General features: G+C 41.5%; 2 protein-coding genes across 2 annotated transcripts; both read right to left on the bottom strand.

Moving 5' to 3' along the window:
- Positions 1-11,376: 11,376 nt before the first annotated feature.
- On the bottom strand, positions 11,377-15,172 carry LOC308086758 (uncharacterized protein; the record flags this gene model as incomplete). The annotated part of the gene is made up of 3 exons (XM_080430407.1): positions 15,081-15,172; positions 14,297-14,556; positions 11,377-11,433 (listed from the first exon to the last, which is right to left on the bottom strand). The coding sequence occupies exons 1-3, from the start codon at positions 15,142-15,144 to the stop codon at positions 11,377-11,379; spliced, it is 381 nt and encodes a 126-aa protein (XP_080286533.1). The 5' UTR covers positions 15,145-15,172.
- Positions 15,173-24,812: 9,640 nt separating this feature from the next.
- misp (mitotic spindle positioning) lies at positions 24,813-64,267 on the bottom strand (the record flags this gene model as incomplete). Its single annotated transcript, XM_080430406.1, has 19 exons — positions 24,813-26,142; positions 26,449-26,487; positions 27,502-27,911; positions 29,842-29,896; positions 29,994-30,142; positions 31,006-31,434; positions 31,973-32,260; positions 33,723-33,985; positions 35,526-35,676; positions 36,452-36,908; positions 37,346-37,477; positions 38,417-38,726; positions 44,417-44,542; positions 46,222-46,451; positions 46,937-47,165; positions 49,691-49,776; positions 51,251-51,398; positions 52,308-52,786; positions 64,220-64,267. The coding sequence occupies 19 exons, from the start codon at positions 64,265-64,267 to the stop codon at positions 26,038-26,040; spliced, it is 4,134 nt and encodes a 1,377-aa protein (XP_080286532.1). The 3' UTR covers positions 24,813-26,037.
- Between the last annotated feature and the right edge of the window lie 2,299 nt (positions 64,268-66,566).

Below are 66,566 nucleotides of genomic sequence, written 5' to 3'. Positions count from 1 at the left end.
TGCCACGTGTGCATATGTTTGAGCAGATATGGACAAGAAAACCTTACAGTAAACAGCTCAATATAGTGAAAATGTTTTGATGCATTTCTACTAACCAAATCTATGTCAGCCAGGATGCCATTCATCTTCTTCCCCCTCACTCCTCCTTTGCTTTGGAATATCGGTAGGAGCTTGTTGGAGAAGTGGTCCAACTCCGACATGAATTTGGATTGCAGCGGCTTGGTGGTTATCCTCATAAACTCTGCATTCACCTGAAAAATATAATCAAAATAGTAATTTGTTAATGTTTTCAATTATACAGTACAATATACGACTCTCACGACTGGAATCAGGTTGGCATCTCTGGCACGGCCCTAGCTTGGTTCAGATCATATCTAACTGACAGGACCTTCTCTGTCCAAATATACATGCCACTTGCGTCTAATAACAACAACAATAATTCCTTCACACCCTTGATCAACTGCCTAGATGACATTAAATCCTGGATGAATGCAAATTTCCTACACCTTAACAATAAAACCGAAATCATCATCTTTGGACACCACCCCACCTCACCTTTCAACACCCTGGGCCCCCTCACCTCCAATATCCACAATAATGCAAAAAACCTAGTTGTTATTTTTGACAGCAACATAAAAAACAGCTTTTTTCATTTACGACTCCTGGCCAAAATCAAACCATATCTCCCCCTCAAACAATTTGAATAAGTAATCCATGCCGTTATCACATCTAGGATTGACTACTGTAATGCACTATATTATGGCATCGACCTCTCCCTACTCAGGCGATTGCAACTAGTCCAAAACGCTGCTGCTCGCCTTCTCAGAGGTATCAAAAAATATGACCACATCACTCCAGTGTTGGCCTCTCTCCATTGGCTTCCGGTAAAATACAGAATTGATTTTAAAATTGTATTATTTGCTTTTAAATCCATATATGGCCCCCCCATATATGGCTGAACTTCTAACACCCCATAACCCACCCTGAGCACTAAGGTCTGCTGACCAGTCATTGCTGACTGTGCCATCAAACCTAACCCTCAAAACCAGAGGGGATCGCTCTTTTGCGGTGGCAGCCCCACAGCTGTGGAACAATCTCCCCCTCCACATCAGATCTGCTCAGTCTATCCAGATATTTAAGACCCTACTTAAAACTCACCTCTTCTCTCTGGCCTTTAACCACATCCAATCATAAATGTTCCTGTTTTTAACTCTTATCAATATCGCTTCCCTACCCTCTGTATAAACCTACGTGCAATCATACAACATACAATATGCTATGCGTTTTTTACACCTTATTATGTGTTTTTTTGTGTTCTCTTTTCTGATGTGATGTATTGTTGCTTTTCTTTTTTTCCCTGCTTTTTACCTGTGCAGCACTTTGGTCAACTAACGTTGTGTAAAAATGTGCTATATAAATAAAGTTTGATTGATTGATTGATATACAGGGATGCAGAGTTATCTGAAAATACAATTGCAAATGCTTAGGAACATATACAGACTGACTTACTTCACACTGCTGGAACAGGGCAGGCTATCCGTCCTTGAACTCTCCTATAATGGGCCTCTGGTCCACTATCTCAAGGCGCCTGTGGGAGAAGGTTTTTTTCCATTTTTGCCCTTATCACCACTTCATTGTCACGCTTTTTCACTTCTGACAACAAAGCTATTCTCTCCTTCTCCAAACTTTCTGTGGTTTGGCCTTTTTGGTGAAGAGGAATGTAGTTCACTTCAGCGTTTCTTGGTTTCTTGGTATTTGCTGCAGATTTGCCTTTGCCTTCACGTTTGTGCTTCAATGAGTTCACACGGATTTCAGGATGCCCGAGTCGCCCAAGCTTCGTTCGATAGCTTTGCATTTCATTCCTCAGTGATCGTTTCCATCCCCCAAATCCATCTGAGGCTCCCAGCTGCGTCAAACAGGGATGGGCCTTGATCAGAGCCCCTGCTACTTCATCACACTGATAGTTTTTAGGGTATTTTGTGTAGTTCATAATTTCCTGGGCTAGACCTTCCAGGATGGCCGTTTTCAGCTTTGGGCCAGGGTTGAAGTGTGTTCCATTTGTCTCAAACTCTGCATTCTTCTGTTCTAGCTCATAATCAGCATCGTACGTAAATTTAGGGATCACAAATACAATCGGCCAAGTGGATAAACCTGAGAACGTAACTTCAGGGGATGAATGCGGGGTGGACGTGTACAATGTGTCATCACTGCAGGATGAGGCTACAGATGAAGGAGGGGTTTTAGACTCTGGGCAGGTGGAAGTTGAGGTCCTAGCAGGTGGCAGGTAGCTGGCAGGCGAGGGCGCAGACGGTGGAAGGTAGATGGCACGCAAGGTCCCAGCAGGTGACAGGTAGGTGGCAGGCGAGGTCCCAGCAGGTGACAGGTAGGTGGCAGGCGAGGTCCCAGCAGGAGGCAGGTAGGTGGCAGGCGAGGTCCCAGACGGTGGAAGGCAGGTGGCAGGCGAGGTCCAAGCAGGTGGCAGGTCGGTGGCAGTTGAGGTAGCAGCAGATGGGTCTACTGGGTACATTGTGATGTAGCGGGGATCAAAGACAGGAGTGTATATTACTTTCAATGTGCCCATATCTTCAATTTCAGACACTGAATCCAAGTTCATGTACACCATGAACTTAGGATCCATGTATTGCAACCGGAAGTCATCTGGCAATTGAAAGAATGTCTTGATAATGTTGTAAAGTTCTTCCACTGTTGATGGTATCCCAGACTCCAGGGGCAACTTCCTAGAGTCAGACTCCTCATCAAATATGACCCGCAGCACAGCCATTATGGAACTATTTTAGTCTACAGGAGAAACAAGAAAGGACAAGAGAGACATTCAAGCTTTTCATTATTTAAATCCCCTAAAAACATCATTAATGAGTGATAGAAACTGAAAATAGCACATCTACAAGCTCACAACACGTCAAGGTGTTGTAAGCATGTACAGTGGATAGGCTGTTTTACACAATGAGGTATAATATAGGGCTTAAATGGTAAATCAATTTAGTTGAATAAATAATCTATTAATGATCTATTTTCAATTAAAATAAATTGTGTACAGTCAATCCAATTACAGAATAAGAAAGTATTAAGATTTAGGGCTCGACATCCAGAGCTATTTGTTTAACAGTGACACTAACCTTCAACAATGATGTATCTTTTCAACGTTACCATGCGCAGATCTCCAACTCTGTACTCCACAAGGGGATAGGGGTCCTCCAATTCACGAAGCTCAATAAGGGCAACCTCTGTAGAGGGTGAGGCAGACAGCTCAAATGCACGATAATGCTCTCTATACCAGGCACATAAACCTTTCAGTAGGAAACACAACTTTTCCTTAAGACAACACAGTTGAATGATCTCATGAAATTTAGGCAGGCCATCTTCAGATCCATGTACAATAAGCATGCCCTCACTGTAATCTATGCCATTGCAAGACACATTTTTTGCCATATGAACCGCAGTCACATCTGTGTATCTCTGCTTCAGTGCAGACACTACTCCCTCATTAAGAACATCAACAGGCATGATTGAGACATTTGTGACCTCCAAGGATGACTTTTTTAAACTAGTGTGTGTGTGATGGGCAAGCATGAACTGGTGTTTGGTAGCAAGTGAAAGAGGTATATTCTTGAAGCAATTTGTATGACGAGCAACCTGCTTGAAAAAGCTATGTTTAGCCTCAAATCTCATGGTCCACAGTAAAATTAGAGGTCCGAAGCAACGGATCATTTGTGGATAGTGCTCCAAGAAGTGATGTTTTGGTATTAGCTTGACTTGTGGAATGAGTTCAAGATACCGCTGTCTGTGATCATAGATCAAAGACTCAAGATACACAATAGTTTCCTCTGTGTGAACAGGGGCTACAACCAACTCCTCTATGTCTTTAAGATCTAGAATCACCAGCCATGCAGGCTCATCTTCTGGTAAAATATGTCCAATCACAAAGGGAAGCAATCTTAGCAAGTTCGAATTTTCATGCGCATTGCCACCTATAGTGTTGCGAGATGAAAATGTTTTTGGTATGGCATGAGACCGATTGGTTTTGTCCCCCCATCTGTATGGAAATGTCTGGATCAATGTGTTAAGGCCAGCAAGAGTGAAATTTTTTTTTGAGATCAGTGAACCAATACAGCGTGCAAGTTCGACTGGGACAACACCCTCAAACAGATCATGCACAATATCAGGAGGATAACCAGTGCTGACATGAAAATGTGACAGGTGCTCTGTTAAGACACACTGTTTTTTGACACCACAGCAATGTTTTTCTTTTCTTTTTTTTTTCTCGCATTTTTTGATTTCTTTGTATTTGTTGCATTCGTTGCATTTGTTGCATTTTCCAGAGCAGACCTGACATGGAGCTCATGGAGCTCTCTGGTTCTAAGTTGATTTGACCACCTTTTTCTGAAATTCAGATTTAAGTCCTGTACAAAACCAGCATATTGGCCCACCAGAAAAGCTCTCAACAAACCCAGCTATCCCATGGGCTCCAAGATTGTCAGCTATTACATACTGGACAGAACCTTTAACAAACTGACCAAGCTGAGAAATAAAGACACCGTGCTCTTCCAATATGCTCAAGTCTTGCAAGAGTGGCTCCAACACCTTCTCATATTTGTAGTCCTTGACATCATCTGATTTGCATAGGGCAGCTAAATAGATGGAGGTTAAAGCTGAATGGGAACCTGGTGGCAAGTTACCCAAAACCCAGTACACGCCACAGAGTTTGGGCTTCTTGCGAGATGTCCCAAGAGGGTTACAGATCTCAAAATCATCAACATAAAGATGAATTGCTATTTTCAAACCTTCAGAGAGAAATGTATTTTGTTTATAGTACTCACCATCTCTTACGGTTCTGTACACTTTATCACAAGCAAATGACTGAGTTTCAAGATGTTCAAGGACACCTTCATGAGAGAGCAACTGTTGCAAAGATTGCAATATAGGGATGTACTGAAAAGTCTTATTCTTCCTGGCATCTAAAATGTACTCAACCGGCTTAACAACACCAAAATGAGAGGTATAGTACTGTTCACGTTTATATGAAGTATAAGAGGGCCATCCTTTTGAATAGCTATGCCCAACGGGTTAGATTTGCACAGGATATTGGAAAGCTCAGCCACTACTGACTCTTCAATCTGTAATTCATGGCTTTGGAACACATCAGAAACAATAGCTCTTGTGACAGGCAAAGATGCAGTACTTACTATGTAGTGAATCTCAGAGAGAACCTCATCAACAACTGACTTTGGAATATGAACAATATTTTCCAACTTCAATAAAATGCAAGAAATGTTCTCCTCAATAGAATTTGACAGTTCTAATTCTGCAACATCACTACTCTCATATTCATCGTCTATATCCACAGACTCTGATAAACCATCCGCAGTACTGTCAGACTGATTCAACTGACCGCTTGTACTGACAACATTGGCTTTGAAGTCTTTTATTGAATTATCGTTGTGTTTCCTGTTTCTATGTGTGTAGTATGTACTGTATACATTTGTTTCTTTTGTGCAACCTTTAAAGACACATGGAACTGTCTCATCACGCCTGAGATGTACATTTATATGTTGAAAAAAAGCTCTTTCTGTTCCTAGTTCTCTGCATGGGCACACATGACACTGAAATGTAGTTACTTCTACTGGCTTTGGGGTTTGCTGTTTAGGATGACTTTTGTATGTATGATTTAGTAGCTGTTTCCATGTACTTTATGTACCTGGACAATCTGTGTATGGACATGGATAACGAACACTGCCCCTAAAATGCCCATGAGCCTGCTTAAAATGTTGCAAGAGCAAGTACCTGGTACCAAGCTCCACACTGCATTCCTTGCACTGCCACATAAACCTGAAAATTAGAATAGAGACAATTAGCAAATATTGCATTGAACAAAATGGCATCAATACAGATGAGCCAGCAATGAGCCAAGTGGCCTATTACTTACTAAGAAGTTGCCCCATGTAAGTGGGCTGGCTTCGTAATTGTTCTGGTTCGGAATTCTGAGCCAGATACAAAACTGCAAAAGATGAGATGAATATATTAGAGTTGGAATAATTCAATTCAATCTATTTCCACGGCACATATTAACCTTATTTTCGTCTTGCAGGCCTGTTGCTGGGGACCCCTTGGTGTGTGGGAGCAGGTGACGGCCGCCCAGTTGGGTTGTGGTAACCCCCCCCACCCTTTGCTGTGCTTTTAGTGTGAAATCCTTTAAAGGGTCTACACCATGAATTTCTTTTTTTGGGGGTTTTTAGTATTTTTTGGGCTCCCCAGTGTCTCTTGTATCTCATTGCCATTGCATTGATGCTGGCCAGACAGAATTGCTCAGTAGCCCCCCCCTGCCCAAGAGGACGTTTTGGTATTGCAGCTGAAAGTGCTGTATAAGCCAGAGACAATTGACTTGGGATGAGTATATCTGAGTGATGATTTAGGCTCAAACCTTTTGAAAAAGGTTTGAGGGACATACACCATATGATATTAAATATCAATTTTTTTTTTAAATTCATGGTGTAGATCCTTTAATTCTGTCTGCTGTGCGATATTGGGGTGCCACTTCTCTGGGTCGGACGGCCTGCTCATCCTCCCCCTTACTCCCCAGCACTGGCCCTACAGGCAAATAGGTTTTATTATTAAGTGCATTGTTACCTTGTTTTTAGTTACTGAATGTCATGCTCTTTTATTATTGAGGTTAAAATAAAGCTTTTTGTACTTTGTATAAACACTGCCTTTATACTTTATTTTGCAAACGAACTTGTGCGAGGAGCAATATATGTTCAGGTGGTTGGTTTACATTATAGATATTTCCTGGGGTGTAACTCCCCAGGTGGCGAAGTTTGCTATATATATATATATTAATTCATACCGCCCTGCTACACAAACTTGCATCTCGGCCATTTTGGACAAATGTATCCCCCAGAATAATGACTCAGGGGTTCAAGTGGTTAATGTTATACGTGTAGTGTAAACATTAGTGTACGTGAGGATACCTTTTACTGCTCAGGGAGATGGACGGACGGGTCAGCCAAGCTGGAATGCACGATAAGGGAGAGAGCACAGGTAGATGGACGGACGGGTCAGCCGAGAGCCAAGCTGGAAGGCACGAGAAGAGAGAAGTTAATCCAACACTGATCTTTTGTGATCTACACCAAATAGCCAGTCTACAAGCTCACAACACATCACGACTTGTTGCAAGCTTGCATCTCGGCCATTTTGGACAAATGTATCCCCCATAATAATGACTCAGGGGTTCAAGTGGTTAATGTTATACGTGTAGTGTAGACATTAGTGTACGTGAGGATACCTTTTACTGCTCAGGGAGATGGACGGACGGGTCAGCTCTGACGGTCAGCCAAGAGACAAGCTGGAATGCAGGAAATCTAAGGAGAGACGGTTAAGTTAACCATATAAAACAAGACAGTTAAACTTCCCTCGTCCAAAAAGAAAAACCCTCATAATATGGGGTCGTGGTATAAAAAAAGTTTGAGAACCCCTGCTTTAGTCTGTAGTAGAGCCTCTGCTATTATACGTCCCTCTACATTAAATCTTTTTGCCAAAAATTGCAGATCTACTTTGAAAGCTCAACGTGTTGTGAGCTAGTATAATTGGCAATTTTTGCTAAATGTTCACCCCAGAATATGGACTCTAAGGTTCAATGTGTAGACACTAGTGTAGGTGAGAATACCTTTGACTGCTCTGGAAAAGGCATAAAATCACTAAGCCAACATGTACACCAGGAGATTAATTGTGCAATGTATAGACATCACTGTAGGTTAAAATACCTTTTACGCAATGGTGGGACAGATATTGGTCTGGTCACCAAATATTTGAGCCTGAAAGACATTTACATATTTAAGACGTAGTGCAATGAAAAATAAGTTTCTCACACTTTAGAGCATATCTGAGGTCTTAATATGGACATACCCAACAATAGATGACCAACAAATATATATTTTTGTATTTTTATATCAAAAGTCCAATCTTAAATACATCATGTGAATGAAAACATGCTGCGTGATGACATAGATAGACTGTATGAATATAAATAACTTGATTCCCATAGCTCAGTGGTTCTCAACCAGTGGTCCAGGGACCACCTGTGGTCCTTGAGGGGGTTCCAGGTGGTCCCCAGATAAATGATGGAGTTGGTAACCAAATGGACCCTTATAAGATCTTTAAGTGCGTAAAATGAAACCAAATGGACCCTTGAGGGTCCATTTGGTTTTATATTAGGCTCTCAAGAGTTAAATTATTGTTTAACATCTGCATTACTTAATTTACAAGATGTAACACAATTAGATAATGTAGAAGAATTGTCATTTTGATCAACGGAACCAACATTAATACAACATGGAATTGTGGACAAAATCTCATCCAACATCACATTCTACGTTTTGGGTCTGAGAGTCTAAATCAAATGGTGGTTCCGTGGCTCAAATGCCAAATAAATAATGGACCTTGATATGAAAAAGGTTGAAAAGCACTGCCATAGCACACCACCTCCACAGTTTTAATTACAGTACTGATTGTAAAAGTATGAAAAGCACTGCATCACAGTGTTGTCCTGAAGAGCATCAACAAACAACAGGCATTGACTCTAAGGGTTGCCCAGCTGCCCCTGGCAGGTAAATAAAACTTGCGGGCAGGTGGAGTCTGCTTTCAGGTTGCCCGACCGGGCAAGTGCACGTTTGAGAGGGGACGCAACCGTCTATAAACACAACAAGAGTTTTCTGTCTAAACACCTGAATGTGATCAGAGCTCTGTCTTCTGATCTGTGGAATGTAAAATAAGAGCACTGTTTACCTGTAATGTGCTGTTTTCACTGTCGCTACATTTAGAAATATAACATAACAATTGTGAGCCCATAGTAATTGCTATCATAGCTATGTAGGTATTTGGCATCAAAAATTATATGACATTTTTTATCGCACAGCCCCAGAAAGTAAAAAAAATAAGTGTTAAATCGAACGGTAATTCAACGTTTACCTATCATTTTTATAATGGACGATTTACTTTTCGGGCAAGTGGGCATGACCTTTGGGCAAGTAGAACATGACCTGTACTTGCCCGACGGGCAAGTGCCTCTGAGACCTTAGTGTCAATCCCTGAAATAAGCACAGAGCTCATCAACAGAGACAGTCATTATCACTGCCTCCAGGCAAAACACAACACACTTGTTCTTCATCTACTGATGGATTTATTTGGCTCAATCACAACATTCTTATATCAGCCTCAATCCACCATTGAACTGTTAATACATAAATATATAAAATAAACAAGAACTCACATTATGCAAATGATATAAACATAACAGTAGTGTAAAATTCATGAACACAAGAAAATACACCTACAAATAAACATTACTGACTGCATACAACTGTAATGAAATTAGTCTGTAAACACATGAATTACGTTTTAGGCTCAAACCGTTTTTCAAAAGGTTTGAGCCTAAATCAAGCCTCAGATATACTCATTCCAACTAACTTCTCTGGCTTTTAAAGCACTTTCACCTGCAATACCACATTGTCCTGTTTGGCACGGGGCGCTATTGAGCCAGTTTGTATGCATGTTATCTCCTGGTTCTGTGTGGAAAAAAGTAAAAAAAGAAAAAATTAAGAAAAAAAGAAAAAAATACAATACCTTTTTTTTTCTTTTTTTTTGGAACTGAAAAACGGGAGGGATTGTACCCTGACGTGACTTTTGAGACCAATTTACAGAAAACCCCAGATTTGCTGTGAAAGCCTGAGTGTTCAAACTGGGGTATTTTGGGGGATAGAAGAATGTAGTGGCCGGTGCCAGGACACTTAGTCATTTCAAATTCATGTAAAAGTTAATTTTTCACTTCTAATTTGTAGATAATGGTCTATTGAACAATTTAGCTCGAAGATATATAAACCAGATTGATTTTACTTTTTATTTTTTTGCCCAATTTCCAAAATGGCCAAAATCGGAATTATGATGTTTTGACAAATTTCTTAATTTTCCCACAATTGCTGTGTAATTTTTATTGTATTGCTATATCAAGTCAATACTGTGTGCGCAATCAACTGGAGTTAAAATATTGATGTTTTGAATATTCTGGTATGGAAAAAAAGATGGCTGCCATTTACATCGAATTACTTCAAATTACACCTAACTTCTATTAGGCCTGGACAGTCAGTCATTTCAAGTTGTTGTGAAAGTTTACTTTTCACTTCTAACTTGAAGATAAGGGTCTATAGAACAATTTTAGTTAGAGTGTCAAGAAACCAGATTGAAATATTTTTGTTTTTTTTACCCATTTTCCAAAATGGCAACAATCGAAATTAGTCTACATATAGGTCAGATTTCCAAAAATCTTAACCTTGAAGGCAAATTGTGTTTTATGGCATACATGGTTTTAGGGGTAATAAGGGGTGCTGGATCCAAATCTGCTGTATGCCCAGCTCAGATCATCATTTCATATAATACAATAACATTCTGATTAGAGATCAAATGTGAGGAAAGTGCTTATATTGGGTAAATTGTCATTTATTGGTGAATAGGTTTACCAACCAACTTTATCCCATGTTTACAATATATGGATTTGAAAAGCTCCCGACCTGGGGATTGAGCTGGGCCATCAGGTGTATAGGGAAGATGGGCTACTCAGTGGGGATACAGTGAAGAGACATGGCCTGTTATGGGCCAGGGTGTGAAGGTTGGTGCAAAGCCATCAGAACCCACTGTCTGGATGAGTGTAACAGGGCCATGGAGCCCCTCAGGTGGGTAGAGGGGGGTATGGAGTGGGTGGTGGGTTTGGAGGTAATAGGGGGTCTGGTTTATAAGTTTAGTGAGCCTAGGATGCCCCTCGGGTAAAGGGGAGTATGGGGGTCACTGGATAGATCCCTGGGCACTTGGAGCATGGAAGATCAAAGTTATGGGGACCAAGAAAGCGCTCCATCGGCTGATTCCCTTTCCCATCTCATAACAGCTGCTAAAGAAATAATGCTGTAAAGTGGGGCACTTGTGAGCCCAGGAGCAGTGCTCATAGCCGGTTAGAGAGAATGTTGATATGTGAGTCGGTTGCTGGTGATGGTGGTTCCAAGAACTCCATGTGGTGCATGGCAATGCGTACGGCCGACAGGGGTGTCCCTATGTCTGTCTGGATCACTGGAAACGTTCATCCTAAGTGGACCTCCATGCGGATCTGCTGGCTCTTCCTATGCCCAAGATAGGTGGTCGTGTGCAGATATAGGTAGCGATGCAGGTCAGTCCCCAGTGGTGTCAGGCAGACAAGGATATCCCTATGTCAGACTGGCTCACAGGAGAGTCTGGTGGTTTCTAAGTAATATTACCAGTGGTCATCAGTGACTTATCATTATGGCATGGGCTGTAACAGGTGAATACAGAAAGCAATGCTTATCTGTCCGATAGCAGCAGAGGCATGGCCCCTTGTGGGCCTGGAGGTTGGTTACACTAGGATCATATGGAGGAGAATGGAGCACAGGGCATCATGGACTGTTCACCTTTCCCCTTTAGCTGTTAAAAAGATCCAGATAAAAAGCAACAAGCAAAGCTAAATCCCTGCTACACTACACCTCTACCCGTTCCTAGACACCCAGTAGACACTGTATGTTCTGACAGTTCTGCACTGATCTCCACACCCTCTCCAGGCCCATAAGGGGCCATGCCTCTTCACTGTATCCCCACTGATGAGCCCATCTAACTTATACCCTTAATGGCCCTGCTCAGCCCTCGAATCTGGAGCTTATCAAAACTGTACAGGGGAGAAGGGGGACAACCCAGGACTCCCTGGACTTCCAGCTGTCACGGGTTCCCTTAGGCCTAATTTGTTCCAAATTGTTTGTAATATCCCCTATAAATGACAATTTCCCCAATATACGTTTTAAACACATTCCTCACATTTGATCTCAAATCAGAATATGGGATTGGATTCTCCATATATGAAAACCTAAAAAGATAAATTCAATCAAGTTTCTGCCTTGTGTAGTCAAAAATATGTATACGTATACGTAATATATTTCAGCATAGTGGTGGCCGCCATCTTTAAATGGTCAATTTTGAGCTGGGCATACAGTAGATTTGGATTCAGCACCACTTAATACCCCAAAAAACATGTATGCCATAAATTAATAGAATTCCTGCCTACATATTGAAAGACATGCTGTTCTGGAATGATTTATCTTAAAATGGAAAGTAATACTACTACTAATAATAATGATAATAATGTACATAGCAAGACACTGTAATGTTAGTTATCCAAGTAGATATATGGGTAGTGGAGACAAAAATGGAAATTAATGCTATTCCGACACATACGTTAGCACATAGACCTCTTCTGACTATTCTTGTGGAAATGTGCAGATAGCAGAAGAAATATTGTTTATTTGGGAAATATGTGTGAAGTACCAGTTGCTACTCCTGATCCTGCATCCATAGATACCTCATTATGTTCATATTGGATAATCCAATCAAAAGTCATAACAGGTCCAATATTGTTCTATGGCTGGTGTGGGGTTGGGAACCGCTGACAGCCCCTAGAGGCCATTTTCTTTATCCGAGTGCTTGACACTCGAACCAGAAATGTTCTATAGACCCTTAACTTCAATTTAGTAGTGAAAACGAAACTTTCACATCAATTTGAAATTAAAACAACAAATTAACCACACTCGGTCCCCTACTATATCTATTTTTGTCGATATGCGCCAATACTGGAAAATGAAATGGGTAATATGCTACTGGGTAAGTACCAAATGCTACTCCTAATCCTGTGTTCATACATATCTCATATGTTCAGATCGGATTGTCCAATCAAAAGTTACAATAGTTAACATATTTTGCTAGGGCTGGCAACTGCCGGCGCCCCCTAGAGGCCAATTTTTTATCTGGGTGAAAAAATCTTCGACCAGAATTGTTCTATAGACCCTTACCTTCAAATTAGTAGTGAAAATGTAACTTTTACATGAATCGTAAATGAAAATTATTTTTTGCATTGACACGGAACCCCACTAGTGGTAGGGGAGACCAAAAACACACAAAAAAGAAGAAAAAGTTAAAATTTATGGTGTAGTCCCTTTAAAACCGTTCTCGCACTATTCGCAACTGAAAGTCTTCAACTCAGTGTGAATTGTTTTAATGTGTTGATTTAAGGCTCTCTTATGTCCGTACACTTTCCCACACTGGTGACAGTGGTAAGGCTTCTCTCCTGTATGAATTCTCTGGTGCTGTTTAAGATCACCACTCTGGCTGAACCCTTTCCCACACTGATCACAGTGGAAGGACTTCTCTCCTGTATGAATTATCTGGTGACGTTTAAGATGATCATTTTTTCCGAACCCTTTCCCACACTGGTCACAGTGGTAGGGCTTCTCTCTTGTATGAATTATCTGGTGCCGTTTGAGATTTGTGTTTAGGCTGAACGTTATACCACACTGGTCACAGTGGTAGGGCTTCTCTCCAGTATGAATTATCTGGTGCTGTTTGAGATGACTGCTCTGGCTGAACCGTTCCCCACACTGCTGACAGTGGTAGGGCTTCTCTCCTGTATGAATTCTCTGGTGCTGTTTGAGAATACAGTTTTGTCTGAACGTTACCCCACACTGGTCACAGCGGTAAGGCTTCTCTCCTGTATGAATTCTCTGGTGACGTTTGAGAGTACTGCTCTGGCTGAACCGTTCCCCACACTGATCACAGTGGTAGGGCTTCTCTCCTGTATGTATTCTCTGGTGAAGTTTGAGATCATCTTTTCTGATGAACATTGACCCACACTGATCACAACTAAATGGTTTCTTTCCTCTTTGACTCCTTGTGGATGGCTTTTGCTTTAATGATTTCTGGTTCTGGGACAACTTGTTGCTCAAAGACAATCTTTGTCCTTCCACATGTTGCATCTTGTGTGATTCCAGTATGTTTACAGCTGACTCATAATCCCCGTTCCCCCAGTTATCACTGTCATCATTATCAGATTCAGAACAGTGTGAAGAGATGAGCTGGTCATCACTAGTTGGTTGTGATGCTTGTATTGTCATGTGTTCAGTTGAAGTGCTGGCTTGAGGCTCTGTCTCTCTGTTTTCATCATCATCTTCGCTTTTTACTGCCAATGATGTCAACGATGACCCTGCAGCCTCCCCTGATTTTAGAGGCATCTCCTCCTGTTCCTCTTTAGTCTGTGGTGTGGAGGTTCTAATTTCACCTTGACCAGACTGGGCCTCCTCTCCTGCTGTTCCTCTTTAATCTGTGGAGGTTCTGGTTTCACCTGGACCAGACTGGGGCTCCTATCCTGCTGTTCCTCTTTAATCTGTGGAGGTTCTAGTTTCACCTGGACCAAACTGGGCCTCCTCTCCTGCTGCTCCTCTTTAATCTGTGGAGGTTCTGGTTTCACCTGGACCAGACTGGGGCTCCTCTCCTGCTGTTCCTCTTTAATCTGTGGAGGTTCTAGTTTCACCTGGACCAGACTGGGCCTCCTCTCCGGCTGTTCCTCTTTAATGTGTAGAGGTTCTAGTTTCACCTGGACCAGACTGGGGCTCCTCTCTTGCTGTTCAGGGGAAACCTCCTTACACACAGGAAGTAGAGTGAGGTCTAGAAGGAGGAGAGAGGAGGGAGAACATCAGGGGAGAGTAACTCAATAGCCAAATTCCAATTCCTCAACGTCTGCCTCCTCCGCACTCCAGCATGAATCAGAAATGGTTCACATAACAAATGTTCATTTGCTTTAGGGGGAGCAAAGAGTGAGTAGAGAGGAGGCTCCCCAAGCCGCTTGGAGCGATGATAAGTGAGTGTACATTAAGTGTAGATTTCAGTGGCTTTCCCGACTTCCCTAACCCTTAACAGAAGCGTTGAGTGACTATCTATTTTGTTGGCAAGGATGATGAATTAATAAATTAATTCCTGACAGTCAATGTGTTAATACAATAATACTGCCTACTTTGCAACCCTTTACTGTTGGTTATTAAAAACTTTAAGCAACATTAAAGAGATCTGTCTTTAAAATACTGTATAGCACGTAACTTGTAGATCGACCACTATGAACATATGATTCTGTAAATACAGACTTCTCTCTGTAGTAGTCAGTTGAAACATCCAGTTAATAAAACAGTACATACCTATCCTGTACAACTTTACTACAGGTTGCAGCATTGCATCAAACAGTCCATGTCTCTGGTCCATCTCTCGCTGTTCCTCTGACCATGTTAATGATCTTTTGGAGGCCATCTCTCTTGATAGCGTAGATCTCTCCCTGTGGTGCTCTGTGGAAATAGAATAAAAACATTTAGTTTTCATTCATCAACCTTACATACCACAGAGAAGATCACTGAAGAGCTTCAACAAAACAGTGGTAGTTTTATGTTCAATCAACATCACATTTAGAAGACTTTCATGATACTTTTAACCATTTGACTGCCAATCACGTAGATCTACGCGAACCGATTTAAAGCCGCCACGTGCCAATCACGTAGATCTACGTGAAGTGAAAAAAAATATATATATATATTTTAATATATATTTTTTTCAATTTCACCCAAAGACCAAGGAGATATGATTAGTTGAAGATCTAGACTCCTATCCACTTCCTTGTTAACTTAAAACTTAAAAAGTCTATATTTCGGCTCCTGAGTACTTTTTTTTTCCAATGAAAAACTCTGGCACTGGCTAAAAAAATATGAAAATACCTCTAGCAGTTAATGGGTTAAAAGACTTTCCAAAGACTCACTTCTAAAGAATTTGTCACAGACAGGGCTCAAATGTAAGTGTTTTACTTGGTAGAACTGCTGCTACCAATTTAAAAAATAAGGAGCACAAGAACAAATTAGGAGCACCCACCAAAGTTTAAGGAGCACCCATATGTATCATGTATTATTTTATTTGTTTTACATAATTAATAAAAAACAATAACATAACTATGTGGTTTACAAATATCCTACAATGATGAAAGTAGCCTTAAAAATGCCTAGTATACCACTGGGACTTTATGTTATATTCTGGGGCCAGGATTTAAAATGTAGTGTCCTGACTCTGTCCCTCATCCATCCATCTCTTCAAAGAGACTGAGGTATCAAACATCTCCAGATGAGGACCCTAATTTTTTTGTTCAACTTCCTAGCCTATTTAGATATTATAATTGTCTAAATAGGCTAGGATTTAGACAATTATAGCGCTGGAATAACAGCGACTCAGCGCTCAGCGACGCCCTGCACTGTTGTGTCAATGAGTTAACTACACGCTACATGCTATTACAGGGCTCGATATTAACGGTTGTCCGCTTTTCCTGACAAGTATTATGACATTGAGGCTTAATCAGGAGTTGTAGGCTTGGGGTAGGCTGAGAGGTGGACATTGCTCTTGTCTTTGTATGTCTTTATGTATGTATTTTGTTTTGTTTTGTTTTCTTGTGTCATGTCAAATGTGTGTACTGTTTATTGTTTATTGTTGCATACATGGCTGCTGGGTCGCAAGACAAATTTCAGTGTGAACTGACAATAAAGTATTATCGTATCGTATCGTATCGTAAGTAGTTAACAATTTAGGACATGCAGATTAAAATCTTGCAATGTTTGCTTTTTATTACTTTGTATTTCTAGTTGTTAAGGTCAGATTAACTTAATAAACCCCAAAGGGTTTTCTATATCTCACCTGCACATCTCAACCCAATGTTATGCTATTGTTACAAATGTGTTGTTTCTTAAATGTGCAAATACATTATAAAAAATAAAAATAAAAATACAATTTACAGCAGCTAATGTTAGATTACAGGAGATAGGCTAGGCTATACAACATCTCACTGTGCTCTCATTTTGTACATTCATTGGAGCCATCTCCACCATTCAATTTCCTCAAAAATACACTTATATTCACATAGGAATACTTCACGTCCACAGGTAATAAGTGTTGTGTTTATTATTCAATAACACATAGCCTATGTCCCCAACGCAACAACCATCTCTGGTGACCCAAACGGTTAAAAAAAAAACGTGTGACTCGACTGGATCCCAGTGTTTCAATTTGTAACGAGACCAGATCAACTTGAGACCGCGTCTACTGTCGTCCTAGTAACTGCAGATGTTGTCCCACGGTGAAAGAACGCGTAGCTGTCCTCGTCAATGCCTGTTTTTTTCATGTCACAATGCCAAAACATACCGATCTGATTCTTGTTTGGATGAAGAAACGCCAGACAGACGGACACTCACGTTGCGTTGTGGACGGCTCTCCGTTGGTTTTGTTGTTGTTGAGAAACAGGAAGACAACCACTTCCTGTGTCAGATTTACACGTTTTATAAACGCAACTATTTTGCCATTGGAGTCGGAGTCAACATGTGTAAGGTACAATCACTATTCAGCCCATTCAAAGCGTGCAAATAAACGCATCAATGAATTAATAAATATATAAATAAATGTTCATTCCCTCCTGGGATTCGAAATCTTCCCAATGTCAGCATAAATACACCAGACAGGCGCTTACTCCGGTGCGCCATTCTTCTCACAACAAATGGGTACCATAAACTACTCATAGAGTATACAACCAGCCATTAAAAAACAAAACAGTCATGGTCACTTGATTAACTTGAGACCTCAGTCACCAAACTGATTTCCAACTATTTAATACAGATTTGTTTCTAAAATCTCTCACCATCATCTATTATTCTTATTCATTATGTTACAGGCTACTTAGAAATAGTAAATATCACGCATGATGGGTTAGATAAACACTTTGTTTATAACATGACATATGGCCAAAAGTGTCTGAAAACCCACATTACACTGACGTGATCCAGTCAATTCCACTACCAAGTGTTGAAATATGCATAGTAGGGCCGTCCACTGGCCTAGTGGTCCAGGCGCACACAATATACGCTGGTAATCCAGTATGTCAGCGTGTCGCGGCTTCGACTCCCGTTCCAGACGACCTTTGCTGTATGTCTCTTCTGTAGGCCGACCCCCTGGGTCTGCCAAAGAGGCAGAGGAGTTTTCAAAAGGATAGAGGATAGGTGGGCACTAGGGACATCTGGGCACCATATTTTTGGGAAGAGTCTGGCCAGTACTCTAGTGGCCAGAATGTTTTGGTGCTACCGATTCGAAGTTTCTTATTTGTCACATCCCCTTTTATTGTTGCTACATTTCTTAGTTGACATGTATCGTATTGGGCCAATGTAAACGTATGTCTTGGGAAGGGGGGGGGGGGGGGGGGTCAGAGGAGGTCTGTGAGGTCTGTGGGCTAAAAAAGCAGACACCAGTATATGAGGCTGTGCAGGGCAATGTTCTAAAACAACAAGACAGGGTCAGGAAGAGGAAGCTGGAGCAGGGCTGGGATGACAAGTTCACAGTTGGGGATGTGGTGTTGAATAAAAACATCCGAGAAGAGCAGAGGAAGGGAGGGAAGCTGGCACCGGAGATGCTGGGGCCCTATACCATCACCGACATAAAGGGGAAAGTGGTGTACTTGGTTGGGGACAAAAATGAGAAGCTAATTGCTAATTTGGACCAGCTTAAACGCTACATCGAGCCAGAGGAGAGGATTCCAGCGAAGCTTTTAAAGCTAGCTGGAACCTTTCCTTTGGCTCGCCCCCCTCCACCACTTTCCCCTTTATCTCATCCTCCTGCTCTTCTCCACCCTCCCCAACTGTCACCCAGTCCCTCCAGCCCTCTTCCTTAGCGCAGCACAGAGTGCCGCGCTAAGGAAGGTATCACCTAAGAAGGAAGGAACATTTTAAAACAGCCTTATGTCCGTACTACTAAAAAGTAAATGTGTATTTCAGTCTGCGGGGTTACTCTTTGGAATGAACTAGATGAAGAGATCAAACAAAGCAATAGTATGCCACAGTTTAAAGGGATAGTTCACCCAAAAAACTACTTATTTGCTATCAATTACGCACCCCATGAAGCCTTGAATTCATGGAGATTTTTTTGTTTTTGTCGCATTCCTTAGCCAATAATTTGATGCTAATGTCTCCGGTAGGAGACTCAAAGTGTCAACTTTGAGTCTCCTACCGGAGCCGGAATTATTGGCTTAGGAATGCGACAAAAACTAAAAAATCTCCATGAATTCAAGCCTCCATTTTGGGGGTGAAAGTTCTATCCCTTTAAAGTACAGCAATGAGGAGGGAGATGGAGATTGTTGATGCTGACAGAAAGGTTTGTGTGGATACTGCATTGTGAAGTTGTATTAATGTACATGTAACTTTGGTTCTTCTATTTTTGTAGAAGAACTGTTGAGATGAGGGCAACGATATTTCAGTGCGTCACAGTGGTGGAATGAACTTCCCACTGATGTCAGGACAGCAGAGTCACTGCCCATCTTTCGCTGCAGGCTGAAAACCCACCTCTTCAGGAAACACTACCCTTCCTCTTTGCCTGGCCTACTTGTTGTTAACTAGTTGTACGAACGCTTGTTTTATTGTTGATTGTTTTATTGGATCTTGTTTAAGTCCGTGAGCCAGGACCCCAAATATGGGGTCATCAGTACCATCTGGGGGGAATAATTCTCATTGTGATTTTTGGGTAGGTATACACCCCTAGAGCTAGGAAAAATGTGATAGCCTTGCATCGGTGGTAGCTATCTGTGTTTTATCACTCCTTTTATAACCACAAGCCAAAACACAGTTTTCAAAATCCGAATGAAGCATTCTACTTCAAACTGATGGTTCTCTCTTATTATTGACCCTCTCTCTCTGAAAAATGGTTGAGATAAAGCTCAGACTATATATTGTTCAGAAATGTTGTTAAAATTAGCATATCTAGAATATTTTTCTATTACAGGCAGTGACAACATAGTGACTATATGTGACATAAGATGTACTTCGGTTTTAATGAAAGATGGAACACAAAGGGTTCCTTTGTAAATTACCTACAGATTTAAAACCATGTTTACATACATAGATTCTAAGGAAATGTATTATGAAATTCAATAAACAGAATATAGTGCAAGTGTGTAAGAAAATATCCAAAATGGCCACTAAACACACGCCTGGCAATGTTTTACTTGTAATCCGCTTGTCTTAGAATACCTCTGTGTAATACCTCTTTTTTAGGGTTTTCATATGTGTAGAATCCATTCCTGTTTTTTTTATATCAGGTCAATCATGTCAAAGGTCAGGTCAAGGTTAAATTTGACCTCTGGGAGAACAACAAATGGAAACAACTTGATGAACTTTCATTCAATTTGTTTTGTGAAAAGTGTCATTAACATGACTTGTCACAAGAACTGGTATTCATAATAACCTGAATGTAAAATGATATAATCTAACGGCAAATATGTATCTTTTGCAACTACATCTGTATTCTCCAACCCACATCCTGTTCTACCTCATCCTTACAAGTATCCTCCTTATTAACATCACTCCTCATCTGTAGCATGAACATATCATCAGTAACCATCTTCACTAGAGCAGTTACAGTACATCAGTGATGTACTTCTCACTCTCTGTGCCCTACATTGATATTGCACCATGTCACATAGCTCTGACGGTGCTGGGTCACCCTTAGCAATGACAGGAACAGGAATATCCTGGATCTCCCATCCAAATTGTGTGACATCAAACGACTTGTCAGGTGGAGCTTGGTGGTCTGCCACTTTCCACAACATCACTTGTAAATGAGCCCACATGTGGTGCAACAGGTTGGTCGGTGTTGGAGGAAGGGCCATTGACTTGTGGCAACCACCTCACCCAGCACGTCAGGGTAGCTTGGGAAGTTCCCTGCCAGCAAAGTGTTGTGTGCTCTGATCTTGCCTTTGCCATACATATAAGACTGTCCCATCATCTGTACTTTACACTGTACTGTAGGTCCACCTGATACATGTATCACACCCTTTCCAGAGATGGCTGCATCAGGGATATAGGAAATCATGGTGATGTCTGCCTCATCATGACTAAATGCAGTATCTATCGTCAGCACTGAAGGTGTACAACATGCTCAACGGCTTCTGCTTAATGTTCTTACTCTTCATGATGACATCTCATGTGGGTGATCTTTCTGTGTGTGAGGATACACCCCAATATTTTATGACCAAGACACACCAGTGCTTCAACTCTCCCTCTACTGTTTCTACACATTTTGGGGAAGGCTTCAGTCCACTCCACTCACATGCATCATGACAGCATCTTTCCTGATCGTTATGGCAGTCTGCTCCCCACACTGGTGAGCAGAGACAGTGATCCAGAATCCATCATGGTGAATTTTATGATATTTGGAAAAAATAAAAATAAAAAATTGGATTTTTTTTTTTTTTTTTTGAAAAAAAAAAATTCTATATATTTTTTTCATATCATTTAAAGAGTGAAGTACAAAGTTATTTTCAGTCGGTTCTAACCAAAATGGCTATTATCTCAAGTTTACCTCGCAACATATCTGTGTTAGAATAAATAGCAAATGCGCCTACTGCCTGTTTCCCCCAGAGTGTAGAAAAGAGAGTAACGACTTACGCAACGATTTTTGATCAAACAAGGAAATATGGACTTTTTGGAATGTAAGTGAATTTGCACTTGAAATGTGTTTACATCTGATGACATGTGTTTACATTTGATGAATATATGTGGGTAATATGTAATTACTTGAAATAATTTGAATGTACAACCCAATCTGATTTACTCAATACAACACTATTCATTCAGATGTTGTCATCATCTTATAATAATTAACAAAAAACTTTAATAATTTTGATTAAAAATTTGTTAGATCATACTGTTATGCTAAATGTAATGTAATATAGGCTGTAAGTAAATGGCATAAGGTGCTGGGAGTGAAAATATGAAAATAAAGTAGGGGTGCCTCGGATGAAAAAAATATTTATAGGGGTGCCCTGGGCCAAAAAAGTTTGAGAACCCCTGCTCTATGGCATGGAGCACATGCATCTTCGGCAGGCACTGGGTTAGATATCAAGCACACTGCACATGGCCAGCACGGAAGAAGTGCTTCAGTCATGTGCTTCATGAGAGAAAAGGAGAAGTTAATGTCAATGTGTCTCCCTGCACATTCAAACTGGTGGATGTGAATTATAGGAAGAAGTTGTCTACCCACTGTCAGCCAGTAGGATGGAAATGCGCAGTGTCCAGGTAGGCTACTGCTGTATCTGTTCAAATGTCTTTGGCCAAGTTGAGAGAAACCACTTCAAGAATGCTGCTGACTCAGGACTGACCACTGAACTTGCCTGTCATGTTCTGCACACATGCATTTCCACTTCCAGTGCTGAACCTTGCATCAGTTTTGCAATGCAGCTGAAGAATGACTGTATAACATGCATCCCACCGGGATGCACAATTACATTATAGAGCTTTTCTGGCTGATTCCATACCTGCAAGGTGTCAACAAACGGCTCCATGTCAATTGTGAGGTGAATAGGGCCTGCTGTACATGTCAACCAGTGACCATATCTGCTGCCTGCTTGGACACCTGGTTGGACGACAAGGTGCGAGAGAAACCTTGACCTGACCTTTAGCACATAGGCCAAAGACTGACCAGCAAGTGAAAATATAACAGTAGAAATAGATTCTACACCTACTGTATGAACGCCCCCCCGCCCCAGGTCCCCATATGAATCACCATAAGTTCACAGATTTCCTCACACAACTGCAATATTTTGTTGTTTTTAACATAATTTTGTACAATGGAACATCACCATGGGATGGACACCATCTTTGATTTGGCAATAAATAATTAACCGATGGTAATTTCACTGATTCAGCCATATTTCTTGAACCCTAAAACCTAGTTTTAGACACCAAAACCACCTTTCTAGGTTGAACAGTATCATAAAGCCATTAAGCTCATGGCAGTCATATTGGACGCCATCTTGAAAATTATGGCTTTACGAGAAATATAATTTCTTAGATTGTTTTGTATGTTCTTAAGCATGCCTAGACGTACCAGAACCAATTGAAAAACCTATTGTATATATTTTTGGGGGGGTTAATAGTATGTTTTTATAGATTGACCCATGTCATTTTCGCCTAGTGTTATAAAATAAAATGCATGATAGCACCCATAAAGCTACCATTGGTGCAAGGCTATCACATATTTTCTAACTCTAGACATGCATACCTTGACAAAAATCACTATGAGCATTATTCCCCTCAGATGGTACTGACCAACCCCCCTGGCTCACGGACTACACTTATTTGTTTTAGCTCTTGCTCATTTGACTTTGCTATTTCGTCTCATCTGTTTAAGAAAGTAGGTAGCTATATATTGCACTTTTAGGTATACTCTTGGTTGCTTGTTTTTGCAGAAAATGCACTTAAGACTTCTGGTGATTAGTAGTTTCGTTCCCTACCTATGTTGAATGCACTTATTGTGAGTCGCTTTGGATAAAAGCGTCTGCTAAATGACTGTAATGTATTGTAATGTAATGTGAGGATACACACAATCTTTTACGACCAAGACACACAGTCGTCAACTCCCCGTCTAATGTTTCTGCACATTGTTGGTGTCATTGTCTACATGTAAAGTGTCTTGAGACAACTTGTTGTGATTTGACACTTTAATAAAATTGAATTGAATTGAATTGAAGGTTTTTTTAAAAAATCGCCCCCAGTGTGTAAGGATCTTCAGAGTTACACACCCGTAAGGGTCCATTTGGAAACACCTCAAGGAACCATGAGGGTCCCTGGATCACACTTTGAGACCCACTGGTGTAGCAGAGTGTTTCCAGTGAGCTAACATGAAACAATATCAGCACCCTGACTCTGTTTGACTAGAATGTAACAGAGCCTTCATTAGTATCATTGGTAAGACCGGTGAAGGAAGTAAGGAAGAGCCCCCAATTTCTTTCCAATATGACCGCTATGCATAGAACCCATTGTGTTCCTGCCAAGTCAGAGGATCTGTGGCAGAAGTGAACCTCAGTCTCCACAGAGGCGGTGCCACAGGAGTAAAAATGCACACCTTCTCTTAATAAATGCATCTGTTTGACAAAACACTCACTCTGCCTCAGTTAGCGAAACCAAGCAGCTCATCTGGATTTACACTGAATATCATTATTCATTTGCACATCAATTATGTGTGTAGTAGTTACATCATTACAGGGGTCAGAGCAGAGGTCAACTATTCAGACTTAGAGTTGGAGTGTTATAGGTTTCATGGCATGCTGCTTTACAAAACATTAAAAGTCTTTATCATGGTCCTTCAAATGTGTATTACAAGGTTTTAACTGAAAAATCCACTCCAGTGAGCCATGGCAGGTTTTCTCTCTGTGTTCTGAGGCCTTTTCAGCTGCAATAAAATAAAAAAAAACATTTGCCTGCGGATGTCGCTGTTGACGGATTTTGCCTGTCAATCATCGCCTCTGCTTTGCCTCCCCAAAGGAGAAGGACAGGGGAGGGGAAGTGAAGGGGCGGGATTAATGGACTGTGATGTGTGAAGTCCACGGGCCAATCACAGCACGTTTCTGAGCCTAATTATTCAGAAAACCCCAGACCACAGAAAATCCGCTGAATGTTCAAAGTTAATTTTTCTTTGGTGTAATTGAGGTCAGAAAACCTACAAAAACCCTGAAAATTTAAAAAAAAATGTCATGAAAACTTAAACATTTGTTACAAGGTTATAAAACAAAGCTGGTTATAATCAGGACCAAGGAGGAATTATGAACCTTTTTATTAAATTATTTATTTAACACGGATTCTCTTTCAGAGCAACAACCTACTAAAATAATCATTCATTTACATAAATCCAAACCTGCGAACCACCCACTATAACCACCCACTATAACCACCCACTATAACCAGTGACCCACTATTAACCACCCACTATAACCACCCACTATTAACCACCCTAACCATATTAACCACCCACTATTAACCACCCACTATTAACCACCCACTATAACCACCCACTATTAACCACCCACTATTAACCACCCGCTATTAACCACCCAAGTTCAAACACTCAGTAATCTCAATGGCACTCGGTCTGCCTCACACGGCAGGGTGCCAGGTTCATCATAGTCTCTACTTGTTGGCATACTGTCCTGGAGAGGTCTTCACGGGGTCTCCATCCCAACTGAAAATACCCGGCAATACCCGAGACAAGTACGGTAGGGTCCGGATCAGTGCTTTATTACGGTCAATTATGGTCCGGGTCGGTTCAGATTATTTTACCTCGGGTCCTGAGTCTGTTTATCATTCTGTGTAATAATGTACCTGAGTCATGGATCCTAGAAGATCCAGACTCAGTGCTGATTAGGAGAGAAAAGCATGAAGTACTGCATGATGATTAGACCAAGGGTCCCCAAACCTTTTAGGCATTAAGTACTGTAGATCTGCCATTCATTTTATCGTAGGCTGCTACGTAGCTGCTAGACTCAAATATGACGTAGCGTAGTCTATCACTGGTAGAACAGCATTTTTGCCAGCCTTTTGTAACTAGGTATTTCATAATCTCACGTAGCCAGACAACTATTCCACAATCTCTGAAGGATGTATAGAGTCTGAAAGCCGAGAAATTAAGCCGTGATCTGTTCCTAAAATCCGTTCATGAAAATATATTTAAAAATATCTTTGCATTTTACTTTAGAATGTCCATATCTGATAAGCAGCAAGCTGTATAGGCTTTAATAGATTATTCTCTCTTATTATAATCAGGACAAATTTGCGCGACTGTAAAGTCGAAATGGAAGCGGGGAGGAGGCGTCACATCCGCTTTATCTTCGGGTCATTTTCAGAGCTTCCGTTGCTCCAGACCGTATGGCGGAAGCGTTTGAACATTGGGCGAGGAAACGGTCTGCCCCCCGAGACTAGAGTTTTCATGGCCATATAATACCCAACAGTCTGGGTCGGTTCTGTAATATCTCAGAACGAATCTCATGGGTCCAATTAGAGTCCGGGTCTGTCGTTTAAAAAACGTTAAAAATGACGGGTCCACTCGGATGTCGGATACAATTTCACTGGTCCATTCGGGGTCTGTTCCGTCATTTTGGATCTGTGAAGAGCTCTAGTGCCAGGTTCATACTGTAGTCTACTGGTGGGCATACTGCTCTACTGTTAGACATTCTGGTCTATTGGTAGGCATTCTGGTCTACTGGTAGGCATTCTGGCCTACTGGTTGGCATTCTGGTCTACTGGTAGGCATTCTGGTCTACTGGCTGGCATCCTGGTTGGCATCCTGGTTGGCATACCAGCCCGCCTCCCACTGCAAGGCGCGCTGGTTCTTATGTCTGATGACACGGGTGGCCTCTAAGACCTGGAAGAGAATAAACATTATTATTATTAGTATTATTAGTATTATTAGTATTATTAGTATTATTAGTATTATTAGAATTATTAAGACATTGAACCGAGTAATCATTGATGAGTGGAGCAGGTTTTCTTTCCTTTTGTTCTTTTTCTCAAACTGAACAGATTAGTATTTTGTCTTTCTATGATTTTCACTCACTCTCACTTACAGTTTTCTCACCAACAAGATAATGATCTGCATTGCATTCATTCATTCATTGATGCATTCATTCAGACAGACAGACAGACAGACATTCATTCATTAAAATCTTACCTCATTGTTGACGGAGTCAGTAGGCTGGATTCCTGCATACTGAACAAAACACAAGAACAGAAATGCTAAATGTTTACAGCACACATTGATGCAGTCATTTGTCTACTGGTGGGCATACTGCTCTACTGGTGCAGCTAGACTTAGACAACTATTCCACAACCTCTGAATTCTATATATATAGTCTGAACCTACAAATCCCGAAAGCCGAGCAAGGAAGCTGTCATCTGTTCATCATTTCAGTTCACAAACATACATTTAAAATTATGTTTTTTTTAATCCCATTTCTGCTAAGGAGCAAGGTGTTGGTTAGACTAATTTGTCCTTGAGTGAATCAATGAGTGAGTGAGAGAGCGAGCGAGTGAGCGACTGAATCAATGACTGAGTGAGTGAGCGAGCGAGCAAGTGAATCAACGAGTGAGTGAGTTAGTTAGTGAGCGAGCGAGCAAGTGAGTCAATGAGTCTTCTTCTTCTTTCGTGTGTCATCATCAGATGTCCAGTTCAGTAGCGTACAGCCACGCCCTCGTCTCAGGTCCCACATCGAAGAGGCCGGCCTCCGAGGGTGGTTTATACAGGGGACAGACTGTGATTATGTGCTCAGCGGTCTGCTCCGGCTCCCCACACTCGCATGCTGCTCCGTCCGCCAGGCCCCACTTCCTCATGGATGTTTTGAAGCATCGCAGGCGGTTCAGAAGGGTCCATTGCCGGCGTGGCAGTTCCTCTCCTTTAATGCCGCCCCCCGGGTCCTGGATGTAACGGTGGATGCGTGTGGGCCCGGCCGACTCCCACTCCTGCTTCCAGGCTGCCGCCTGGAAGCTCACCATGAGCGAGTGAGTGAGCGAGCAAGCGAGCAAGTGAATCAATGAGTGAGTGAGTGAGTGAGTGGATGGCTGGATGGGTGGATGGATGGATTAATGTGAATTAATTAATTAATTAATGAGTGAATGAGCGAACGAACGAACGACTGAGAGAGAGTGAGTGAAAGAATGAATGAATGAATGTGTGATTGAAGGAACGAACAAACACATTAATGAGTAAATGAATGAATGAACTCACTGAGCTCTCCTCCATTCTCTGCTTAACTCTCCTCTCTTCATAATCCTCCATCAACGTCTCTGTTAACCCCTTCTGTGCCTGGCTGCTAACACTAATAATACTAGTAGTAACACTACTAGTAGTAGTACTATTATCAGTAGTATCAGCAGCACTGATAACACTAGTAGTAACACTACTAGTATTAGTACTATTATCAGTAGTATCAGCAGCACAAATACTGCTACTAGGGCTGCTCCTCAGCTCTGCTCGGGGGGCGGAGCTGGGGAAGGAGAAGAAGGGTGGAGCCACAGCGCGGCCAATCACAGGGGAGGCGGGCCGGGCGAGGCCCCAGGGCTGAGCGGTAACCATGGAGACTGAGGGCAGACGGACAGGCGGGCGAGGGGAGACAGGCGATATACCGTTGAGGCCGTCTATAAAGAAACAAGAAATATCACACTATTATCATGTTATATATTACCTACAGACAGACAGACATATAGACAGACAGACAGACAGACAGACAGACAGACAGACAGACAGACAGACAGACAGACAGACAGACTGATCTTCAACGCGTCGTGAAGATCAGTCTTTGTCAGCAAGCAACAACACTGTCGTACTGCAGGGTATAATAAGGATATCAGTTAAAAAAGATCAGAGTCAAGATCATTCATCTTCTTTCTTTGTCTTATTTTGAAATTGAAAATCTGTCCAGACTCTCAGTTCAACTTTTGTCAAGAGAAGGGTTGCATTGCTCATGGCACGCCGTGCAGGAACCTATTTGACCAGGAGCACGCGCAGGCACACGCATAGATTTAAAACAACTTTAAATTCACTGTACACCTCAACAAAGTTTACAAAGGCTCCCGACTCACACCAGGTGGATTAACATAGGAATGAGCCTAGATGCATATCAATTGCCCATTGTGTGACCTGTAGTGTAGGCGTTAAGCGACGTGCGCATCACGTCATTAAAATAGAGTGCAACCACGTTCCAATTCAGCATTGCAACATTGGTCAAGAGCTTGTAGATTGGCTATTTTCGGAGAGAGTCGGTGTAGAGGGAAAAAGAGCAGACCAAGTACAGAGCTCCAATCTAAATATTGAGGGTTTAGAAGGTTAACTGTCTGAAAATGCACATTAACCTGAATCCAGATATCTATGAAATCTTTGAAAAAGTTTAATCTGCAACACAATTGTATACAATTTGTAGTGGGGGGTCCCTGCTTCATCTCTTGCCTCTGAGATGTAGTGGAGAAGAAGTAAAAGTACTGAAAATTGGAAATACTCAAGTAAAGTAACAATTCCTCAAAAGTGTACTTAAGTACAGTACTTGAGTAAATGTACTTACAGTAGTTACTTTACACCACTGGGTATAAGTACCATAGCTGTTGTGGCTGAAGGTCTAATGGCTCTATACTGAGAAAGTCAGATACTGTGGTCAGGTAAGGACACTTACTGGTTGACTAGAGGTACTGCATAAAAATCAAACGTTGACAACTTGTCCATAACTTGATCTCCCTTAACAGCTCAGCGGTAAACATTTTGACGCTCATGCGAGGGACCTGGGTTCGAATCCCGACTATAGGACATGATCTTTAATATATGATCTAGATTAAAATAAAATATGATATAAATCTAAAACATTATACATAACACCCGATATAGTGAAGGTGTCCTGAGACCAGAAGTTAAAGGGATATTTCACTTTAAATGTAGTGGGTCCTTTAAATAGTATACTCAGGCTTTTGTGAGCCCCCCAGACAGTTTTTAAGTTGCTTGATTCAATATTTAGATATTTGATATTCATTTTATCAGACACGCCCCCTTCCTATACAAACCCATTATAACTTCAAACTTCTGGTGACTCATCCTGCCCTCCTAATACGTGAGGGGGCTGTGTAATTTCTATTACTTTTTTCATTTATTTTCTTTTATTTTTTCATTGTATTTTTTCTTTTTCTTTTCCAAAATAAATAAATAAAATAAATGAAAAAAGTAATTGAAAAAACATGGTCTCCTCACGTATAAGAAGGACAATATCAGTCACCAGAACCAAGGACGGGTGTTTCTGATGAATCTAACATGGTTAAAATGGATTTTGAGTTAAAATTTGGATTTTGAAGTTACAATGGGTTTGTATAGGAAGGGGCCGTGTCTGAGAAAATTAATATCAAATATCTAAATACTGAATGTGTGTGTGTGTGTGTGTGTGTGTGTGTGTGTGTGTGTGTGTGTGTGTGTGTGTGTGTGTGTGTGTGTGTGTGTGTGTGTGTGTGTGTGTGTGTGTGTGTGTGTGTGTGTGTGTGTGTGTATATATATACAGCTGCATGTAGTATAGGCCTGTGTGAAATGTCTGACCTGTTTTCATAAGTGGAGAAGGTGGGTAGAACTGCCTGACGGCCATCTTGGTTGCCTAGATGAGATAAGATAAGATAACATAATACCTTTATTGATCCCGCTGAGGAGGAAATCAGTGGCCAAAGACAGTACATCAGTTAAGAACAGAGTACCTGCTCCACCAGAGGGGTTGGACTGAAGAACACAGTCTGCTCCTGGACCACCGATGCATTCTGGGTAGAGTTCTGTCTCTGAGATGATGATGACAATGACGATGATGACGTTGATGATGAACCCGGTCCCACCCGGTCCATGTGTCCATCTGGGGACGGAGCAAGGCTATTATAGTTATCTGAAACTAACAAAATAACAAAACATTTAACTAACTGAAATACGGTAGGCTCTATGCACAGCAGCCATATTGGAGAGAAATCGGGGCCTCTTCCTTACTTCCTTCACAGGTGTTACCAATTATACTGATTAAGGCTCTGTTCCATTTAGTGTAGCACAGTGGTTCTCAAAACGTGACCCCCCCCTGGGGGTCAGGAGGGGGTTCCCCACATGATGTTCGGGGGTCCCCAGATGACAGTGAAATTTTGAGGACTTTTAACACCTTTTTAATGCCTTAAAAAAACACATTACAGCATTAAAAGTAACAGACAAACTATTCTATAAAAACTGGTCAAACATTGGCCAAATTGGTCAAATAATATAAGAAAGAGGCAAACATTGTGAAAATAGCTGATTTACAAGCTCACAACGCCTCGCGTTGCGAGGCGTTGTGAGCTTGTAGATCTGCTATTTTCTATGTATCTGTGGTGGAACCGAGTTAAACTAAATGTAATACCTCAACTCAGAGGCGTACCCATAGAGGCAGGACAGGCGGTCGCCTGACCAACTAAGATCTAGAAAACCCAAATAACCCGAAAAGGTGATTATTGTAGGGGGTCGTGGCCTGAAAAGGTTGAGAACCACTGGTTCATTATTACACAATACACAGTACTTCTTCTGACCTTTTTGAATCTCGCCCCTGATAAATACCTCAGATTATGATTTAAAAAAACTAAAACTAATATAAATAATTATAAACTAAAACTAAGCATTTCCCTCAAGAAACACATAAACATCTAAATAAAACAAAAATAAAAACTTTGAACTTGAAAATTCCAGAACCATAATAATAACCTTGGGACAGAGCAGAAGATGAGGGTTCTGAACCTTGTCCCACCCGGTGGTCCAGGGGTCCATGCTGGGACACAGACACCCGGTGGTCCAGGGGTCCATCCATGGACACAGACACCCCGTGGTCCAGGGGTCCATCCATGGACACAGACACCCCGTGGTCCAGGGGTCCATGCTGGGACACAGACACCCCGTGGTCTAGCTGGGGTCCATCCATGGACACAGACACCAGCTCCCTGGACTCCCTGAGCTCCCGCTCTCGTCTCAGGTCCTGTTGGATCTCCTCCTGGATCTGCTGCGTCCCTGCCGGACCCCCCGGACCCCTCCTGGACTGCAGGCCGGTGGACTCCAGCAGGGTCCCTCTCCAGGCTGGGACTGCGGTGGTCAGATCATCAGGGCTGGCTGACCGCACCTTCTTCAGAGCTGAGGTCCCTGTAGGACGTGGTCAGTGGTGGAAAGTAACTAATTACATGTACTTAAGTACTGTACTTAAGTACTTAAGTGAGGTATTTGTACTTTACTTGAGTATTTCCAATTTACAGTACTTTTACTTCTACTCCATTATCTCAGGGGCAAATATTGTTCTTTTACTCCACTACATTTATTTGAAAACTTTAGTTACGAGTTACTTTGTAGATTTTGATTATTATTACAAAACATGCATTAACCACTTCAGTCCTATATGCATTTCGGCTATTTGAAAATAGCAAGCTCAAAAATTGCTATAGCAAGCTCACAATGCTTGTAGATCTGCTATTTTCAAAAGATTTTTATACATTTGAAAACTTGAAATGGGACATTTTGCATAATGAGTAGGCTACTTTCTACTTTTGGTACTTTAAGTACATTTTGATACCAATACTTTTGTACTTTCACTCAAGTAAATTTTGAATTCCGGACTTTTACTTGTAACAGCGTATTTCTACATTGCAGTATTGATACTTTTACTTAAGTAAAAAAAGGTGAGTACTTTTTCCACCACTGGATGTGGTCCCTGTAGGATGCTGTAGGATGGTCCCTGTAGGATGTGGGATGTAGGATGTGGTCCCTGTAGGATGTGGGATGTAGGATGTGGTCCCTGTTGGATGTGGGATGTAGGATGTGGTCCCTGTAGGATGTGGGATGTAGGATGTGGTCCCTGTTGGATGTGGGATGTAGGATGTGGTCCCTGTAGGATGTGAGATGTAGGATGGTCCTGTAGGGTTCTGCACTGAAGCTGCTCTGCTGACGGTCCACGGCTCCCGGTTCTGTGGCGCTGCTGGACGGGGTTGGAAGTGGTTTGGAGCAGAGGGTTGTTATTGTATTTATATGTTCATTTGACAGGGACAATACAAAAAAACTATGTATCAAGTTATACAAACATGAAACCGTTGCATTGTAAATGGGGTTTATAGCCGAGGCTAACCCCAGTCCCTGGGGTCGCAAAGTTAGATAAAGCAAACTAGAATCGAAAATAAAATGCATAGTTAAGGTAGGGCAGGGGATTTTCTTTGGTTCAAAAAAGTGTGACATAGCTCTATATTGTGATAGTAATCATTGCTACAGAGTGTTTGTTCAGTAACAGGAGTTTCCATGTCATGATTTTTTAGGTCGGGATACCAATTTTATCCAATCAGGATAGAGATCTCAGACAGGATACAGATTAAACAAGTAACATTGGAAGTGATGACACAAAGGAATGAGCAGACACAATTGGACCACTATAATAAAAAAATAATAAGCTGATAAGCTGATAACGGTCCTTGATTGGCTGACACCCCCCCCCCCCCTAAAAAAAGAATATAGAGCTTTAACCTTTTAACACAAGTTTTAACCAAAAGATACCACTTACCCTACCCTACCCTTTAACTGAAGTGAAACACAACCTGCTTAAAAAACGATCTATTTTCACAACCTGAATCTAAATCTAAACTGTAAATGAAATGGACATAACCCCTGCTCATTTTGCTATAGGGTCGGATGGCTCAGGGTTGAGGACAGAGTACGGCAACTTGGCAATGGGCCTGGTCTACAAGATACACCACAACATTGGGATACCCACGTACCTGTCAAAGTATTTCAAAAACGTAAATGACGTCCACAATCACAACAACAGAGGCAGCTCCACAGATCATGTCCAACCCAGATTTGGCACAAATAAAGGGAATGAACTTGTTCTCATGCTATGCAACAAAAACGTGGAATGCCCTATACCAAAGGAGTAAAGGAGTGTAAAACCCTACTCACTTTCAAAACTGCCCTAAAAGAACACCTCCAGGAGGCTGTAATTCCAAACTGGCCCCTGTCAAAGTCTTAACCTAACACCCCCGAACTGTTTAATGTACATATTTCTTGCTTTTCATACCAGTAACCTGTAAGCTGATTGTATGATGTTCTGCATTGTAGTGTATATCTGTCTGTTTTCTTAATTGTCATCATGATTTGAGTGCACAGGGATCTCATTTTAAATAAGCCATTGTGCTTTTATGAGCGATCCAGTTTAGAGGACCTTGTATTGTTAACTGTACTTCCATGTACTGTTTCCATGTCTTTCTAAATAAAGTACTTCAATCAATCAATCAAACAATCAATCAATCAATCAATCAATCAATCAATCAATCAATCAATCAATCAATCAATCAATCAATCAATCAATCAATCAATCAATCAATCAATCGATCGATCCTTCAAATCAATCAATCAATGAATACAAATAAAAATGTTAAACTAATAATAATAACCTTGGGTGAAGATGGAGGAGTCTGTGGGTGGAGCTGAGGAGGAGGTGGAGGAGTGGTGTGATGATGGAGGTGCAGAGGATGGAGAGTCTTGCTCCGTCTGGTTGCTGGTGTTTGTGGCTCGGTCCGTCAGCGTGACGACCTGGGGGGGTCGGCTCAGCATGGGGGGGATTCGGTCCACAGGGTAGCCCACCGGCAGAACCCTGCTGAGGTTCTGGACCTCCGCGTCTCCCCACAGAGTGATGGAGATGGGAGAGGAACTCAACCTGAAAAATAAATAAATACAGTGGTTCTCAAATGTTTTCAAGTAGACTAGAGATGGGGGTCGGCGGACAAATACATATCATTTTGGGGGTCCTTGACATGATTTATTTTTGTTTCAGGGACCTCCCCAGAAGCAAAGATTTGATTTAAAAAAGTTTTTTCCCAAAAATATTATGTATTCAAAGATGTGCACACATTTTCCACAATGTTTCAAAAAATTGCAGAAGCTTGTAGATCTGCTATTTTTGAATAGCCAAAGAAATCTGAAAATGACACAGATGCGTTCGCGGTCTTAAAGGGTTCAAAATGATTCTGTCTACCATGCGGGACTACGATTTATTTCAAGGTCAGGTTTTCGGACACGCCACTGCATGTTGTATGAGGTTGGTTGGTAGCCTGACACTCAGCCTGAATTTTCATTTCGTTTCACTCCATTATTCAGTCTGAAAGCCCTCTCAGTGCAGCCAATTTCAGAGATGGGGGCGTGGCCAAAGTGCGACTCTTTGGCAATTGGTTCATACTGGATTATCCCGATCCCGATTCGTCGTACAGATTTTCAACCGAGAAACACCCGCCCTCGACAGAGTCACCAGACCCTGAATGCGAGGCAAACGATTCAGGGGGTGGAGCAGGCTAGTTGGTTGGTCTTGCTTGAGAAATTGCAGAATGGAGCATTGGTATCATACTGTATCATTTTCTTTGTTAGGCAGTGTTGCACAAAATGCCTTCTTACTTTTTTTTAAACCTGAGATCTGATGGAAAGTTCTTGTACAAAATTCCTAGATCTACAGTAATTCAGTCTTTGGTGAAACTGCTTTTCATGGGTTTGTAGCATCATCTTGGTGTCTGTAGCTACTCATCTTAAACATGGGTTCTCTTGTCAGCATGGTCGTTTTTTGAAAATAGGATAAAGGACTGCTTGACCACTGTCTGCACACGTCCTGTCACTGAACCACATTCATCTGTTCTGTTCATTGGATGTAAATGCTTTAAGTATATTTGTGTTCTTTTGATGTGAAACGTTGTTGCTGTTTTGGCCAGGACTCCCTTGCAAAAGAGATTCCTGGTCAAATAAAGGTGAAAAAAATTATAATGCCCAGAATGAGATGTATTTGGCCTGGGACCCCCATCTGAGATTATTTTCTGCCAGGGACCACCCCACACACAAGTTTTCTGTTATTAAAATGTATAAAGAAATGTTCCAGTTTCACCCAAAAATGTTCAAGATGTTTTAAAAACAGCAGATGTGGGTATACTCCACATTGATGTAATTTCATCCTCAACTGACTGTAAAACGTTTCCTTGAATGTATTCTCCCACATAGTTTACTTAAAGGTTCCATGACATCAAATTCATTTTTCAAACTCAATTACACCCAAAAAAAAAATGGAACTTTGAACATTCAGTGGATTTTCTGTGGTCTGGGGTTTTCTGAATAATTAGGCTCAGGAAAGGGCTGTGATTGGCCCGTGGACAATCCAGTAATCCCTGCCCCCAATCTTTTTAATTGTTTTGTGAGTGACAACAAACAAACAAACCAACCTGCTGATGTAGAGCTCTGTCTCCTCAGGGTGTTTGTGAGGACAGCATGGAGAGGGGAAGACCTCCGTCTGGTCCCTCTTCATCCCCCAGGACCCCTGATCTGCCTCCTCATCCTCCTCCTCTTCCTCAGTGAATGATTTATCCTTCTTATCTACAATGTACAATTTAAGCATTCAGCATTTAGACCATATTATCCAGAGTGACATTAAGTAGAGTGCAGAGAGAACAGTGTAGGCAATCTGTCTAAACCACTGGTTCTCAAAGTGGGCTCCAGGGACCCCCAGGGGTCCTTGAGGGAGTTCCAAAAGCTAAATGAGGAACCCTATTTTATGCTTAGGTTATTCGAAAATAGCTGATCTACAAGCTCAAAAGGCATCGCGATGTGACAGCTTGTAGATCTGCTTTTTGGAAAAATCTTGTAGAAAATGTAGAAAATGTAGAAAATCTCTTATGGGGGTCTCTAAAAATATCAATACTGCAATGTAGAAGTACTCTGTTACAAGTAAAAGTCTCGAAGTAAAAATGTACTTGATTAAAAGTACAAAAGTATTGGTATCAAAATGTACTTAAAGTACCAAAAGTAGAAAGTATTCATTATGCAGAATGTCCCATTTCACAAAGTTTTCAAATGTATAAAATGCATACAAATCTTTTGAAAATATCCGATCTACAAGCCCACAATGCGTCCCATATGGACGAATTGTATAGGCTGAAATGGTTAATGTATATGTTTTGTAATAATAATCAAAATCTACAAAGTAACTAAAGTTTTCAAATAAATGTAGAGTAAAAGTACAATATTTGGATCTGAGATGTAGTGGAGTAGAGGTAAAAGTACTGCAAATTGGAAATGCTCCAGTTAAGTAAAAATACCTAAAAAAGTACAGTACTTTTGTACATGTACTTAGTTACTTTACACCACTGACCTGATGTCACCAGGACCATCTTCCGTTCCCCCGTCAGCTCCTGAGCGTTGGTTCCCAGACCTCCTCTGGATCCTCCCTGGAGGTTTTGGTTGAGGAGGTCCTCACCTCTCCGGCTGTCTTTCTGCAGCTCCTTCTGGAGGAGGAAACTGACGCGGTTCTTCTCCTTGGCCTTGACGGGGGTCAGGCCGGGGGACGAGGAGGTCAGGGACTGGGAGGAGCGGAGCGCCGTCGGTAGCGGTTTGGTCTTGATCGCCACCATCTCCGTCCGCCCGTCGCCGAGCCTGATCCCCCGCGAGCGCCTGAGGTTCTCCTCCCTCTCCTGGGCGACGCGGATCTCCCTCTCTATCGGTGTCTCGTAGGAGGAAGGCGGCGGCGCCGGCGACTTCCGGGAGTCGCCGTCTTCACGCCAGACGCGGTCGCTGGACGTGCTTCCATCGCTGGTGTAGCCAGCGCTCACCTTCAGTGGTGGAAGAAGAACACAGATTGTTGTTGTTTTCTTTTTACTTGAAGGGATAGTTCACCCCCAAAATGACTAGTCTCCCCATGGACACTTGAATTTATGGTTTTGTTTTTGTTTTTGTCGCATTCCTAAGCCAATAATTTGATCTGATTGATTCCATTTTTTGTATTATTATTTAGAGTAGCCAATTATTAAAGTACGAAAGTCAAAGGGTTTTGACAAGGCCCTTTTCAAAATGTGTCAAGCTCTAATCTAAAAGCTCAGTAGACTAAGCATAAAATATGGCTTAATTGGTTAATGTATGTTTTGTAATAAAAATCTACAACTAGTAACCAGAGCTGTCAAATAATTGTAGTGGAGTAAAAAGCACAATATTTGCCTCTGAGATGTCTAGTATATAAAGTATTGAAAGTTACTTTCCCACCGGCGCTCACCTCCAGACCAGAGTCCAGATCATCAAACACACTGCTGCTCTGTCTGCTCAGCCTCTGGTCTTCATCCGGTCCTCTGCTGGTTCTACTGGAGGTCTGGGGCTCCATCTCTATCCACGCATCATCTCTCCGTATCTTTGATTGATTGATTGAATTCTTTATTAGCAGGTTTGTTAACAGTACAGGTAGTACAGTCAAAGGTTTTGCTTAAAGAGCTGGTGCCATGTTTTTGCACTTTTTCTGTTTTTCATGTGTTTATGAGGTTGATAGAACTTCATTAAGCCCCCCGGTGGTGGTTTTATGGTGTTTTATGTCTGCTCTGACTATTTGAAGTTTCTTCCTGGAGGCTGAAACCTTGAGGGTCAAACGTGCCAATAGAGAAACAGCGCTTTAGTGACATAGTAGAAACATACCCTCCCCCTCATTATCATAACACAACAGGTGTGGGCATGAGGAGGAGGAGGGACTAGGACAGGTGGGTGGTGCTAAGGTGGTGAAGGAGGTGCTAAGGTGAGAACCAGGTATACTTAATGAACTGGAGGCGTGTCCACATAAAAACAGAATTTTAGCAATTTCTGTACACTTTTTTGAAAAAAAATCTTCCTCCTAATATAACCATAATACCTGATGATTATGTTTTAAGGGGGGGGGGATCACTGAAAATCACGGCACCCCATCTTTAAAGGATAACACCAAAACAAAAAAACAATAAAAGGGTCTTGTTTCAATTGTGGTCCAATCTGTACTCATCAGTAATACATCATCGTCTATGTCGGGTCAAAACCTCATATGTATAAAACTGTTACTTTTCAGGATTCAAATAGAAAAATAATGCTGCTATTTTGAGCTTGTAGATTTGCTATTTTGGATACATTTGTGTGATGCTGTAGTATGATCAAGTAGGGATATGAGATAAGAGGTTTCTGCCTGACAGTAACAATGTGATACAATACAATACTGGTAGAAAACTCAGTAACATCAACAGGTATATTTACAGTGAAAGGGGTGGGGGGGGGGGGGGGGGGGGCAGAGAAGGCTACTACCAAGGTGTTAAAGGAGTTAAAATATGCTCACTTGCATCGACGTTGACACCCGGTCCGCCTCAGAGCGAAGCATCCTGGAGCTTTGTAGTTTGGGAGATCTAGGCGGTGATGGTAGAACCTGGGTGTGTTGTAGTTTTGGAGATCTAGGCGGGGACGGTAGTACCTGGTTGCTTCGTGGTTTTGGAGATCTAGGAGGCGGTGATGGTGGTACCTGGTTGCTTCGTGGTTTTGGAGATCTAGGCGGTGACGGTAGTACCTGGTTGCTTCGTGGTTTTGGAGATCTAGGAGGGGATGTTGATGGTACCCGGTCCGCCTCATAGTGCAGCATTCTGTAGCTAGGGCTGGGCCATATGACTTCAAAATCAATATCAATATCACAATTATTTAAACTTTTGCCTTGATAACCGTTAATTAACTCTCTCAGTGCCACGCCCCGACATATCCCGAGTTTTTCCCGAGTACCCTCAGTGCCAGCACGAGAAATCCCGAGTTTTTACTTTTGACTGTGGTCGCGCTATTCTGTGTATTTTTCATGATCACTTTCGCTTCCTGACTACATCAGACTCACCCGGAAATGGATGTGAAAAAAAAAAATTCATTTCCGGGTCACGTTGTTTTTCTCCGTTGATTTTCGGCCAGAATAGGGAAAGTCACGGTTTTTCACATGTTATAAAAAACAAACGGAGAGGTCCACGTCTACTCTCTTTGGTCTGGGTGACGATCAGTCATCGTAGTCGTGTATTACATCGTAATTTAGCGCGATCAACGATTGTCAAAAATGTCAACATCCGGTTCTGACCGGATATGACGTGAGCCTGTTTGGGAGGGGGCAAGTGAGCCAGCGAGATCATCAATGTGTCGATTTGTTGCTCTCTACTGGTAGAACTGTATTATGGGTTTAAAACCCCAATCAGATCATTTATTTGAATGAAAAATTACAAAATTTAAAAATTAAAAAAAACGCAAATTCCTGGCAGTTTGGGAGTACTTTATGAAAATACTCTTGGCACTGAAAGAGTTAAAGGTAGTGTATAAGATACTTTATTATTGTTTTATTTAAGTAAAAGTTAAATCTCTATATTGTGATAGTAATCAAAGCGTGTTTGTTCAGTAACAGGGGTCTCCCTGTCTCTCCAGCTCTTTAATAAACAGACATAGGGCCCTATAATTGGCACTGCTATACCCGCACCCGCTGCCCACTAGCCGTGATTTACTCTCCACTACCCGTGAATTAGGTATAAGGGAACTGGCACTGTCCGTAAACGATATTTTGCGCCTGCTGTACCCGCCATTCATTATGCCGACGCCATTATTTGCGCATGGAGGTGTGCCCGTGGGCGTGTTGTTGCATTATCCCCAAAATTGCTATTTTTTACCACACACGTTTTGGAAAGCGCATAGTGGAATTTGAAACCACCCGCTATGCCACCCACTATCGTTTGGTAGAGCGCGCCTGCAACTCTCGCCAGGGCGCACAACAGCACAACATTCAAACGCTCCCTCTCTCTCCTATTCTCAACAAATCTCTGTGATTCTAATTTTCCTATAATCAGCAGAGGGAGAGAGGAGAGCGTAAGATCGCATTGGGGATAATGGCTTGCGCAGTCTTCTCTTAAAGACAATGGCAGCCTGGCACAGTGATTGGTTTTATTATTGTATTGCCCAAACCACACCTATGCATGATGTAACAGGTGTTTTGCGGGTAAGGCAGGTGTCCCAAAATAGTAACTTTTGCACGGGAACGCCCCTTGCGCACTCCTAAATCCTCAAATAGTGGGTTTAGCCAGTATGGTCCTGAATAGGGGCCATACACTTTCAGGTGAGTTGCCAAATTTCAGCCAATCAGGAAAAAGTACCCATTTAACATCTTACATTTTATAGTGTTCCAGTTACAGTTTTGTGTGCTAATTTCTTGGTGTCTTATTTTTCGATGACCAGGTTTCCTGTAATAACCCTGAAGTGTTGACTGATACTGTCACCAGTTATATCAATTTCTGTGTTGACAATGTTATTAAAACAAAGGAGGTTAGAATTTACCCAAATAATAAGCCATGGGTCAATAAAGAAATCAAACATATTCTAAATCAAAAGAAAATAGCATTTCTGGAGGGGGACCAGATTAAAGTCAGAGACCTAGAGAAGGAAATAAATCGCATGATTAAAAAAGGGAAAACAGACTATAAAGACAAGGTTGAAGAGAAACTGAGGAACGGCAATGCAAGGGATGCTTGGAGGGGACTGAATGCAATGATGGGTAGGGAACAAAAAGCAACCCCCCCATGTGACGACCCTGTTAAACTGTCTAACGATCTGAATATTTTCTATTCTAGATTTGACACACATGACTTCAGTGACGAATGCAAGTCTGTTTGTGCAGGGCTGACACTCGCCCCTGTGACAGTTAAGGAACAGGAGGTCATTTCAATCTTCCAGCAGGTTAACCCTCACAAAGCCACCGGTCCAGATGGGCTCAAGGGGAGGGCCCTGAAAGAATGTGCCATCCAATTGGGACCCGTATTTACCAAACTATTCCAAATGTTTCTCAATATCAGCTTTGTCCCCCAGGCCTGGAAAACGGCAACCATTGTCCCTGTGCCAAAAACAGCACGAGCAAAAGTGCCAAATGATTTTAGACCGATCGCCCTCACTCCTCTATTAAGCAAATGCATGGAGCGTGTAGTGAGTAAGGAGCTCTCACTGCAAACAGCTAAGTGCATGGACCCCATGCAGTTTGCTTATAGAGCCAGTCGAGGTGTAGAGGATGCCACTCTTACTTTATTGGACAAAATACATAGTCATTTAGATAAACCCAAAACATATGTCCGAGTCCTTTTTATGGACTTCTCCTCTGCTTTTAATACGGTCCAACCCCATCTTCTCCTAAAACGCCTGTGTGACCTGAACGTCAGTAGCAATCTCATTTCGTGGATTAGGGAGTTCCTGAGAGAGAGACCCCAGCGAGTCTGTATTAATAACACTCTGTCTGACTGCCTTGTCCTAAACACTGGCGTGCCGCAGGGGTGCGTTTTATCCCCTCTGTTATTCTCCCTATACACAAATGAGTTGAAATACAACAACAAAGACTTCTCTCTCATAAAGTACGCGGACGACATGGCCCTGGTTGCCTGCCTGCAGGACGTTTCCAGTCCCTCTTACTCCCAGCACATCGACCGTATTGCCACCTGGTTTGACAGCAGCTTCCTTGACCTTAATGTCACTAAGACCAAGGAACTGTGCTTGGGAGGGGGGTCAAGAGCAGAGGGCTCAGGGTCCATCTTTAGGCCTGTTACTATGAGTGGGGGGGAAGTGGAGCAGGTCAGTGATTTTAAATATCTGGGAACGACCATAGATAATAAACTCACCTTTCAGACCAATGCAGACAACATCTACAAAAAGGCAAGGCAGCGGCTTTATCTTCTCAGGAAACTGAGCAGTTTTAATGCCAGTAAACACACCCTGACCATGGTCTATAGATCACTCACTGAGAGTGTTCTCACTTTTAACATCGTGTCCTGGTTTGGGAACCTCTCAGTTAGAGATAAAAACAAGCTCACCCAGGTAGTCAACCAGGCAAGTAAGATCATTGGAGACAAACAATTGCAACTTCAGGACATATACAACCGCTCCATAACCAAAAAAAGCAATTCAGATTTACAATGATTCTACCCATCCTCTTTACTCTGAATTTGACTTGTTGCCATCAGGCAGGAGGCTTAGGGCAAAACTAGCAAGAAAGAAGGGTTACAAAACGTCGTTTGTGCCAACTGCTGTGGACATTTTAAATAAGAAAATGTTTAGATAGTCTAATCGCCACTGCTCATGACCACTGTTGTTGTGTTAATGTGAGTGCATTTTTATATAGTATTTTAATGCACCTGTGTATTTTTGTAATGTTTTATTGTTGTAACTGACTGCTGGTGTGCCAAAGACAAATTTCCATTTCATGTCAATTTAATGGACAATAAAGTTTCTTTATCTTTATCTTATCTTTATCTTATCACTTCCAATTGCACTTGTTTATCCTGTACGAGTTCTCCATTCTGATTAGATGACCTGATATCCTGACCTGATAATGTATATTTTCTGTTCACTAAAGTCCTGGAGAGACACAGAGATCCTTGTCACTGAACGACAAACATTCTATAGCAATGCTTACTATCACAACGTAGAGCTATTTAAAGGAGAATTCGGGACAAGCCTTTTCCTTACCTTTATATGATAGTATTATATCCTAGAATGAGTGGTACAGTAGAAAAATGTCATAACTCCATCCCGAGTCCACCACAGCTAAAAACCTGAGCGGCCATGCACTAGATTGTGTATTTATATATATATATATATATTTTTTGATGATATCTGACTTTCCTAATGACAGAAAACTCTCCACAGTGTTTGTGTTAGATGTGCCCCTCCGGAAGTCTCGCAAGACGAGATTTCACCCGTGATTTCATCCAAGCCGCTTGTCAACACTACGGAGGCCCATTTGGAACAAAAACACTGTGGCGAGGTTTCTGTCATTATGAACGTCAGATAAAGCAAAAAAAAAGCGCGATAAAAATACGTGATCTAGCGCATGAACCGTCCGCTCTGGTTTTTAGCTGCGGTGGACTCAGGATGGAGTTATGAAAATGTTACATTACTCGTCCTAGGACATAATAACATCATATAAAGCTAAGGAAAAGGCTAGTCCAAAATTCTCCTTTAACACTTATTGTAAAAACAACAACAACAACAACAAAATCACTTACTGTAAGTAGGTGAGAGGTTCTAAATGTCGGTCTCAATACATTTTCAATTAACAGGCTCTATGAACAGAAAGAAACTGGGCCTCTTCCTTACTTACCTTCACAGGTCAAATACTAATGAAGGCTCTGTTCCATTTAGTGTAGCAGTTCTCAAACTCTTTCATTTCAAGGACCCCCATAACTCTGAGAGCGTACAAATGGAACCAAGCCTACGTTAGTTCCACTTGTACACTCTCAGAGTTACTCACCCGTAAGGGACCATTTGGAACCCCTTCAAGGAACCATGAGGGTCCCTGGACCACACTGTCCAGGGGATGCGCACTGAGTGTTTCCAGTGAGCCAACATGCACTATATCAGCACCCTGACTCTGTTTGAGCCTTCAATAGTGTCATTGGTAACATCTGTGAAGGAAGTCAGGAAGAGGCCCAATTTCTTTCCAATATGCCTACCTGTAGCTCTGTAGTTTTTCAGTTAAAGGACGACTTCACCCATTTTCAACCTATCTTCATATAATTGGTCCTCACTAATGTTCAGGATAAAATGGTACCAGTCTCAGTGTCTCATAGGAGGGCTGTGGACATTTCAGAAACCCACCTACTAGGGCTTTCACCAACTAGTCGACTAGTATAACCACTAGTCGACCTTGTTGGTACTAGTTGAATAGTTGACTTTGTCGTTTTAATGCCATAGTAATGGCCCATCACTATTCATCATTATTGTTATCCTCCTGCCTTTTTATCAAAAGGGGGTCAAAAGTATGCCCAATAATAGCCTATTATTGGGCAATATAACCCCCTTTTGAGGATCCCTGGAGACGCTGCTCTGCCAGAAGCGCTTCCCTTAAAACGGCATAAAAATAAAGGCAGGAGGATAATAACAATAGTAATGGCATTAAAACAATGGCGATATGTAATTTCGACTAGTTGACTACCTCTGGGTCAAATTAGTCGACCAGTAACAATCTATAGCCGTGAAAGCCCTACCACCTACCAGTGACATCATCGTTAGACAGATTTTGTTTTTCAAACAAGATTTCAATTGTTTTTATTAGATTTGTATTAACGTGGGAACAATGGCTTCCATTATAGCATGCTAATTTTCCAGGACTAGAAAGCCTGCAGTTTCTATAGACTTGGATTACCAATCGATGATGTCACTGGTAGCCTCTGAGACACAGACCAAGTAGACAGAAATGGTGTCATCTTATAAAGAGTATTAGTGAGGACCAATTATATGAAGATAGTTTGAAAATGGGTGAAGTTGTCCTTTAACAGTCCAGCCCTACCTATAGCTGTGTAGTTTCTTGGAGGGGGTTGGGGTTCTGGTTTTCTCCATCTTTAAGAACTGTTCTCTGGCTGCACTGAAGTTGATCTGCTGGCTGTCAATGGTTCCTGGTTCTGCTTCTGTGGTGCTGGGTGGGAATGCATGTTTTTTAGAGCAGGGTTAATATAGCTCATTAAAACTAACAACACTAGTATCGCAAACAAACGTGTTAACGGAATTAAAAACGAGGCTTTACGGAAAAAATAAATAAATAAAATAACTGAAACTGTATTGTGTGTTTGCAAAAGTATAACTAGAACTGATGTACATTAATTACTTTAACATATTGACAAAAGTCTTTGTCAATATTGTTGCATACATAAACTAATTAATTTTGGGTGCATATGAAATCTTCCAATAGGCCTATGTTTTAGCTTACTTCACTTTTTAGCTGTGCCATTTATGTTGTAAAAAAAAATAGCAAAAAATAACAACCTTGTAGGCTACATTTGATATTTTTCTTACCTTGTTGAATCTTGTCCAACTTACATTGTTATCCATATTACAATAAAAGTGTTAAAACTATACCCTACACTAAAACGATCTAAAACTAAGCCTTTTCAAAACAATGAAAAATAAACTAGCAAACCAACATTAAAAACGAATCAGAACTAAAGTGAAATTGAAAAAGTCAAAACGAAAAATACAAAAATACAAAAATAATAAAATAAAAACTAATTGACCCATTCAATCAAGGAAGGCATCTCTGTCATTTTAGATTTCTTTGGCTATTAAAAAATAGCAGATCTACAAGCTCATAGCGCGGCACCGAGTGCCGCGCTATGAGCTTGTAGATCTGCTACTTTTTTAGGAAAATCGTGAAAATTTGTGTAAATCTTTGATATATATTTTTTTGAAGCAAACATTTGTAACTTAAATCTTTGCTTCTGGGGGGTCCCTGGAACAAAATATTTTGAGATGGGGTCAGCGGCCAAAAAATACATATCATTGTGGGTGGTCCTTGACATGAAAAAGTATGAGAACCGCTGATATTATTGCAAAAAAACGGTTAGGATTTAGAAAACATTTGTAGAATATATATTCAAAGATTTGCACAAATCTTCACGATTTCTCAAAAATAGCAGATCTACAAGCTCATAGCGTGGCACTCGATGCCGCGCTATGAGCTTGTAGATCTGCTATTTTTGAAAAGCAGAAGAAATCTAAAAATGACACAGATGCGTTCTTGGATTGAAAGGGTTAAAAAATGGGTTAGGCCTAAATGGGTTAAAAATGGGTTAGGCCTAAATGGGTTAAAAAATGGGTAATAAAAAAAAAAAGCTTAAAGGTATCATGACATTCATTTTCACTTTTTTTATTTTCAATGTTTTATTTGGGGTTTTATGACCTCAATTACACCCAAAAACCCTGAACATAAAACATTCAGTGGATTTTCTGTGGTCTGGGGTTTTCTGAATAATTAGGCTGAAAAGTAATCTGAGCTTGGCCCTTCGACAGTGAGGTCACTGTCGAATAATCCCGCCCACTCTCCTCCTCGCCCCTCCCCTCCCCTATCCTTTCCTTTGGGGGGGGCGGAGCAGAGGCGATGATTGACAGGCAAAATCCCTCACCAGCGACACCCGCAGGCAAAGATTTCTTTTTTCATTGCAGTTGAAAAGGCTTTAGAAATGTGAGAGAAAAACACCTGCCATTGATCACTGGAATGGAATTTTCACTTAAAACTTTTTGTACACTTTTGAAGGACCAGGACAAAGACTTTGAATGTGGTGTAAAAGTGAATGTCATTAAACCTTTAACTCTACGAACCTTGGTGTTTTGGAGGGGGAGGGGCTGTAGCACACACTGAACCCCTCAATGAGTCTCTTGGGTTCTGGGTGCATGGTGCTCAGGGGCTGCATGGTGCTCAGGTCCAGATGTTCCACCCCGCTCCACTGCTGCTTCAGCGGAGGCTTCATCTTGGGAGCCTGACTGCGAATGATGTCCTTCCTGAGATGTTTCTCCTGTCCCTCTGCCTCCTCGTCTTCCTCTTGGTCCACCTGGGCACATAACACCAGAAGGAGATCAACTGACCTTGTTCCACAAAACAATCGAACCCCATTCTAACCATGTCAGATTCCTCGGAAACACCCGTCCTTGGTTCTGGTGACTGATATTGTCCTTCTAATATGTGATGAGAATGTTTTTTTTTTAGGGGGAAATTAAACAATTTAATAAAAATAAAAATAAAAAGTAATCGAAAAAACACGGCCCCCTCAGCCCTCACGTATTAGGAGGGCAGGATGAGTCACCAGAACCAAGGACGGGTGTTTTAGATGAATCTAACATGTTAAAAATGTTGAAGTTTGAAGTTATAATGGGCTTGAATAGTGTCTGATAACATTTATATCAAATATCTAAATACTGAATCAAGCAACTTAAAAACTGTCCGGGTGTTCACAAGAGCCTGAGTAGACGATAAAATGACCCACTTTTTTAAGTGAAATGTCACTTTAACTCCTTGAACAGCTTGTAGTGGAATTACCTTGTAGCGTGAGTCCCCGTTGCTCTCCTGAAACAGGCTCTCTGGCCTCCTGCCGCTGGAGTAGGTCTGCAGTTTGAATCCCCTCTCCTCCTTCAGCGTGGCCAGCTGCTCCTGCCTCTGAGCAGACAGCATCCAGGCCTGGTTGAGCTGGGCCTCGGGGCTGCCGGGGTCCTCCACGAAGGAGTAGAACCCGCTGTGAGAGCCCGAGCTGCTGGAGGGGCTGGTGGGACTGCATGGAGCACAATCAGATCAGGAGGTTTGTATTTTGTAAACTAGAATTAAAGTCTGCACAACAGCATCGCAAGTGTTTATTTTAAACCATGAAGACCTGAGCCCGATTCTACAAATGCCTTCTAAAAACAGCTTTCTGAAAAACCCTGTGTTGCTGTATATGGTTGCTGTTGGGCATAAACCGCTTGTCTGCATATTTTAAAATGTTGTGTTTTTGCCACACATTAACTTGATCATACTACTTTAGCGTCAGACAAAAGCATCAAAAGTATTGATTGATTGATTGAATACTTTGTTCAGAAGGTTGCAGAGAAAATGCACATGGAAGTACAGTTTAAATACAAGTGTAGTACAGCTACAGGTACAATGCTGTACAGCATGCATGGGCAACTGGCGGCCCGGGGCCACATGCGGCCCCCCACCTTCACTTAATGCGGCCCGCAGGTTAATATAGGAATACTGATATATTATTCCAATTAAAAAATAGCAAAATAAAAATCAGGATACCAATTCATAGCAGATCTACAAGCTCAAAACGCGTCGCGTGTGTCTGCCAACAGTATGAACTGTGGCCCTTTGGAGTGAGTGTGGAAATACAGTGGCCCTCTCCATCATCAAAGTTGCCCACCCCTGCTGTACAGGTTCACCTCTGAACCTGTACAGCATTTGTCAACTAACTACTCATACATGGTAGAAGAAGTGAACTGCAATTTTGTGAAGTCCACAAAGCACTGTGTGCTACAACAACAATGACAATAGTAATAGCAAAAAGAAGGAAAAAAAACTGACCATCTAATATTCATCAGTATCCAAATCAGCATAGCATAATAATAGCAGGGAGAAGAAAAAGGTAAACATAATATAAATGTGCTATGATGCATGAGGTATATAAATGAGCAATAAATGTAGCTGTAGACATGTGTATAATCCTAGCTGTATAGCAGAGACACTTAGTATTTATACCAAAACACGTGTATAAGCTATAGCAGAGACTCTTACAGTACTATAGCAGCAATAGTAACTGATGGATATGTTTTGTGGACCAGATTGATATGATCTAGAAATATCAATCTAACCAGCTAAATGAATATAGTGATGTCTTTTTGGGCCTGTACTTCAGTCTTTTAAACATGCTTTTTGTAACTCTACTATACTTTCCCTACCAAGGCCATGTAGCTGGCTCCATATTTGCTATCTGGTGCCAGCTCCATGTTTCCAATCAGTAAAAACATGTCTTGGTCAACGCGTTGTGATTAAATGTCAAATGACCTGTATCTGTGTAAGATGACCTGTATGACCGGGATATTGTCACTAATTTACTCTGTCAGCTGTCACCCTGTCACAGATAAACCTGCCACATGTCCTATGATATCGAAGGAATAACTTGTTTATGGAACCATAAGTTGTACACAAGGATACTTATAAGATGAACAACAACTTATTATGATGACACCCTGATGCCAGCTCATCAGATATGATCTGACGTCTGAGGGTCTTAACCAATAGTTAGGATCCACCTCATATTAGGATCCACCTCATATCTGATGTCCGGACTCCAACTTGTGTATAAATACTATTGCCTGTATTTGTAACGTTAGTGTGTGATTATTATTCTTGTCTGTAACTTGTACTGTCCTCGTGAGCACGCTCAGGCAATACAGAACTGTTTCATCCTTGGACTTACATCCGTCTTTGTCTGACTCTCATTTCTTTATGTCGACTGGTCAAATCTCTGGGTCTTAGAACAAAAACCATCTCTTCGCTTTCTTGGGCTCAGCCCTATTTATAGGGTACTTATTTAACCCTATCAGTAACAGTACCTATTTATACTAGAGCACATATATATCTCTGCTGTCCGGCAGGAACCAGCTAACTCCAAAATGTTCATTTTTCAGGAAAAATAAATAAATAAATGGAGTTAGGAGGTTTTGTTCATCATTTATAAGAACAGCTGAATGGACCTCCAAGCTCACAATGAGGTTGGAGGTCAAAAGGGGGTGGAGCCTGGAGTCAGCAAAACCAGCTAACTCCACCCCCCTTTGCTGAAGTTAGCTGGTTTAGCAGAAAGTTTGAGGATCCAATGGAGTTAGCTGCTTTTGTCAGAAGCACTTTTTAATACTTTTCATTGGTTCAATATTTTTTTTTACCAACACACAGACGTGAAGGCACTGATTTATGGGGAAAAAATGCAAAAGCGGAAAAATTGAGTTAGCTGGTTCCTGCCGGACAGCAACGATATGTTATAGAGACACTTAGTAACAGTACAGTAGAGACATGACTTTTAATAGTCTTGGGCCTCTAACTCCCTTGATTAAGTCAGGAGTTACACGTCTTGGTGTCATTTCAGACTCTGACTTTTTCATTTGATTGTTTTGAATCTGTTTAAATTTCCGCTGTATTGTTTTTAATCTGTTTTCATTTGTGCCGTACTGTACAGCACTTTGAGCTGCATTTCTACGTATGAACAGTGCTACAGTATATGAATAAAGCTCATGATCATGATCACATGCCGTAGGCCTATACCTGGTGGGGGTCCCGGGGATGCTGGGGCTGCTGGGCTGCCACTCGTCACTGGTACTCCCCCCTCCTCCATCCTTGGACACGGCCACCTGTCACGGTGGAGGACAGTCATTCATTACATGTGCAGTATACTGTGTTTAAGTATCATTTCAAGTAGGGCTGCACAATTAATCGAATTATAGTCGTGACCACGATGTTGTCTTCCCACAATTCAATGAACACGATGGTCCGATTATTGACATTTATAGGTGTGTTTAACCCATTCAATCCGGGAACGCATCTGTGTCATTTTAGATTTGAGCTATAACCATAATTTTCATACTTTGGCTATTCAAAAATAGCAGATCTACAAGCTCGTAGCATGGCATGAGCTTGTAGATCTGCTATTTTTCTAAAAATCATTTTTGCAGATCAAACTGTTAGGATTTAGACATTTGTAGAATCCACAGAAGCAAAGATTTGAGTTACAAATGTTCGCTTTAAAAAACCTATGTGCAGTATTCAAAGATTTGCACACATTTTCACAAGTTTTCAAAAGCAATTAGCAGATCTACAAGCTTGCGCGCTATGAGCTTGTATATCTGAAGTGACACATGCGTTCCCGGATTGAATGGCTTAATCGAATAATAGCCGTGACCACGATTTTGGCTTCCCACAATTCAATGAACACGATCGTCCCATTATTGACATTTATTGATGTCTTAATTAGCAGCAATGTAGCGCAATGTAAAAGTGAAAGCAGTCGCTCTGTTGATTTAATCTTGTGTTGACTTTTGGTATTTACGTTATGAGATACACAGAATCTGGTGAATAAGGAGGAACCAATTTTACATTCATTAAGAAATGTTTACATGAGCAGGAATGTACAGTAAATAGCTCAACATGAATGTGAAAGCGGTAATTCATGTATATCGTTGCTGTCAGGCAGAAACCTGTAATCTCCACATTCTAACATATTGTGTTTTTTCCAAAATTAATGCTCTACTTGATCATGCTACACTACAGCGTCACACATTACAAAATCGTCTAATTGCAATTATTTGAGATAATCGCAATCATTTTTGCATAATCGTCATAATCGTTTCCATGTTGAAATATTTTCACACATTTTCAAATATTTTAAAAAATATTAAAAAAGTGTTGTAATGCTATTTTTCCATTTTATGTAAAAATAGCATAAATAGCAGATCTACAAGCTTACAACGTGTTACTTCGTTGCACATTGTAAGCTTGTAGATCAGCTATTTCTGCTATTTCTACATAAAATGTTTAAATATGTCAATAATGTCTTTGTATATTTAAGTTTTGTCACATAATGCCCTGTGCAATTTGTGATTACTAGCCTAAAAGGCAAACAGAAATGTAATTTGTATTCATGTGTTCTAATGTTTAACGCTAAACACACAATTAAATCGTTAATCACAATTATTTGAGTGACAATTAATCAATCGACAATTTGTAATGGTGACAGCCCTGGTCACAACGCATTGTGAGCCTGTAGATTTGGCTAATGTTTGTATAATGAATACAGGACTTTTTACATGTAACAGAGTAAAAACTGACCTGTCTGGCTTGAACCAGCACGTCTCCCCCGGACCCCCAGCGGTCCCTGGGCTGGTGGTCCTCCGACAACACCACCACCGAGGGCTGACTGCGGCTGACCGAGATGCTGTCACCGCCCAGGGTGTTGGACGAGGAGGAGGTGGTTCTCCTGGAACAAGGTCATAATAGTTAACTAAAAGTAACTAAAACCATAGATAAAATGCCCTTAGCTTTAGTCCTAGTCCAGGGGTCAGCAACCTTTAATGTCAAAAGAGCCATTTTGGACCCAAAAAAACTAATACAAAATCTGTCTGGAGCCGCAAACATATTTGAGCCTTATAATGAAGGCAACACGGGCTATTAATTGTATATCAGTCTATCACAATTATTGTCATACAAATACATGTTAACGAGCATTCATTAGATAACTTCTCACAGCAGATCAAGCAATCCAGCAGCATTGGCATTGAAAGCAAACGACTCTGTCCACAAAATATTACATTCTCTGTTTTCCTCAGTTATCTTTATGTTTTGCATTTGGAATTGAATAGTGTAGAAGGGAATCACACACCGGTTTGTTTACACAAGCCATCTGGCTGGCGCCTTGCCAATAAATGTGTCACACTGTCACAGGCTTAGCCTGGAAACCAGGCGAATCTGCCAGTGCAAAAACATTTATAATGTCCGCTTACGGGTGTATAACTCTTGAGGAACCAAATGGAGCCTTACGGGTCTACACTAAACGGAACAGAGCCTTCATTAGTATAATTGGTAAGACCTGTGAAGGAAGTAAGGAAGAGGCCAAATATTTTTTTTCTGTTGATACAATAGTATCAATTTCCGCTTACTTCATTGTCTATTTCTCGCTTCAAATGTTTTCAAAAACATTCTATCTCACCCCTGATACAAATACTCCATATTGAGATAAAAGCTAAAAACTAAACCTATTAAAAAAATAATTAAAAAAATCAACACTAAAAGCATGTAATGAAACTCATCTAACAAACCAGCTTTAAAAATGAATTAAAACAAACTGAAATCGATTATAGAACTGAAATCGAATAAAAACTCTAATAACCTTGCCGTGTAAGTCCAGTCGAGGTGGTCCAGGTCGGGGGGGTCGGAGTGGACGGGGCTGACCAGCGTCCGCAGGTCCGTCTGGTCCAGCCGGGGAGACATGGGCTGGATGACCCACCGTCTGGGGGTGCTGCTCTCCATCACAACCCTCTGGGGACCGCCGTCCGTCACCGCTGGAGACTGGCTTCTTCTGGTGGGTTCTGGTACCAGGTGGTGCTGGTGGGGACGGGGTTCCAGAAGAGGGCGCTGCAGGTGGTGGGGATCTAGAACACGGTGGGGATGTGGTTCTAGAACAGGGTGGGGGTGTGGTTTTAGAACAGGGTGGGGATGTGGTTCTAGAACAGGGTGGGGGTGTGGTTCTAGAGCAGGGTGGGGGTGTGGTTCTAGAACAGGGTGATGGGGTTTTAGAGCAGGGTGATGGAGGTACCCGGCCGATGGGAGTGCTTCATGTTTAGAGTCACATGCAGCCAATGACAGTCTCTGGAAACAAAGACAGACAAACAAACATCAGAACACAACAGGCCTCATTCTCAAAGCGCTTTATACACAGTGTTGATTTTGACAGCACATTTTGATTTAGTTTTAAAAGTCATAGTCTTTTGAATACAATTTATGTATCTACAATCTACAAGCACACAGCATGTATCTACAATCTACAAGCTCACAACGCGTCGCGCTGCGACGCGTTGTGAGCTTGTAGATCTTCTATTTTCAGAGCGCAACACCCGAGCACAACCAACCAAACATAAAATGACTTGTATTTTACTTCTACTGGATCTCTTGTGTGCCCTACCCACCACCACGGAGGTTGTGGGTTCAAACCCACCATGGTGCATCCGGCTTTGCCGAGTGTCGATCTATACACAAACACAATTAACCTGTGTTTCGGGGGGAGGGAAGATATTTGTCACGGAGCGTACAGGGCTGTGACAACTGACAACAGACAGAAATGTGTGGGGGGAGAAATCAATTGCATAATGACTAAATTGAGGAGACAAAAGGGTTTAAAAAAAAGAAAATGTATGTTTTCCCGTATTAGGTTTGCTTCTAAGTAGACCAATGTGGGATTCATGAAAAAATGTGTACAGTCTTAATTTGTGTGCATCGCAGGTGTATCAGGTGATTATTTCCACCTGTACGTAAATCAATTGTGCGTTCATGTGTGCATCATCTGCATTGTTCCACGCCCCCATTTAACACCATAAAAGGTGTGCACCGAAGGGCCATGTGCAACGAGAAGAGGAAAAGCACTCTTTACAGTAAAACGGTTTCGATCATCAAAAAACAACAGATCTGCAAGCTCACAACGCTTTGCATCACAACGCCTTGGACAGCTTGTAGATCTGGTGTGATTTGGCGAGTGAGTCCCTCCAGCGACGGATCAGCTGAACGTGACATAAAGTAGGCCTGTTGCTCACATGAGTAGAAAGGTACAAAGTTGAATGTCACAAACGTGTCACAATTATAGGCTAAGCAGCATAGCACACACACACACACACACACACACACACACACACACACACACACACACACACACACACACACACACACACACACACACACACACACACACACACACACACACACACACACACACACACTCTCACTCACACACACACACACACACACACACACACACACACACACACACACACACACACACACACACACACACACACGTCCCACTAAAGCCTTGGGCAGCTTCCAGAACTCAGACTCCAGCATGCATGTTACAACTAAGACCAGCATGGTACAACTAAGACCAGCATGGTACAACTAGGACCAGCATGGTACAACTAAGACCAGCATGGTACAACTAGGACCAGCATGGTACAACTAGGACCAGCATGGTACAACTAGGACCAGCAAATTCCCCAAATCAGTGTAAAAAGGCGGTGATTTTACAGCATGTCTACAAACCAGGGGAGCATGATGTGATGCGATGCAACCACGGTATCTAACAGCCCTGCTTCTATTCCTCCTGTCATGCAGTGTTGATTTTGTCGACTAAAACTATGACGAAAAATGTCAGTTGACTACCTTTTATCACTTGTGTATTGAGGTTGGTTTTATCATAAAGGAAGCTGTAGGCTACATTTTAAATACACTCTGCATGCAAAGCCCAAGAAATGGAAAATCATCAAACAGATGATAATAGCCTACATTGTCTGACGGGACATAGTAGGAATAAAAACTACCTTATGTGCAGGTTTCTCTGCTGAATGTAACAGCAAAGTGCTGCCACCTGCTGGTAGGACTTTGAATGACCTGAGCCACTGGTTTCAGAGTCAGTATTTTAAGTGTGGTCCGGGGACCCCCAGGAGTCCTTGAAGGGGATCCAGGGGGTCCCCAACTACAATGAGGAACAGTTTAAACACTTAAGCCCCTATGTTATATTTTGGCTACTATTCAAAAATAGCCGATCGACAAGCTCACAACAATGCGTTGACACAATCTTCTCTTATCTTTGACTTTGAAAATATTTTGTGCCAGGGAACCTCCCCTGGCACAAAATATTTTCAAAGTCAAATAAATATACATTTTGGGGTTGCTTCATATGAAAATATTTAAGAAGCACTGCTCCAGGAGTCCTTGAAGGGTCCTCAATAACATTAGTTATTACAGCATCACAATCATGTTAACCCTTTGAGCTATTTAAAATGTTACACTTTGGCTATCCAAAAATAGCCTATCTACAAGCTCACAGCTTGTAGATAGGCTATTTAAAAATTAAAATAAAGTCTTGATATGGTGCTTCTCTTCTGGGGGTTCCTAGCACCAAATCTTTTGAGTTCGGGGTCCACGGTCAAATACATATCAATTTGGGGGTACCAGCGGTTGTTGTATTCTTGTATTTGTTTTACTGAGGATAAGGTTAGAAATAAGTATAGGGTTAGCCATAGTTTTACTGAGGTTTAGTTTAGGAATAAGGTTATACTGTAGTCTCAGGAACGTCTCAGGAACGTCTCAGGAATGTTTGGTTATTAACGTTTATAACCAGGAAGTTATTACAGTACTTCACTGATAAACTGGCATCAAACCTCATATACAGAGGATTATGGACATAAACTCTGGCATTCAGGTTATTACACCAGATTATGACTGTGCCATGCAGGGTCAGCCTGGTATCACTATTGTGGGCTTGTCATTATTGTCAAAGACTTTAGAAAATGTACAAACAAAAACTCACTAAGTGTTTTGGCCAAAATCCTTTGTTCTATGTCCTATAGGCCATAGTTTGAAAATGTGTTTATAGTATAGTTTGTTGATTACTTTTGACGCAGTAATGGTCTTATCTTCTATTTATCTGTATTTTAGAGGTATTATAAATTAAAGTGTCTCTTTATAAATGTGCAGATACCCTGTATACACTACAGACAGATAGATAGACAGACAGATAGACAGGTTGTTTGTCTCAGGGACAGACAGTAGGGTAATATACAATTCCTCTGCACAGGAGAGGAGCTGGGTGACAGAGATAGTCACACACGCACGCACGCACGCACGCACACACACACGCGCGTGCGTGCGTGCGTGCGCGCGTCCATTCTCTCACTCAAATACAGAAAGTCAGTGCAACTGTGTGTGTGTGTGTGTGTGTGTGTGTGTGTGTGTGTGTGTGTGTGTGTGTGTGTGTGTGTGTGTGTGTGTGTGTGTGTGTGTGTGTGTGTGTGTGTGTGTGTGTGCGTGCGCGTGTGTGTCAGTCAGTGAACTGTGTACCTCTGATAAGGACTGCGCTCTACTGTACTGGAAGGTGATTGGCTGAGAGTGCAGAGAGAGATGTGTGTGAGAGAGGAGATACACACCCAGAGCTAATGTATTACCTCACGTTAACGTGTGTGTGAGTGTGTGTGTGTGTGTGGGGGGGTACTACTGTAACTACTTGTGAGGGCCAAATGTCCCCACTCCCCACAAGTATAGTTTAAAGGGATAGTTCACCCCAAATAATACTTTTTTTCCTATCAATTAGTCACCCCATGGATTTTTTTTGTTTTTGTCGCATTCCTAAGCCAATAATTTGATGACCAGCAGACCGGTAGGCAGCGGTTCCGAGACACAAAGCGTCTCCTTTGTGTCTCCTACTGGAACCGCTGCCGGTCATCAAATTATTGGCTTAGGAATGAGACAAAAACACCAAAATATCCATGAATTCAAGTCTCCATGGGGGGACTAATCCATAGCAAAAAAGTCATTTTGGGGGTGAACTATCCCTTTAAACATTAGGTTCAGAGGGGTTAGGGTTGGAGTTATATACGCTAGTGGGCACACACCAAAAATAGCAGATTTACAAGCTGACAACCCATTGGCAGCGCGACACGTTGTGAGCTTGTAGATCGGCTACATTCGGGCTTTAGGGTTAGGGTTATAAAATCACTGTCCTAAAATGTCGGTAATACAAAGTTGTGCGTGTGCGTGTGCGTGTGTGTGTGTGTGTGTGTGTGTGTGTGTGAGAGAGAGAGAGGGGTCATATTAAAGATGACCTAACAGCCAACACAAGAGGTTCCTCTCACTAGCTGCTGTGATCCTGTCTAAACACACTGAAACAACAGCAGAAGTTCCACAGAAACACAACACTGTAAAAACAGTTCAGAACTTCAGAACCGTTCTGTTCTGTGTCCGACACCCATTGAACTTGTTCAGCTGTCAGCTTATAGCTGTTGTAGCTACACTGTAGCTATAATGTAGCTATAATTTCCTGTAGCTACACTGCAGCTGTAATAATGTCCAGTATTATGACGAGAGAGAAAACAACAGCATAAGGATCTAGAGGACTTGTGTCTAGCGGACCGGCTACAGTACAGTATCAATAACTAGCTGTACCAATGGTTCATTCTGCAATCATTGCTTCAAGTTTGTATTCTGAACTGCGAGCGTTCCTTGAAGAGAGGAACAGTTTGGGGAGGAAACGTATATATATATATATATTCCGGTTAATAAAACATCAACTGATGCACAAACTTGGACACATAATCACCATGCATGTAGGCTCAACGCACAGTAGGCTAACTGGTCTTGGATCAGATTGCTGTCAGCTTTTTTTAAGTGTTTCTAAGTATCCTGTCATGTCCTTCCGGCTGATCTGGAGTCAGATCCAACCACACAACCCTCTAGAACCAAAGAACCAAGCCATTACAATTCGTAACAATTAATAAATAAAAATAAATAAGCATTCACTATATGACTTGAGTAAAAGTATTGACATCAAAATATACTTGTAGTGCCAGAGCAAAACTAATTCATCTTTAAAAAATTGACAATTTCCCCCACAAAATATCCAAAGGTTAAAATAGGGCTTAAGTGGTTAATGCATGTTTTGCATTGATAATCTAAATCTTAACTTGCAATTCAAGTTGTCACTCTAATGGAGTAAAAAGCATAATGTTTGCTTCTGACATAGTGGAGTAGAAGTATCTAAAGTGTCAAAGTAAATGTACCCCAAACAATTTACGTAGTTACTCTCCAGCACTGAATACATTCTAGATATAAGACTCTTGTTTACTTAATGATAATAATCTGATAATAATCCGATAATAATAATGAATGATAATACTACAGCATTCTTACCTATATATGGCGTAGTTCTCTCTGTATCTGACAGTAATGACAAACTAAGTGAACGTCAGTGAGTCTGAACTGAGTGACTCTAAACTGACAAAGGTCAGCCTGCTTATCATTCATCTGCTATACACTCCACCCACTGACACACAGACAGGCAAGCAGACAGACAGACAGACAGTTAGTTCTGTCTTCCCTTCACTGGCTCCCTGTAGGTTTTAGGATTTATTTAAATATTTTATTGTTGGTATTTATTGGAGCTGACCACTTTAACCATTAAAATTATACTTTGGCTATTAAAAAAATAGCAGATCTACAAGCTCATAGTGTGGCACGCTATGAGCTTGTAGATCTGCTATTTTTGAAAAATCGTGAAGATTTTGTGCAAATCTTTGAATATATATATATTTTTTACAGCTAACATTTGCTAAATATTTTTGTTCCAGGGACCCCCCCCCAGAAGCAGCTATTTGAGTTAAAAACATTGTTTCCAAAAATATATATGTATTCAAAGATTTGCACAAATGTACAAATGTTCTCATAGCGTGGAACTAGGTGCCGCACTATGAGCTTGTAGATCTGCTATTTTTGAACAGCCAAAGAAAATCTAAAAGGACACAGATGCGTTCCCAGATCATCACCCATTTTGACTTTCTCACTTTTTGAGGGTTTTACTTCTTTTGTTTTAGTTTTTATGAGTTTATTTGTGTTTTTATCGTTTTTACTTCCACTTTAATTGATTTTTCCCTGGGGTTATATAGGGTTTGGTCAAAGTGGTTAATCTGATCTCTATGCTATTAACTAACTTTGTTGGGGACCCCCTGGAACCCCCTCAAGGACCCCACTTTGAGAACCACTATGGTGGTCCAGACATAGAGGTTGAGACATGTTATGGTCTCCTACTTTAAGGGTGCAACCAACCAAAACTACTTATTGTCTTCCATGAACTTCATTCTCGGCAATAAGGCAGTGTTGCCAGATCTTACAAGAGAAACAAGCGGTCAGGTCTATGAACACAAGCCCAAAAGAAGTGACCATAGGCCACATGAACACACACACACACACGCTCGAGTTATTTGAAAATAGCTCGATCTACTGTAGATTGCAGATCTACTATTTTCAAAATAATTCTTGAAAAATGTATATTAAAAAATGTGGAATGTTGTATGGGGGTCCCTGGCACAAAATATTTTCTGATGGGGTCCACGGACAAAAACGGATTAATTTGGGGGTCCTTGACCAAAATGTTTGAGAACCACTGGTTTATCCAAATAAGCAACGACACCGTAGAAACAAGCTGCCCAAAAAACTGCAAAACCAACAACTATATTTACCATAGAGATATTTACAAGCTTTGCTTTCTTTAATTTAATTTTGTCTCCCTATTGTTTAAGTGTATAAGTGTATGTAGGTGTACGATGTATGTATTGTATAGTTTGTTGTCATCTATGTTATCATGTCAAAACATTTTGAAAAAACTAAACTAAAATATACATATAAAAAAGGGAAAACAAGAGATATTTATGAGCGACGTTTAGGCCCACAGACAACAAAACAAGCCCAAATGTGCTTATAATAAGCAGACTTGGCAACACTGTTATAAGGTTGTGATTCCTCTACAGCAGAGAACTGATTCATCCATCCTGGTCAAAGTCTGGTTTTGCACCCTCACAGTGTCATGTCATATTAACCAGGCTTAACGCTGACACGGCACATAGTTTCTCTCTCATAAAGCCACACACTTTTATTAAAGGCGGTGAAAGTGATATTATTTAATGCTAAAATAAGTGTTAAAGGGATAGTTCACCCCCAAAATGACTTTATTCTATGGATTAGTCACCCCATGGGGACTTGAATTCATGGATATTTTTTAGTTTTTGTCGCATATAAGCCAATATAATTTGATGACCGGCAGCGGTTCCGGTAGGAGACACAAAGAGTCTCCTTTGTGACTCCTACCGGAACCGCTGCCTACCGGTCCGCTGGTCATCGAATTATTGGCTTAGGAATGCGGCAAAAACTAAAAAATATCCACGAATTGATTGATTGATTGATTGAAACCTTTATTTATTCTCGAAAAAGAGCATTGAGGTTCACCCTCATTATGCAATGCTGTCGAAATTACAGAACAAGATTAAGATTACACACACAAGAGAAATCAACAGTACATTCTACAATTCAACAATACAACATATAAAAACACAGAAACAACAAGATAAGACCTAGCCTTGATCTCCAGGCTTTTATTTTTTATTTTTGCTAAAAAATAAAAGCCTGGACCAACCAGTTGATGTTCCGGGAATAGGAAGTGTTTCATTTCCTCAACCAACCAGAGTGTAGTGGGCGTCGCTCCAAATGTTGTGACGTCAGGGCTCTCAATGCTACACATTGGGGAGGACAGATCGGTGAACCAATAGAATCCGGCGGAATTTTTCTCCGCAGATTTTGAACCCGCCCGTCTAGACATGATATCAGACACGCTATAGGGCAGTCTAGATAAGTCACATATTGAGGTTGTGGGGAGATTTAAGAGTAAATTTAAGAGTAAGTTATTAAATTGTCCATAGGAAATTGGGGGGTTATTTTTTTAGCTCGAGTTGCAAGGTATTCCATGAAATAGGAGCATCAAAGCAGAAAGCTCTAACTGCACTGGTGGAACCTCGAGCGTAAGCAGGGGCGGACTTACCGTTGGGCTAGGGTGGGCTGCAGCCCACGGGCCTCCAACTGGGGGGGCCTCCGATTTTTTGGTGCTGCGCGCACGTGCATGTGTCCCGCGAATGGGGGCCTCGGAAATTACTCTAGCCCATGGGCCTCAACTCCTATAAATCCGGCACTGAGCGTAAGCCAGTCGCTTGAGCGGGTCTGGCGAGTGCTTTTTTCCAATCAAACAACAATGAAATGTATGGCGGTATACCTTCCCATCAATAGCCTTAAAAATAAACTGGTACCAGTGTCTAGTTCTCCTCTCGGAGAGGGAAGACCAACCTTATACTCTGTCGTAGAGGATACAATGGTGAGTAGCAGATCTACAAGTTCACAACGCCTCGCGTTGTGAGCTTGTAGATCTGCTATTTTTGGCTAATGTTCCCCATCATCGTACAAAGATTTGTCGGACCCCCTGTAGTATCTCTGAGGACCCCCTAGGGATCGCAGACCCCCTGTTGAAGTCCCCTGCTCTACAGTGTTGTTGGATCAGTAACAGGCTTCTCTCCCGTCTCTCGAGCTCTAATACTGAACTGAAAAAAGTTCATTCATTTATTTATTTTCAGGTCAGGATACAATTTTTACCCAATCAGGAGAGAGAACTCACAGGATCGAGGATAAACAGATGAAAGTGATAAGCAGACACAATTGCAACTGGAACACTGTAAATGTTATAAGCTGATAATGGCGGGTAGCGTAGTCTCTCCTGAATGGCCGAAATCGGCAACCCACCTGAAAATGTATTTTCTGTTTATTAAAGAGCTGGAGAGACATGGAGACTCCTGTTACTGAACAAACACTCTATATAGCAATGAGTACTGTCTGGATAATAGAGCTTTAACTTTTTAACCACTTGAGAAAATCCTCAAAATCACTTACACCACCTTTAATAAAACCACATACTGTTTAGCTTTTCTATCAGCACTGAAAAGAACACAAACTATTTAATGTCCGAAGCAAAGTGTCATATTTGTAGTCAAACTAGTTGACTGAGTGACAGGTTCAAATAGAACACAACTCTGTGTTCACACGTTGCAACACTGACCTCCAGTGGTCACATGATGCACACACACTTCAAACATTGAAAAACAAACTTCAAGGATAGAGAAGATAACACTGAACATTAACACTCTTATACAGAGTAAAAACAAACAACAACAACAACAACAACAACAACAACAATAATAATAAGGGTAATAATAATAATAATTATTATTATTATTATTATAGAACATTACAAAGCGTGCAAAGATAATGTAACAGTGTCATTTAGTATAAAGTTGATAGTAGTAGATAGTGTTTAAGGAGCACTTCAACCTTATCTTCATATAATTGATCTTCACTAATGCTCGTTATGAGATGAAATCATTTCTTGCAGAAACCTGCCTACCAGTGACATCATCGATGGGGGATTCCAATAGAATAGAAACCACAGCCTTTCTTTTCCTGGAAAGTTAGCATGCTGAAATAGAAGCCATTGTTCTTACTAAAACTATTACACGTTTTTAAGTCAGGTTTGAAATGACCAAACGTAACTATCGATGATGTCACAGTTTCTGAACTGTCCACAGCCCTCCCATGAGTGAGTACACAGAAATCAATGGTGCCAGCATTAGTGAGGACCAATTAAAGATAAGGCTGAACATGTGGTGGTGTTAGGGTGATGTTAGCTCTGGTTCATAGCGTTAGAAGGAGTTCTCCTTAACGCTATGGTACTTTCGAGCCGTTGCTCGCACACCCCCGGTAGCGCAGGCTGCGCAGCCTCTCGTCTTTATTAAAAAATATATACACTTTCGCTACTCACCAAAACAAAGACAGTTTTACGATTTTGAAAGCCTACTTTCCTTAGTGGGAACACTCAGAGCCCCCCACCTCACATCTAAAATTGAAAAAATGTGTCCAGAAAAGAAAAAATTACACCGTAAGGAAAACCTTTTTTAGTTACCCTTTCTCATGCTATGCAACACCCCCCCCCCCCTTTTCTCTTGTACATATTTCTTATGTCTCATACCAGTTACCTTGATTGTATGACGTTCTGTATAGTAGTGTATATCTGTCTGTCTCTTATATGTCATCATGATTTGTGTGCGTGGGAACTCATTTTAATGAAGCTTAGTGCCTTACGAGTTATCCAGTTTAGTAGACCTTGTATTGTGAACTTGTATTGTACTTCCATGTACAGTACTGTTTCTCATGTCTTACTAAATAAAGTACATCAATCAATCAATCAATCACTCCACTGCGCCCCCGACAGATCTGGTCTATCTATGGACATTTTCTATTGACCAGACTTTTCCTTCCGGTGAAATATTTTATTTTCTGGCCAAAAAAGTGTATTTTAGACGTGAGGTGGGGGGCTCAGAGTGTTCCCACTAAGGAAAGTAGGCTTTCAACTTTCATAAAACGGTCTTTGTTTTGGTGAGTAGCGAAAGTGTATTTTTTATTTTTACTAAAGAGGAGAGGCTGCGCAGCCTGGGGTGTGCAGGCAACGGCTTGAAAGCACCATAGCGTTATGGAGAACTCCTTCTAACGCTATGGACCAGAGCTAGGGTGGTGTTAGGGTGGTTGTAGTCTCTCAAGAACAGATTCTGCTCTCCGCTTGAATCTGTCGGGGGGGTTCGTCATATCGCGTACGCACTGGCCTATAAGTGGGCGTGCCTTCAGATCAGGAAGCAGGCCGTGCTTTACCCAATCAAATGTAGTGGGCGGGATTTACGTGTGTGCCGATCCTTCCCCACTAGAAACTAACCGAAACTCATTTAACAATAGCGTCCTCGGAGCAGACAAAACCACAGAAAGATATTCACATTTTAACTTGCTCTTTCATCATAGAAACAAGTGGGCTTATAACCAAAACGATCCATGTTCTCTGGAAGTGGTGTTAGTGTTCCGTGTAGAAATATTGTTAGTGGGAATGAAAACATAGTCGCACCACCGGAAGTGAAAGGCTGAAGGCAGACCAAAACGACGGTTTCCTTGCACATGGGTGCTCCATTTAGCTCCCCCCAGAGCTAAGTGAAAGAGTAAAAAACAGCAGAGGGCGTTGTTTTTCCTTTTTTATTTGGCGATGGGTTCCCAGATTGGGGTGGTTGTAGCCCCATTTGGAACCTCTTCCACCGCTACCGCTCCCAGACAGCTCGGTGCCTGTTGGGCGGGACATTTTCGAATATTTTCCACTATGCATGATTCTTACCCTTTTCCGCACATCGTATCCAAAAAGTAAAGGTCGTCCCCCCTGCTCTCAGATGTTTTAACTTGTAGCGGAAAAGAAAATCTAACTGACGGGTTGAAACAAGCGTTTAAATCGCTTATTTAGTCAGCCTGTGGCCAGTCAACCCCCGTCCGCATTGCGCAGTACTGCTCCTGTATGATTGAATTGGGAAAACATGGCCACTGGCTGACAAAAAAAATGATTTAAACGCTTGTTTCAACCCGTCGCTTAGATTTTCTCTCCAGCTAGAAGTTAAAACATCTGAGAGCAGGGGGGACGACCTTTACTTTTTGGATACGATGTGCGGAAAAGGGTAAGTATCATGCATAGTGGAAAATATTTGAAAATGTCCCGCCCAACAGGCGTGTGGGACCTCATCTCGGAGCTATACAGCGGAGGGAGAGGTTCCGACTGGAGCCATAGGTGGTTGTATTGTAAAGTACCTTGCTGGGACACATGAGGACCTGCCATGGTGGGGTGTATCTGAACATCTCTACGTCAGGCTGCAGGAGACAGCCAATCAACTGTAGCCACACACAGCAGGTGTGTCCATTCTGGAGAGAGAGAGAGAGAGAGAGAGAGAGAGAGAGAGAGAGAGAGAGAGAGAGAGAGAGAGAGAGAGAGAGAATAGAGACTAAGAGACAGACAGAGACAGAGAGAAGTAGAGGTAAGACAGAGATACAACTAATGTTATATCTTTTTTTTACATTTCATTTATGTTTAAACCAGTGGTTCTCAAAGGGTCCTTGCGGGACTTTCCAGGAGTGTCCCCAGCTAAATGATCGGTAACTCTGAGAGTGTACAAATGGAACCAAATGCACCCGTTAGGGTGCATTTGGTTCCATTTGTACACTCTCAGAGTTATGGGTGGTCCTTAAAGTTTGAGAACCATGGTTTAAAGCAGATAACCCTTTTTAATTCTACTTTGATGTATAATACATTGTATTGTTATCCTTACACTATATTCTACTGGTTTAAAACGTTCATTCACAAATGCAGTTTTTTCCCCCCATTAAAAACAGCACATATAGTTCACATTGTAAGTAATTCTGTTAGATTGTATTCATTTATATCATATTGTCATTGTGGTACTCACACTGTGGCTCGTGGTCCCCGATATGGTCTTCTGTTCTCGTCTCACTCGCTGTTGTGGGATCAATAATATCAACCCCCCCCCCGCACCCACACCCCCCACCCCATACCCCCCTAGACCCCCCCATATCACTGGTACACTCTGTGTGTGTGTGTGTGTGTGTGTGTGTGTGTGTGTGTGTGTGTGTGTGTGTGTGTGTGTGTGTGTGTGTGTGTGGAATGGTTACAGGGAGCTTTTTGAGAGAGGCCGGCTGTTGTTTTGCTGAAGAGAGAAACACACACACACACACACACACACACACACACACACACACACACACACACACACACACACACACACACACACACACACACACACACACACACACACACACACACACACACACACACTCACACACACACACACACACACACACACACACACACACACACACACACAGTAATGTTGCTGAGTGCAGGACAATTCGACAGGAATGCTGCTGACCAACAGAAAGATCTGGGCATTCACTCTGTGCACACGCACACACGCACACACACACACACACACACACACACACACACACACACACACACACACACACACACACACACACACACACACACACACACACACACACACACACACACACACACACACACACAGTGAGCTGTCATTTAACAAAAGGAGAGCTGTGAATTAACTGAGGGAAAACTTTTAAAGTGAAAGGGACAGAAAGACAGATAGATTCGCAGACAGACAGACAGACAGACAGACAGACAGACTAAATAATGTTGTCAAAATCATTAAAATCATTGTTATGTTAAATGCACCGATATATGTTTCGTATGATATATATTGTTTCCATTTTATGTGTGTTTTATTTACTCGTAAACTCAGATCTCAAAGGGTTTTTTTTTCGGTTAAATGTGGACAAAATCTAAATAAAATAAATTTGCTTCAGGGCAGAGTACAGTATAACATGTTTTATTTTACCGGTAATAGAAAAACATTCAGTCACAAGGAGACTCTATGAACCATCTGTTCTACGATCTTCAAATGCTACATAAGCCCAATGCCAATGTCCGCCCTAAACCCTCAAGCCCTGCAGCCTCACTGAAGGCTTTTTTTTCACCACAAACAAAACGTTTTTTTCTATCGATTAGTCACCCCATGGAGACTTGAATTCATGGATTGTTTTAGTTTTTGTCGCATTCCTAAGCCAATAATTTGAAGCGGTTCCGGTAGGAGACACAAAGTCTTTAACTCCTGTGATTGTTGATTGTTATAAAACATATATTTACGTTATGTTCGTTTTAATTTGTGTTTAGATTAGGGTTTGTTGAAAAAAAAAAAAAAAAAAAATTGTATTGCCATATTCTGTATACTGTATACTGTAAATGTGTTCCCTTATTTCGTGTCCTTTATTTGTAGCCTACTAAATACATCTCCTCCATTCCGTCTCCCTTAGAGAACGGTGAGAAAGCACTACCAACTGCGATGCCATACTCATTTGCATACTAAGTGATTGACTTTTGGAGGATTCCCCTCATTCCCCTGGTAACGCTATGAACTGTGGGTAATTCCCTTTGCTAACGTCTGCATGGATAATGACTTACAGCATTGGTTCTCAAAGTGGGGTACGGGGACCCCCAGGGGTCCTTGGGGGGATACCATGGGTGTCCCCAGCAAAATTAGTTAATATACTTCACAATCATTTT

This window comes from Gymnoscopelus braueri, assembly GCF_963280865.1.
Source record: "Gymnoscopelus braueri genome assembly, chromosome: 6".
In the NCBI taxonomy this organism is placed as follows: domain Eukaryota; kingdom Metazoa; phylum Chordata; class Actinopteri; order Myctophiformes; family Myctophidae; genus Gymnoscopelus; species Gymnoscopelus braueri.
The sequence above is the reverse complement of the archived record's forward strand: the minus strand, read 5'-3'. Positions and strand labels throughout refer to the sequence as shown.